This window comes from Telopea speciosissima, chromosome 2 (assembly GCF_018873765.1).
Source record: "Telopea speciosissima isolate NSW1024214 ecotype Mountain lineage chromosome 2, Tspe_v1, whole genome shotgun sequence".
NCBI lineage: Eukaryota > Viridiplantae > Streptophyta > Magnoliopsida > Proteales > Proteaceae > Telopea > Telopea speciosissima.
Genome location: NC_057917.1, coordinates 15231803 through 15303891, shown reverse-complemented (window position 1 = coordinate 15303891; position 72089 = coordinate 15231803). Strand labels below are relative to the sequence as shown.

The 72089-nt window shown below is 38.9% G+C and overlaps 4 protein-coding genes, 1 long non-coding RNA gene and 1 pseudogene across 5 annotated transcripts; 4 read left to right on the top strand and 2 right to left on the bottom strand.

Annotated features, from left to right (window-relative positions):
* Positions 1 to 9163: 9163 nt before the first annotated feature.
* Positions 9164 to 20005, top strand: LOC122652295. The gene is made up of 2 exons (XM_043845999.1): positions 9164 to 9173; positions 18350 to 20005. Exon 2 carries the CDS (start codon positions 18418 to 18420, stop codon positions 19807 to 19809), a length of 1392 nt encoding a protein of 463 aa, XP_043701934.1. The 5' UTR covers positions 9164 to 9173; positions 18350 to 18417; the 3' UTR covers positions 19810 to 20005.
* On the bottom strand, positions 9788 to 17106 carry LOC122650487 (annotated as a pseudogene).
* Positions 20006 to 26325: 6320 nt separating the features above from the next.
* LOC122652422 lies at positions 26326 to 36275 on the top strand. The gene is made up of 3 exons (XR_006331594.1): positions 26326 to 26335; positions 28510 to 28513; positions 36106 to 36275. It is a non-coding gene; the product is annotated as an uncharacterized LOC122652422 (long non-coding RNA).
* Positions 36276 to 37842: 1567 nt separating this feature from the next.
* Positions 37843 to 38238, bottom strand: LOC122652983 (auxin-induced protein X15-like). The gene has a single exon (XM_043846886.1). It carries the CDS (start codon positions 38191 to 38193, stop codon positions 37852 to 37854), a length of 342 nt encoding a protein of 113 aa, XP_043702821.1. The 5' UTR covers positions 38194 to 38238; the 3' UTR covers positions 37843 to 37851.
* Positions 38239 to 49599: 11361 nt separating this feature from the next.
* On the top strand, positions 49600 to 51523 carry LOC122650486 (putative disease resistance protein RGA3). Its single transcript, XM_043843898.1, has 3 exons — positions 49600 to 50839; positions 50985 to 51316; positions 51422 to 51523. The coding sequence occupies exons 1-3, from the start codon at positions 49600 to 49602 to the stop codon at positions 51521 to 51523; spliced, it is 1674 nt and encodes a 557-aa protein (XP_043699833.1).
* Positions 51524 to 54262: 2739 nt separating this feature from the next.
* LOC122650485 (transketolase, chloroplastic-like) lies at positions 54263 to 61677 on the top strand. Its single transcript, XM_043843897.1, has 7 exons — positions 54263 to 54748; positions 56607 to 56697; positions 58041 to 58146; positions 58401 to 58683; positions 59423 to 59571; positions 59697 to 59850; positions 60670 to 61677. Exons 1-7 carry the CDS (start codon positions 54263 to 54265, stop codon positions 61639 to 61641), a joined length of 2241 nt encoding a protein of 746 aa, XP_043699832.1. The 3' UTR covers positions 61642 to 61677.
* The last annotated feature ends 10412 nt before the right edge of the window (positions 61678 to 72089 follow it).

Genomic DNA, 72089 nt, shown 5'->3' with positions numbered 1-72089 from the left:
GGTACGTGTATTTTACCCATTTTTTTATCGCTATCTTATACTTGTCATATCTGTACTCAAACTACCCAAGCCCAAGTTATTTTTTCTAGTTCCCTCACAAAAACAAATTTTTTTACCTCTCTTTTTCCCTTGGTAATTTTAAATCTCTAAATTACCCTTTTCCCCTCCCCTTCCCTCCCTTCCCTTCCACCTTTCCCTAACAAATCTATATACCCTCTGCTCCCCCATCACCTCTCGCCTCGCCTTCCCTTCTATTGTGAGGGACCCCCTTTGCAATCTGTCCCACCCCATTGGAATGGAAGCCTGAGTAGTGCTCATATTTCATGTACCGGAACCAATGTTGAAGTCCATTTCAGTTTCAATTTCTCTCTCATTCTCTTTAGGGGTTCTTTATTTATTTTTTCCAGTAAGTGGGAGATACTGATGATTGGCATGTGTATAGCCAAGGTTTAAATAAACAAAAATTATGAAGCCTCAGAGTGGAGATAGGTCAATTTGTCAGACACATGATAGTAGGGTCTTCCTAGCTAGGGCATCTGAAATATTGTGCATAGCCCGTGGAATACAATTAAAGGAGATAGAAGCAAAAGAGGCTAAAAGCCTCCTAATATCAAATATAACAGTTGTTTCGAAGGGAGGAATTTGGTTTCGATCTTGGGTATAACTGGCAATTTCTTTGCTATCTGATTCAACTTGTAGGTGAGTTAAACCAGCTACAATAGCTTCAGAGAGGGCACATCAAATTGAAAGAGCTTCACCTTGAACCACTGAGTTGAAGTAGTGAGGAAGTGACATCGCCTTAACCTGATAGCCCATATGGTCCATAAAAATAAAGACAAGACCACCCTTTGAACTTCTTTTTCCCAACGTTGTATCACAATTGACCTAATGGCAACCAACCGGTGGAGGGCCCCTAGCGTGATCACTAGTAGGCACACTCGGAGCTGAAGATGTCTAGAATACAGAAGCATGATTACCAGCAATTGCAGTATAGAAGTCAAGAAAGGCTCGCTCAGCCACTAAAATTACCTCTCTCTAGGGATTCACCTTCACATCATAGGTCACATAACATATTTGCGTTCAGGTGTTGGGATTGAAAGGCAATGAAAATATAAGTGGATAAATCATCATCGGTCCTATAAAGAATTTCATGGCAGAAGAACCAACACAATCCATCGATTTTGTGGGGAATCACTTTGATTCGGGATTCGAAAATCATCCACTCGATCGGCCATCTGAGGGAGTCACTACGATGGTTGATTTTTCTATTGATCTCCTTCATTTACTGTTATGCAAAATCCTGGTGGTGCTATCAACATAGGACAAGTTGGGTATGAATGATAAGGAGCTCCTGCTAGAGCTGCTCAATTTGAGACATGAGTTGACAAGTATAGCCATAATAGCCATGGATTGGAAACTTCTCGTGCATGTTGGCTTGGAAGATGATGGAACCCATGGTATTGTTCTCTTGAATTGGGCTCAGTTGGTTCAATATCTTGAGAATATTGATTACACTATTATGTGTGTGTTTTGGAACATCTTGGGTTGCTTTGGAGGGAGGTACGATGATGAAGCACAATAGGTCGCGCACTTCCTTCTTTGTTACTTCTGTACTTAGCATGTAGTACACACTTGGCAAGAGGATGAAAAGGAGAGATATTTGGTATGGTTGTAGACACCCCATTTTGTCACCTTGAGTGGCCCTAGATGATGATGAGCTCGGAATCTACCCAAAATATGAAAGTGATTCCCTCGTTATAGTTCGAAGTGTTCCCCTTGCTCCCAGGCAGTATTCTCAACTCCTATGATGGTTTAGGTGGTTAAAATGAACCCAAAACTTTTTTCCAAAATGCTGGTACAGTATTGACACATTTAGGTAGACCAGATTAACCCCATAGACCCAGACTCTAACTGGAATAGGTTTAGAACCGGCTACATTAACCCCTTGGTGCTATATTACTTCATACACCACAGTCGGTGCCGTTTTGCCAGAAACGGTGCCGGCTAAACTCCACTTTGTGCCGTTTTGTTGAAAATACAAGGATTTGGTGAATCTTAGTGCGAGAATCGATTTGGCTTCGCATCCTTTAACCTTAGAACTGTCTTAGACACCTTTTAGGACTCAAAAGACCTGCTCAAGACTCCACAAACCTCACTTTGATGGATTAAATCAGTTTTTCTTCCATCCTAAGCAAGATCAAGCCGTCTTCTTATGGTAACAAGACCTCCCTTTAATGGAAGTTGAGAACCCATATGCCTTACAAGGTTTTGAGACCCTTCACACAATAAATAGGTGTCCCCTTACATATTTTAGGGGATTCTGATATGATTCCGATAAATTTTGATACAATTCCGTCATGTTTCATGAGATTTAGATACAAGTATTGGAGTATTTAGGAGCATAAGTTGGTGTGCTATTGTGTTAGTTTCGACTTGAATCCACTCTAAGCTGAGTTTAGGCTACTCAAACGATTTTCTTTCCTTCATGAAAATTGTAGGCATGTGAGTCTTCTTTCCTCTGGTTCTGATTTCATATTTTTTATGATATTTTTTTGTGATTTATTATCCCATTTCTACTGAGCACAACTTTCTGCTGCCCTTCATGGGGCAGTGATGCTGTGCACAGTTACGTCATGCCGAACGAGTTTTGCGAAAAACCCTTTTCACCAAGTTTGCCTAACCCTTATATATATCTTCTTTGATTTTACCGAATTTTATGTTGTTGTTTTAGTTTTTTTTTATCGATTTTTCTCTTCTTATAATGGACTGTTTTCACTGCTTTTTGCCTAAACAAAGTTTTCATAGTTTTTAATATTTTCTTATGTTTGATTCATTCTCTTTTTATGTTTTGATCTTTTCAAAGTTTTCATCGCTTTTCTTCATCTTAGGATTGTAGATCCCATTCCCCCCTCTTTTTCATGTTTTTTCACTCTTCCTAGGCGAATTTAGCTATAGGGGTATTTTCATAATTTTCCATGCTCAAATTTACCCAATTATTTTTATTATTTTTGATGTTATACATGCTATATATCATGTTTAGGATGCTTATATTCATGTCTACTATTCTTGCTACAAATTTCCATGTTCTATGCCTTAAATTGCCTCTTTTTCAATGCTTTGGTGCTATGAATGGTAATATTGTAATTTCCAGCATGTATGCATGATCTCCAACATGTTTAGCATAAGATTTACATTCCCCTTTATCATGTATGCTTTAAATTCCAGTGTACTAACCATGTGGGGTAAAATTGGATCCAAGTATGCCATCCATCCATCCATCATTTTTGTGCTTTTGTGTGTGATTTCCTAGCATTCCTGTTTATATTAATTTAGGCTCAACCAAAAAACATGCAACTAGGGTAGAAGTTCGGTTTTTATCGAGTGGACCAGGATGCCTAACACCTTCTTCGGGTCGCAACTTGACACGGACCACAACCTTTGGATTGGATCATTTTCAATTGGAGTCATTTTTGTTTTATTTTTAGCATGGATTCTATATCCTAATCTGGGTGGTAACTTATTGTCATTCAAACTTTGAGGTCTGGTTTCACTCCCAAAACCTCCCTTTGTCCTCAGAATGTTGCCGTTGTTTTTCATAATAGAAGAAATATTACCAGCACAAGTCACAGATGGAGGATAAATAGAAGGAACTCGTTGATGTCGATGCAACTAAGTGATGGAAGTAGAAGATATGTGTGTGAGAGAGAGAGAGCATAATGTTGGTGGGGCCCAGGTGTTGGTAGGGCCCTACCCCATTTTGTCCAGCCCAAGTTCCCAAAAACACTTACACCGTCAAACTCTAAAGATGGGTTTTAAAGCGGTGGAAGTAAAATAGGGTTTGGGCTTTAGGGTTTTTTTTTTCTTTTTTCTGGTTCGGCGAGTGTGTGGTTGTTCTCCAGAGAAGAACTAACAACAGAAACGAAAACCAGAAAGAAAGAAAGAAAAATAAAAGGAAGAAGAGGAGAAGAGCAAGCCAGGAGCTTGGGATTGTTTCTACTACAATTTGAAGATCTCTTCAAAGCAATTGGACTTTGTGAGAGGTGACGTTGTGGTGAGAACTTGATTTGGCTTCTTGGGAGATAATCCCTATTGTATTGTCTCAAATTGCTTGTACATCTCAAGTTTGGGCAAAAACTTGAGAGAATCATTATACTCTTATTTTTCTCATAGTGGATTGGTGCAATATTTGTCCCGTGGTTTTTTCCCTCTACACTGGAGGGCTTTTTCACTTAAAATTCTTGGTGTTAATTGTATGATTGCTTTCTTGCAATTTTATTTCTCTTATGCGCTTGGTTATATTTATTTGGTAATTTTGACATTGTATTATTACTTTATCAATACACATTAGACAAGTGGGTTTGATTGATTAATCCCAAGACATAAAAGAGATCAAATTTGATGATTAACAAGCAAATGAGAATAATGCAAAAGGACTCAAATTCAAAACCCAAAACGAAAAGGGATCGGATTTGATGGTCAGTGGTCACACCGTGTGATTGCTGCAAATTCGTTGGCGGAGGTGGAAGACTAAGTAAAAGTGTAGAGATATAGAAAACCCGGGGGTGGGTTTCAGTTTTCAAGTTTGACAAGATAACTGATGGAGACAGACAATCACATGCTAGTAGAGTTCCAACTTCCAACTCAATGTAACCTGACCATTACGAAGATGAGGGCAAGGGGTGGCTCACGAAGTCACGGTAGAGGGAAAGGGGAGAGAGGAGGGGAGGAGAGAGAGTAGGCGTAAATTAGGGATTGTGAATTAATAGGGATAAAGAGAGGTGAAAGCTTATTTTTTGGGGGGAATTAGAAACAAATATTTGAATATGGAAGTTTTCAGAAAATGCTGGGTAAGTACAAGGGAGTGATACAAATAACAACTATATATATATATAACCGATCGTGCGCCTTGGGGGGCTCCCACGCGTAGACACAGAAACAGCCTTGCCCCCATGTAAAGGTGGGAATTCTAGGTGCCCAAGGCGGTTTTCTACATCTAGGCATGGGAGCCATGCAAGGCACATGACCGGTAGCGTTCTATTCCACACACACACGCACACGCACACCTACACATACACATACACATACATACATATTATATACTAGTAAAGATACACGTGCAAATGCACGTGTGACCATATGTGACTGCAGAGAAAAGATATTAGAGAGCAGAGGGTCACTTTTTAATTTCTAAATAAGGTAAGAGGTTTTGATGTATGAAATAGCAACTCAAACGTGGCCATTAAAAAATGGACAAGATCTCATTATTCTTGAATAGACTTCCTATAACAAATCATATTTTCTTCTACCACAAGTTTGGTATAATTTTACCCTGTCGATACACACTCAGAGAAAGAGAGAGAGAGAGATGGAACTATTGATTATTGGTAATATAAATCAAATACTCTAGCTTTTTAGATGTCTACCAATTTAAATATAGAAAATTTTAAGGAAAATTAAACACATAGCGTTCTAATTGTTTAATAATCACATAAACTATATTGAAGCTAATCCTTCAAAGAGAGAAACCTTAATGCATGTCTGGGATCTCTCTATGTATTGCTCGAACCATGTTGAAGTCCCACTTGGCCAATTCAAGAATGACAGGATTCATGTCCTCTTGTCTCTTGTATGCATCAATATACAACCTTGTCTTTGGGCTAAGCGTCCTCCAGTTCAGGGGAATTTCCAAGGAATGATTCACTATTTGGGCTTCAACATTTAAGTCTTTGTATTCCATTATGTCTTCAAGATATCTTTTAGAGAAGTGTCTGGCCTCATCCAAGATGCTCTCACCTTCTGCACCGAGGTATGAAGCTTAATACAAGCTCGGCATTCCTATAATGTCAGCACAAAGTGACTACTTAAATTTTCAGAGTACTTGCATTAAAATATTGCTTTAATTGCTTAAGAATATCCATAATATATGCAGAGAATAAAGACAGTAGGTAAGTTTTTTTTTTAGGAACCTTGGAGAACAATAATGCTAACAACAATGATGTATGAAGACCAAAAAGATGGTATTGTGTTCAGTTTCTAAGCAATGGGAAAATAAAATTTAGTAGGTAATTTTATTTTCAGGAACCATGATGTCTTAATGAGATTTAAATGACAAATAGACACACAAGGTAATACTATCCATGAGCATCTCACATAGCTTGATGGTTCACTGTTCAAAGGAATCTTGGATAACAATAATGCAAGATTTTTGTTGCATAGAATCACTTGTTGTGGCATACATTATCAACAGCAAGGAAAAATTTAGGCAAATCCAAAATATTAAAATATTTTATGTTGTAATCAAAATTCAGGAGATGGCTTCCCAATTTCACTTCATTACTTCTAATGATGACAGAGCAGGATTCTTACCAGCCTACAAATTTAAAATGGGTTCCCCATTTACTACCACCACAGCCTCTTTGCGAAAGCAGGGGTATGACTGCATACATTATGACCCACCCCATACCCCGCAGTGGCCCCTTTTAAGTTCAATGATAACAAAAAGAAGCCACAATGTCCCTAAACCATCAATCTATTACAAACACCATGAGTTTATTAATTAAAAGATCAAATCCTACTGATGTTTTATCATAAAATTAGCTTGCTGGTAGGATAGCTTGGCTTCTATATTGTCCCTCATAGAGATTGAAGACAATGCCAACGGCCCACATAAACATGCAGTTAATGTTATATTTCTTTAATCAATTAGATAGTGATGGAAAGTGATGTGTAGATTCTAATCAATCAAACATGGGTAAAAGGATCTAGAATAGTAACTGTTGATCCTTTGGACAATTTGCATCCAAAACAAATATACACGTTCTTTCCCTTCCCCCACCCTTCTTTCTTTCTTTACAGTATGCTTAGTAAAAGCTTAAAGTATGCTCCATGATTATCTTTGAAGCCTAGCTTCATACCAGCCAATTTCCAAGAATTTGTCCATACATGTGAGGAGCAACCCTGCATGATTAGCTATGCTATTGACTAAGGAGGGCTCTAAATGATATCTAAAGATGCAGTTATGTAGCTGTTTCTGTACCAAGGCGGATTGCAAACTCATGATACTTATTCAACTGCTTCAGTATGAGCTCAGATGCTTGTTTACTCCACAAATGATAATATGATCAGTCTCTGGAACTTGTAATTGTCAATTGCATCATTATTGCACACAATTACTTTAGCAATTAAAAAGCAATATCTTCATTAACCCTCAACTTGAGTAGATGATTAACAAAGGCATGCCCAGGCTTCCCAAAAGCACTCTAGATAAGACCGTGAAAATTGAGTCTAAGACTATTGAAAAGAAAAAACAGATCACAGTTCATTATAACAATCAAATCATTCAACAAATTCTTGAATTGGCAGCAAGAATGGGTAACCGAAGAATTTAAAATTGTTAAATCTTCAATACAAGTACTTATTAAGATAGAAGGTATGAAATTCTACAGAGAATAAAACAAGAATTGACGATAATTATCCTCAATAAGCAGAAATTCTTAAAAGAGTTACCAACATGAAGAGTGATAAATTGAAAATGAAAATATAGCCTTCCATAGATGGGGATACTACACAGCAGCTAAACATATAAAAAACATTTTTCATAGCTCCAATTGTGATTTTTAAAGAAGAGGAAATGGAGATCAAATGGCTGCTAGGATAGCAGCATGGACAAAAGCCCTGATATTTAGGCCTAAGAACGTGTATATTTGTTTTGCAACATGAAGCAAACTTGAGTTGCATTACCTTTTGTTGAGGGTATTTTCAGCTCACCCAAACTTAGGGTGTGTGGGCTCGGTTTTCGCATATACAATTTCTATATTTTTTCTATGTTATAGATATTTAAATTACGCTGTCTCCTAATACAGATATACTTAATTAGGATTAGCATCAATTCTGTGGCTGAGTTTACTCCTGTTATTTGGATTTCCAACTCAGTTTAGGGTTATTAGGTCTGAGAAGCAATCTATAGATAGGTCTTCCATAATTTAAGCATTAAGATTTATAGCTTTCTTTACAGGCTTCTGCAGATTCACAGCTCTTCAAATTGAATGGATTCTCAAGGTACCCCTTGGTGGATTCCAAGGTCACAGCAAGTCGATTCCTGCACCCCCCCCTCTCTCTTCTTCTATTTTTCTGCTTACTGTTCCCAAATTTCTCTTCAACATCCAGGTCAGTTTTCTATCTTCTCAACACTTAGTGATATCACTGTTCAGGTGCAACTATCCTGATTCTTAATTCTTTAAGTATCTGCTAAACTAACGATCAGTTTGAGCTAAATTTGATATCTGAACTTATAAAACTATTCTCGTACAGTTCTGATCATTAGAACTAAGTTTTCTTGCTTAATATATACATCTCTCATACTACCCTGCTTCTTTTTCAATATTGTCCCAATCACATCCTCCATCATACCGGAGAATTCACAAAAATTTTACTGATTGTTAGGCCTAAATATTAGGGTCACTTTACCTGAATTTAAAGCCCAGCAGATCAGTCCTATGTAAGAATATTAAATTTTCTCTTAATTGCCTAATTTTATTCTTCTCGGTTTCCCCAATTATTTCTAATTTTATAAAATTATTTATTATTACATTGTCCTATCAATTCTCAATCCATTTCTTATTCAAGTTCTCTTATTCCATATTATTATTTTCTTTATATCTTTCATTGGGGATGAACTACATGCCAACAATATAAATAATAGAGGTTGATGAAAGACAAGCATGTGCCAAAGGGAATGAACTATATTCCGCCAATTAAGAAAATTGTAGCAATATTGGGGGTTATTAAATCAACCAAAACAACCGAAAGACTGAAGAATCAAAGCTGAAACCTTAAACCTTTACAACATATAAACATAGAAGCTCACTAAATTTCTCTTGCTACTGTAAAAACTACAAATTTACTTACTAAAAGAGTATACAGTTACTGCCTGCATGGACGCATCACAACTATTTAAAAAGAAAGGAAAAAAAAGTCATAGCTGCAAAGTGGTTGCTGAGATTAGAAGGTCAATAAAAGACAAGCACAGCCCAAAGGCAACAAAATCTATTACAGTAATTAAGAACAGAACAGTAGCAGTGAAACTAATTCGGGAATAGCTGCAGTGTGATTGCTGAGAATAGAAATAATAGAGATCGATGCAAGACAAGCACAGCCCAAAGTGAATGAACTTTATCCAGCCAATTAAGAACAGAGGAGCAGTAGTGAAACTACAAATTGAATCAGATCAGACAGAGTATTCAGTTACTATCTGCATGGCCGCATCCCAATTATTTAAAAAAGAAAGAAAGAAAAAAAAGTTCATAGCTGAGAATAGAAATAATAAAGTTTGATGCAAGATAAGCATAGCCCAAACGGAGTGAACTTTATTCTGCCAAGTAAGAACAGAGGAGCAGCAGTGAAACTACAGATTGAATCAGATCAGACAGAGTATACAGTTACCGCCTGCATGGCCGCAACCCAACTATTTGCTGACATTAGAAATAATAGAGGTCAATGCAAGACAAGCACAGCCAAAAGGCAACAAAATAATTTACGCTAATTAAGAACAGAGGAGTAGCAGTGAAACTAATTCGGATCCCTATATCATGGAATAAGGTAATACGATAATAGAAGGCATATATAACTATTGATCAATTGTACGACTCTGAATAGCAGGAAGGGGGCAGAATGGAAAGGCCGAGCTTTCCAGACTCAAACATGGATCAACTCCAAGTAACATTATAAATAGGACAACTCAGTGGTACAACTCACTGCCCTCTTCACTTCAACTTCAAAGTTTTCTTTTTTACTCAGCCAGTGATGGATCTTTTGCTAGTGAATCAGTATAAAGAACATCTTCAATTCTGGACATGACAGTGACGGCCAAGCTTTCAAGTATCCTAGAGTATCTCTCTAGAACAGACTGTCCTACATCCTGTGTACTTGAGGTCTCTTTGAGCTTTTGTACATAAATAGAAAATTATGAAGAAAGATAAGATAATGTAAGTTTCATGTTCATACCCGGTTGTATTGGATCTTACTTATGTCAAGTGATGACTATGGAATTTCCCAGGGAACCTCTGTTCTATAAGGATTAGAATGCTCTCTTCTCTCTATTCAAAGAGCTCCCTCTTTTCCAAGCTCACTGCTGAACCGCATGAAGACTTGCCATCTTTGTTTTTCATTTTACTCTTGTAAATTACAATGGATGCCTCAATCCTGTTCTTGATGTCTAGGATCTTGTGCTCTGTTGAAAGGTCCATAGTGGAGATGAACTGCTCTGTATCAAAATATTCCACTGTAATACTACGATATATAGTGTCCCCAATGCTTGCTCTCCCATTCTAACACAAAATGGAAAATAAATAAACAGTTAGAATAAATCAAGAAGGTACAAATGTTCTATAGAAATGAAATGCAGAAATCTTGCTTCTTCTTGATACATCAGATAGCACTTCTTGGGTGACCTTATCAGTGGGTAGCCACCACTTATCATCCGTCCTACTTTCAGCATCATCAGCATCTCTAGACACATACCAGAACTCATTCTGGTACTTAAAGTTATCTAGGTAATCCTATTAATCATGCAGAAAATGGAAAAGAAGGGAATTTTTTTTAAACTTCAGTAACTGTTTCTCTCTATTTCCTAACCATTGAAAATTATATAGCTATCAGTTGCTTACAATGAGCATGGCATCAAGTTTCCGCATGGCTGGGATATTCATATGCAGATCATTTCATTGGCTTGTCATCATTATCTATTTGATCAAGAGAGGATTATTAGGGTGTGAGAAGTAACCCCAATATATATGATAAAATTGATCGAGAGATAATTTCAGCGAGACGTATTTCACCTCCATTGTTCAATCTTTCGTTTGCTGTTGGGAAGGTATCAATTGAACAATGTGATCATTGATAGATTGTTCAATTGATAGATAAGAGCCAATCACTTTCTTTTGTCCACCTTCCTTCCTCTCAGAACTGTCAGAAGGCATGGGCTCTAGTCGCCATTGTTCACCAAAGACAGAAGCTGTATACATTAGAAAAAACGAGAAATTTGACAACCCATTAAATTTTTTGACCAAAAATACAATGTACACTATTCATTTTCAGGAAACAGTTGCTTCAGAAAATTCTAAAAGTGTATTTCAAATTATTGATGAGACCTTGTATTTTCCTAATTTTCAAAAATAATAAGAAAACATATGCAGTCTACGTTCTAGAAATGCATGAAATAAATGGGGATCTATTTTTTTCCTTCTACTTTAGTCTTTAGCAAAGTTTATCTCATTAATTATGTGTAGACCCTGTAATCCATTTATGTATATTGTAAGTTGTAACAGAGAAAGGAAATACAGTTTAATGCAGTACTTGAAAGCAGCATCTGCAAGGTTGGTAATGGCATTCGACAAAGCCAAAGCCGATGAAAGACTCTTCCCTCCACCCGACATATCTTCACCTAAAAGAAGCTTAGTGAACCTTTCTTTTATCATTTCCATATCTGAAACAAACCAGAGAAGAAAAAAGACAGAAGACAAGTTCGGAAAATTGATTAATAGAAAATTAATTCATAGATTGAATTGATGAGTAGTCAGAAAACCTTTCCATTATTTGAGACTCAATTCAGATATCCTTGCAGCTTAAAAGCATTATATATAAATGGATTGTCATGTTTCAAAGTTGTTGAAAGTAAGTAAACTGATAGAAGGTACAATACAGGTTGATCTCTTTATGTCTAAAAAAATCACACAGAAAAAACCAAGAAGGTCTAAGCATACAACTATTTATGCTTAATTACCTGAGTTCTTGTCTTTGGCTTGGATTGCAACAGTGCCACCACCACCTCCTTGCATAAAGCAGCAGAACGGACACTGATAACTGAAGCAGGAGAAGAAACTACTGAGAAGAAGTGTTCAAATTCATGACACTGACCAGCAAAAGAATGAGGATTCTTTGGCGGAACCAAAAGAGGAAGACAAAAAGGAAAAGAATAAAACACATACAAAAGCTGAAGCTGGTTTGGAGATCGAGGATCAGCACGTTGAACCTGAAGCTGGATAATCAAAGAAGAAGAAGAAGAAAATAAAGCATACCGAAACAGAGGAGGAAGAACCTGAAGGGAGCAAGAAGAAAAAGAAGAGTGATGAGTGAATGTTCTAATGACAGCATTATCATAAGTCCTGATTGATGTTGATATATAAAGCATAAGCACATCCAAATACACTAAATCAGTAAAGAGAATAAACACATATAACTGAAACAATAAGCAAACAGTTGATGAATCAGTATCACACAATTCATTCAAGTGAAACAAGACACAGCATATTGAATCAGAAGAAAAACAGAATATTCATAAACACAACGCTTAAAACAGAGAAAGGGGGGAGGGAAAAGAGATCTTACCAGTTCACCTTATGATAACCACGACCTTTATATACAAAGGTTTGATAGGTATATTTCCCTTGTTCCTTCATGTTACCCTCTTCATTTCTAGTAGAAAGAGCTTAAACCTCAGTTCTACTCCCTTGATGTCTACCAGCCAATGTAGTAGATTTGATTTGTCCGCTATCATCTACTGAGGCCTTCACATAGTCAGGCTGCTCAACATGCTGTTCTATATCCACTGCAACCCATGTTTTTTGGTTAATAACGGCCTTAATCTTTTCCATCTACAATAACCAATCAAGCAGTTAAGGCAGGCAAAAATATGTAGTACAACTTATGGAGAACTAATATGCTTCACCATTGTAAGAGACACTAACTCTAGAGTCATGTTGGAAATCAACAAAGGCTTTTGTTGGTTGAACCGTGGGTCAGAGAGAGGAAATAAAATAATGGAATTGTTTGTTTTAATGAGAGAAAGGCCTAAATCGATGAGAAGTTACAAATAATAGAAGCTAGGCGATGTGGGACTAAAACCCACATAGCTGACATAAGCTAATAACACTTAATAACATAAAAATAATCCCAAAATGACCAGAATACCCCCACGGTATTCTGGAGTACATTCTTCTAACACTCCCCCTCAAGCTGGATTGTACAAATAAGAAAGAGGAAGATCCAGCTTGGACTAAAAGAAAAAAAAAATTCTAAAAGAAAAAACTCTCTCCATAACAAACTTGAAAAAAACAGACCTTCAAACTAGGACAGACTTGATCAGCAAAAAAGGCATCTCTCACCAATTTTTGTCCAATAATGAATCTCTGAAGTATAATCTTGAAGGTAAGTAACTAGGGCAGCAAGCAGATGAGTCAGGCAGCAATAAAGATCAAGCAGTGGAAACAACCAAACTGTAGGACCTCATATGGGCAAGCAATAACCAAACATCTTCAAAACTTTTAACACCAGCCTCCCCCTTATGGCAAACGTAACCCAATAACAAGGTAGATATAGATACTTATTGGCAATGGTGAAATCTCTGACCTTCTATGTTTTGCACTAAGTATCCCTGCATGTTCTGCTCTCTGCAATGGCTGCAGGTATACTGTATATAATCCCCCCCTCACGTGTAGTGCACGTGGACATAAGAGAGATTAGGTTAGAGATAGGGCAAAACATAACATTCCAGAATGATTCAATGGTTGCCAAGTGTAATGGAAAAAAGAAGAAATGGTAAAGAAGAGAATACCATTAACTTCCAAGGGTGTTATGGGTAATGCCAAAGGTATGTTTTGGGAGGTGGCGAAAGAAAAACAGCAGTGGGATAATGGAGTAGGATTAATTGGGTAACATCGAAAGCTCCAACCATCTTCCATCAATCAAACAAACACTTTGAATGGAAACCCCTGCAGGGGAGAAACTCCTAACTCCAATATTCAGATCTGAAAAATATACAGATCTGATTCGAAGTAAGGAAATGCTCCAATTGTCAAGGCTTGATCAATCTTCAAATAGGGAGGAGCAATTGTGCAAAAGATTCCATGGTAGAAACTCCCACATGCTAGACAGTACTAAGAAGATATTCGGACAGTAATGAATGGAAGTAGCCTCAACAAAACTGGATCAGATCTGAATCTGTAACAATGCTAGTATGCAAGCTCTAAAGTATGCCGGATATTAACCAGAAAAGCTTCACATAACCGAATAGGTTCGTAGGTGCAACCAAAAAATCGTGCAACACACTGTGGTAATCCCAAATAGGCTGATCTCCAGGGTAGTAGATTCGAGTTTTCAATAACGAGAGAAATTCGATCTCCAATAAGAGGAAACACAGTCACAATTATAGGGCAAGAGTATTCCACATGAAGGCAAGAAGAACACATCAACCACCATGCTTACGTAAGCCAATCAATAACACCAGCCAGGTAGGTAGTGAAGCTCATAATAACCAGCTAAATAAGATAAATAACCAGACAAATCCATAGGTAGTTGAAGCAGCCAGCCATATAGGAACAAGAAAAACAGCTTGATAATTGAATAAACCAAGCTAACAGAATGAACTGGAATTTTTTTACTAAAAAACTTGATGTATGATGCTGAATAATGGGCTGTATACTCTTCTGATGTTGATAAAACTCTCCTAAGAAATTAGCAACTGTGGACTGTCCTACCCCTTAGATCGATTATAGCCAGGGTTTTGTAAAAAACCCTGAAAGTGAATATCGATGGTCGGGAAGGGATCTTCAACAAAGCTGAGGTTGACATGTCAAAGGTGCCTGCTTATTGTAATACTTGCTAACCAAAAACTGCTGAAATGGATCTCCAGTTCGAATGACCAATCTCCTTAGTAATTGAGACTTGATCTTCACATGGGAGAAATACCTAAAAATCGCAAATAATGAGGGCAGCAGACTATCTTGGGCAGTAGACCTTCTTCAAGCCATAAATAGTTGAAGTAGAATGTCCTTCGTGATGGTAGAAATACCAACAAAAAATTCCAAATAGCAGCAAACATCCCTAGCCTAAATCGATTTTTATCAGGGTTTTGCAAAACCCTGAAAAGAAGAGATCGATTGGGGTAGGGGTCTTAAAAAAACTTGGATAGGTATAATATTGAGGTCGATTGGTCCTTAAAGTGGGAGTAATCAGCCCTCAAAAAATTAGCAAACTGAAACCTGAAAGTCAGGGTTTTTGGTAGGTAACCAAATTAGCAGGTTAAGGAATTTTTGCTTTAGAAACAAATCTAGCCATCAGAAAGGGTCCAAACTTAGGTCGAGTATGGCTTGTAGTAGTAGAGAATCACCCCCAAAAAATTAGCTGCATCTAAAAAGGAAAACCCTAAAATCGATTGGAGTCAGGGTTTTGAAAAACCCTGACAAGTTGAGTTCAATTAGGGTAGGGGCTGGAAAGGTTAATGAAAGATGGAGAAATAGAAAAAAGGAAAGGAGGTCAATGGAATAGGGTAGGAAGGTGCTGGAAAAAGGCTGCATATGTTGCTCCAAAAGTGGAGGATCAATCTTCTTTAGGTGATAGGAATCTGATCTCCAAAGACAAAAGGGAAACTCCAAATCGCAGATTAGGGTCCAGTTGGATTTTAATGAAAAACGATAGAAGAGAAAGGGGGGCAGCACTAAATCATCGATATTATGTCTACCTCATTAGTGCTGCCCTTGTTTTTGGGCTGAAAGGGTGAAGAACAGGAATAGGAAAAAACGAGAAAAGGGAGAAGAAGAGGTGAGATCGATTGGAGGAAAAGAAGGGAGAAAATAAGGTTTTTCTCTCTAACCTAGATCAGACCAGCTCTGATACCATGTTAGAAGAATCATGGGTTAGAAAGAGAGAATGAGAGAATGGAATAATAATGACTTGTATTCATTGATAAGCCCCGAGGGGAAAGTTACAAAGGATTGAACTAGGCAATGTGGGATTAAACCCACATAGCCAATTGTAGACATAATTTCCCCTAACTAACTGACTTTATAAGAGCAGCCAGTTAAACCTAATAACATAGGAATAAAACTATCCCAAAAGAACCAAAATACCCCCATGGTATTCTAGATTACATATTCCAACAGCTTTCTACTGGGACTGCAGTGTCTTGGATGCTATAGTCCAACCTTCCACCAATCTTTTTTTTAAGAGAAATTTAGCATCAAAACCATAAACAATAGTATTACACCTCATATACAAGTCATACCTTCTTAGTAGCACTCATGAAATCCTGAATGATGTTGTAAATGCTTAAAAACTCCAGTAATATTAATTTCGGATGCAGAAGAACACGGACACCAAGGAGTTTGGTCAATCTTCCATCAGCAGCAACATAAGCTGCAAACACAGCTTCTGTGTTCTCTCGAAGCACATCAGCTTTGCCAATGACAGTTTTATCAGAACACTTAATCTATTTAACCTTAGAATACTACATTTCCCTATGTAGCATATGAAAAATTAACAAATTACAAAAGAAGAAGAAGAAGAAAGAAGAAACGACTTACAAAAGAAGAAGAAGAAGAAAAAGCCTCAAATGAAGTGTTCCGAGTTACAACCACCGCATATGGCCGCTGCAACTGTTTAACTAAAGGAGATGGAGACGGAGAAGAAGGAGAGGAACAGAAATAGTCCGCCTCTGCAATCACCAATGAATTAATTTACAAAAAAATAATAGAGAACAGAGAGTGAGAAACCAACAAATGAATTCATGGAGTTTTCATCCATTAAACAAAACTAGCAAAGAGGGTAACAACTATAAAAAAGATAACGCAATGCAAAATTGAGCATAGAGAATCGCTGGTCAGAAAGAGAGAGAGATGCATCCATTTGAGAAAAAACTTACGTGCCCTGATCGACTTGACAGAGACAGAGAATCAAAAGGGGGCAACGGGGCAGGGGCTCGCCGGAGAAGAGGTGCAGTGAGTCGCTTTTTCGCCGCTGCAATTGCCGATGGAGTTCTACAATATGAAGCAGTGGAGCTTCAAAAATCAGGGAATGGAGCCTGACTACAAAGGGACAAGCTGGTTTTGTATTGTGAAGAGTTCCCAGTTCTAACCACCACAAATGGGCGTTGCAACAGCTTGGCTAACGGAGACAGACACGGAGAAGAAGGAGAGGATTGACTTGACGGAGACAGAGAATCAAAAGGGGGCACCAGGGTAGGGGCTAGCCGGAGAATAGGTGCAGTGAGTCGCCTTTTAGCCGCTGCAATTGCCGATGGAGTTCAACAATCTGAAGCAGTGGAGCTTTAATCATCCGGGAATGGAGACTGAGAACAAGGGGACATGCTGGTTTCGTATTGTGAATAGGCTAGGGATTTGGGGGTTAGGGGTTTAGTAGGGTAAAGGAAACCAATCGATTGGCTTGTAGAAAACGAACAGTTTTTAATTATTAATTATTAATATTAATATTAATTAAAAATAAAAATTAAAAACAATTATTAATACTTAGGGTACCCTACATTAAGAAATTACATGAAGATTAAGAATACAAAATTGGAATTCTAGATAAGAAAAAAGGGTAAAATAGGTAAATAAAAGATTTGTCACAACCTGCTTTTATATAATAGTAGTATGATATATGATGATTAGGGTTTAAGAATGTTAACCGATCGTGCTCTAGGCGTGCCTCCAACACCTAGATATAACAATCGCCTAACCGCCTTGCCCCCATGAAAAGGTGGAAATCCCATAGGGCAAGGCGTTAATTTCCAGGGTGGTTAGGCGGTTATGTGTCTCGGGCATGGGGGCCATGCCTAGAGTGCGATCGATAGGGTTCCTTTTCCCATATGATTATTTTGCTCCGTATTAGGCTCCGCTTGTTTCATAAAATAAAATATGCTAAAAGTAAAAGAAAATTTTATAAATATATAGAAAAAAAGAATGACACCTAATTGTGTGGATCATATGCTCATATCCAAGAACGCACGAAATCACCCTCCCACCCTTATAAAATAAAAAATCTCATCTATATTGATACCCTTACAGGCTTGCATGCTCTTTCAATGGCCCCCACTTGATTCAGGCTACACGACCTCATGCCCATGTATACAAATTTATGCTAATTTATATGTCCAATATATTGCTGTTATTTTTCACAAAGTTTGTTTTGCCGAGGGAACTGGAAAAACAACTTTGAGTAGGTAAGTCTGACTGAGAATTTTTTTTCCCATCCTTCAACCATCAGATTGAGATTACTCTTTCTCTCTCGTATTAACCATTTAACCCACCCACCGGTGCAAATCTCTCGGAAGATCTCGCACTAAAGCAGATTATAAGATCATGCAATAAAGGCGTGAACTTGATTTGACCATAAATCCGATACCTATCACCGACATTTAATAAGACGCGTCAGAACAAGATTGGAATTTGGAAATAATGGAGTGATTTTCATTTCTTATCGCGCGGTCGCGGATTCTTCTGCACATTGATTTCGGCTCAAAGGGTAGCACTCTGACTCTGTGGCTCTATGCAGGAGCTGTAAAGAATCATCCTTAATATCTCTGGTTTATGGTGTATCTATATCCGGGTTGAATTCAAAAGTTGCGGAGAGCAAGAGAAGACGGCCATGTCCTATCCTCGTCTAGACTTACGCACTACAGCTCAGGTCATCAAGCAGTCCACTGTGTCTTTCCTCTCGAGCTTCTACACATTTCTCTTTCTGTCTCTTCTTCTTTTCTCATTTCGTACTATTGTCGAGACTGGAACCTTACATGTCACCTCTTTCATCGATAAGGATCCCTCTCTGAAAGCCCTTCTATCTCGCCTCGATCTTGCAGGAAAGAATGTCAGATCATCCGAAGGTTTTAAATCTCCGTCCGTCGTGAACCGACGACGTCGCTCTTTCCTTCACCTTAGTCGCGTCGGAACCCTAGACGACGATTTCTTCTCTGGAGAAGAAGATGATGATCGGATTCTCTTCGGGTTGGGTCGTCGTTCCCCTGTCAACGGAAGTTCTGTGAATCTCAACCATTTTTTCAGCCAACAGGGCAAATTAGGGTCTTCGGATTCTGAGGAGAGATACGGGTTTAGGCTTTTGGAGGTTGTTGGTTCAGGATTTCTTTTCAAGGCTGAGGGTTTCTCGTTGTCGGATGGCGCTGATGAAGATGGTAACGGTAAAGGAACTGGTAAGACGGTTTCGGACAAGGGAGGGGAAGGGGATAACTCTGCGGATTTTCAATTATTTTTTAAGGGTTTCGAGCTTGGTCGTCGTGATGCTGCGGCCTTGTTCTTTCTGGTGAGTTTCTTATCGGCAGCATATGGTTGGGTGATTCTTGGGTTTTTGGTTACACAATCTTGCAGCCTTGGTATCGTGTTCTATACTGTCATCACCGACCTTCTGGGCAGGTATCAGTCGTTTACTGGAACGGTTTATGCTGGTTCGCGTCTGGGGATTAGAAGGGTTTCTGGGTTTATACTCATGAGATGGGCTGTTAGAGATGCATTGACCCAACTTCTTGGTCTCTGGTTTTTTGGCGAAATTGAAGATCAGTACTCATTCTTTAAGCTGTTTGTGAGATTGAAACTGATGCCCTTCTCCATCAATTTTCCGTGGATTCGGGGGTTTGAGTCAGAGATCTCAGGGTTTCTGTTTACGTGGTTCTTGTTGGATGTTTCTGTGGCTTTCGTTTTTGCAGTGGATTGTTGGGTTGCAATCATGGACGCAAGGAGGAGTGGCAGGGAAGTAGTGAAGGAAGGATGCTACCTAATATCTACAATGTTAAACCAGGCCATCCAGATAAAATGTTATGAAGCCATCCTTTGTGGGTCATTTGTGAGATGGGTTCTGACTCGGATTTGTGGAAAGTTGTTTGCCTCAGTTTTTCAGTCGGTGGTGGAGGTTTATTTTATGGTAGCATGGTTGATATTCTACTTTGCTGCAAGGTGTGAGGATGCAAATTCAGATGGTAGGAGGTTCGGTCGGAGAGATTTGGAGGATTACATTAATGGTCTCAGATGATCCATTGCTAAATGGAGACGGTTCACCTAGAGGCTCCTACTATAACTGTAAAAATACTGGTAACATCTGATGCTTGGATGTACCTGTTTTGCTGTTCATGCGATTTTCCTATACCATTTTTGGTGTTGTTACCTGGCTTCTATGTGATGTTGTATGTACTTTGTCAGTAAGAAATATTTAAAATGTATATTTTCATGAAAGTCCGTCATTTGTAAATAATGTTCCATGCATTTTATTTATTGCGTCTTTGATTCATCATGATAGTGACATAAGAGATTCACAAAGGGCATGATTTACTTTGTTAGAAAAGTTTCAGTTATTGGTTTCCCTGATCCTGATATTGTAGACTGTTCTGTTCTTTCTGTTGTTAAACAGAGTTTTTGGTTTTTGAACATGTTTCTTGTGGGGTTGAAACTTTTGCTGCTTCTTTGAGTTAGTCAGCTTAAAAGGACGTACCCAGTGCATGAGGCTCCCGCTACTGTGGGGTCTGAGGAGGGTGATAATGTTTATGCAGCCTTACCCCCACTTTACGGAAAGGCTGTTTCCCGAGTTTGAACAGCCTGTCTTCTATAATTCAAAGTAGCATTTTATGTTATGGGAAGTGCATATGCTTGTGTGTGGCTCAAATGGCTGTAATCTTGCCTGACCAGTAGGTGCCATCTCCATACATGTGGTCCATCTGTAACAATGGATCATGGTTGTTCCCAGTACTTGTCTCACACAGTGCTTGCATACTTTAGCATGTTCTCATGTAATTCATACTTTTATATGTGATTATATTTGTGGCATGATATGTTCAAGGGATGAGGGGTGGGCTCAAATGTCTTAGTTGAAGTGGTTAGGAAAGCCACAAATTCAAGGATATATGTTGCAAAATGGAGTACAATGTTGGATTACAGTTGTTAACCATGGTGATTATAATAGGATCAGCATTATTCGTTGAGAGCTATGTTTTATAGGTTTCTTCGTCATCATAGATTTCTAGTGTTGTTAACTCATGTCCTGTTTGGCACCTGTATGGATTGGGTAGATATTAATTTGGACACACATGTACATTTCTTGCATATAATCTGCCTGAGAAATATCTTCATTATCATGATTATTTCTTAGCATGTTTGTAGTATTTTTACTTCCTTTCTGTCCAAAATTTATGTAGATCATTTCTTTTGATTCTATGTATGTATTCATATGGGTCCCTAAAGGACTATGTTTCCATTTCATTGGTCTAATTTCAACTCAGGATTGCAAAATGCCACGGATCTTTCTGGGAATTCTGTAACTTCAAAACCACTATTGTCCCGTGTGGCATTTTGGGCTAACACATAAGTTGGGAGATAAGGGCAGACCTCGTCTATCACGTGGAACCTCCCTGATCTGCTTTGCTTGCTGCATGGCAACTTATGAACATTACCAAGTTCAACAGACTTGGTGGGTGTCACATTTTTGGTGTATTTTCCTTGGTCTGACTTATCAGCAACCCGCTTAAAATAGTATTTTATAGTTGTCAAGGCGTCGCCTAAGCATCCAGGCGACTTGGTCGCCTTGAGCGCCTAGGGCCTAGGCGGACGCCTTGGTTGCGTAGTTGGTGTTGCCTTGATTTTGGACCCTCTCCAATGCCTTGGGTCACCTAGATGCCGTGACAACCATGAGTTTATCTAATACAAGGAGGCACGGGAACATAAAGTCATAAAGTACTTCTTCATAGTGTAAGAATCAAAGAGCGCCATAGTTGGGACTCCCCCCCTCCCTTTCAGAGAAGGAATTTGAGGTGCTTATTTTGGAGATTAAATCTATGTCGAACATAAATTGTTAGTTGAAAGTAGGCATGTTTCTGTTTCTGGATTTCTGACTGTTGCCACGTCTGGAACTCTTGTAGTCTTGTGGCTGTGTCTATGACATGATGCTTGTGAGTCATGACTACGTTTGGACTCCAGAAATCATTACCTAAAATGCAGCTGTCCGGAAAATGTTACTTTAGATGGACCTCTATGTTTAAAACATATGTTTGGGTAGACTTAAATTCGACCTGGTTTCGATAGGTTTCACATGGTTTTGATACTGTTTTGGCCATATTTTGGTAATTTTGCAAGTTTCGACTTGAATACCTGTATAAATTCACTTATCCCCATCAAAACTTGAGGAAACCTTGCTCGAAACCAGGATAGGCACTTATTTACGCCAAATACCATTTAAGTAAATGTTATTTCATTTACCTAAGATATTATTCATAAATAAGCAAATAAAAAATAGTTAAAAAATCAAATTCTAAAAGGATTAAAAGTCAACCCCCCACTTCAAGAACAAAAACTGGATTTTTAGTAGTAGGTGCAATTTTCAACTTTTAAATGCTGGGTTTTTTCTCAAATCTAAAAAGTCCATCAATCTTAATATGATAAAACATAATTCCTTCAATATTAATCAGAGTTGAACAAATCTTGGATTAGTTGGAAAGTTTTCCAACAAAACTTTCAAACAAATCCAAGATTGTTTAAATCTGATTTATATTGAAGGAGTTATGTTCTGGTCAAACCTTATTCGATACCATCTTCAAGAACAATATACACTATCAAACTTGGGTCAAAACCAAAAGTATTATGTTGAGTGATGTGAAACTAATGCATGGATTGGGTTCAAAATGTCAAAGACTAAAAAATAGGTAGCATAACAAGAATCAGGCAAAAAAACAACTTCTGGGCCTCGAAACCAAGGTTTCGAGTTGGCCTGGAGAAAGTACCAGGTTTCGACCGAGATTGGTTGAAACCTAGGAAATCTCGGATTCTGGTTGGTCAAAACCAGTGTCGGCACCGAGTTCTTGATCCTTGCTTGATATTAAGTGCTAAATTTCTATAAAAATTGAAGCTGGAACTATTGTAGTTGAGGCCGGTCAGCTTCTTTCGTTTTTACACCCGAGTGTTGACTGCAATCTTCATGTTACAAAGAATGTCTTAATTTTGTGAGTTGTCTTTTGATGCACTGCTTGTGCCATTACATGGAAGAATTCTTCATTTGCAAGTTGTAAGTAACCCACATTTAGCAAATTGAATTTCCACCTGATATTTCTCTCTGGTTTTTGGGTTAAGATTTATTTTTATTTCTTTATTTTTTTGGTGTGTATCTGTGTGTTCTGGGTTCAAAAAGACTCAGAGCTCCAACTGCATCAGCTTACATTTGGGGTGTTGGATTTCTTCAGTTTATATATATATATATATATATATGTACTAAAGATTAAGGTTGTTTGAGCTGAATCACAAGGCCATCATCTTCATTTGTTTTGAATTGTGTACCTTTTAGAATGGTTTGTACTTCCTTCCATCTGATGTTTTCATTTATGGCATTGAATCCCATATTTCAGGAATAGTTAGAATGTTAAAAGTTGGAATGGAAATCTTAAATTTTTATGACTTCTTTATTCAATTTTACTAACGATTGAGAAGTATTTATTGAAAATGGAATGCAGGAAATATTTCATTAATCATTTTAATCTTGAATCAGCCGTTTCTGGGGTATATGGATCATGTAAGTGTGTCTGTTGTTGGAGATCAACCTTGTAAGCAAAGGGTTTGAAGAAAAGTAGAACTAAGACCGAATATATGGTGTATAACTTTAGCAACTCTGTGATGCATAATGAGGTGGTGAATATAGGTGAGAGGAAGATCCCGTAAAAGGTGTGAAGATAAGTAGAACTAAGACCGAATATATGGTGTGTAACTTTAGCAACTCTGTGATGGATAATGAGGTGGTGAATATAGGTGAGAGGAAGATCCCACAAAGGGATCACTTTAGTTATCTGGGATCAATTTATTAAGGAGGGCGACATAGGGGACGGTGTTGCCCAGAGGATTAAAATAGGGTGGATGAAGTGGAGATGTGCGACTGGAGTTCTGTGCAATTGGTGTATCTCTTTAAAAAGAAAATTTTATAGGACTGTCATTAGACCAGCTATAATGTATGGTGCGGGATGTTGGACTGTGATGAAGTGTCATATAAATGAACTTGGTGTTGCAGAGATGAGGATGCTAAGATGGATGTGTAGGAAAAGTAGGAAGGATAAAGTAAGGAATGACCATATCAAAACTGGGTTGGAAGTAGCTCTGATCCATGATAAACTTAGAGAGAGTTGTTTGGGTGGCATAACCATGTTCAACGGAGGCCGTTGGAGGCCCCAGTACGGAGGAGTGACCTGATCCAGATTGAGGGAACTAAAAGAGCGAGGGGCAGGCCTAAGATAACCATGGGAGAAGTGATGAGGAAAGACATGCTTTGCTTAGGCCTTGTTTCTGGCATGACTTCAAATAGAGTTGAGTGGAGAGCTAAAATTCATGTGGTCGTCCCCATCTAGTTGGACTATGATGTTGTGATGCTGTTGTCGTAATCGAGGTCTACAGTATGTTGAGCAGTTACGAAACAGTACGTAGCTAGGAAAGGTCGATGCTCTAGAGTTTGTGTTGATACTGTGCCCCCTTTTTTATCTGGTCTCTACTAGGATCCATGTAGCTGACCCCATTAATTTGGGATAAGGCTGAGTTGTTGTAAGAGTATTTATTGCAAAATACCTTATAAGGGGCTAGTGTCTTACTTCCAAAATTGGTGGAAAAATTTAGGGTAAAAAAGATCTTGGCATGGCTTTATTAACTTATTGTTGAAGACATATGATGGGGTCTTCAAGAGTCCATCTGATGAGGTTTTGCTATTATATTTTGCACACAACCACCCAAGAGTTTATGTATGATACATGGAAATGTGTTAGGCAGGGGAAAAGAGAGAAAAATACAGAAGAAATAAAGAAAGAAGAAAGAAGGGAACAAAAAAAAAGGAAGAAAAAAGAACGTATGCTATTATATTCCCCCCCCCCTTTTTTTTCTTCTTCTTTCTAGAACTCAGTTTTCCTTTGTTGTGTTTGGATCCATGTAGCCGACCCCATTAAGTTGGGATAAGATTGAGTTTGTTGTTGTTGTATACTGATCGGGTTGGAACTCCCTGTGACCATGAAGCCTCATGTTCATTATACTTTTTCCTCAGATTGTAGGGTTCTATTATCAACTCAAAATCAAACCTGCTAAGCTTTATCCCTACATGGAGGTTCTCTTGCAGATGCAATGACAATGATTTTTTTTTAATTTTTTTTTGGGGGGAGGTGTGGAGCAATAATAAGAACCATGTATGGTTGATGGAGTAATGTTTGACAACCATTGAATCCTGCAGGTAATGGGCCCAAGACATGATGGGATCTAGAGTTGAAAATGGGGGTTGAAGGGGTATTAAAAATCCCAAGATTATTGAATAACTCTAGCAAGATTAAAATCTCAGTAATTGATATATGAGGGAGAAAGAAATAGGAAAGAATTTTTGATGTAATATGAGGTTTACGGCCTGTAGGTATGGATGCAGATACTTAGCTGGACCAGTTTGACCTTTTGGGATTCCTAGACCAAAAGGAACTGATTATAAACTGGGTTGTTGGTTCCGTCGGATATTTAAGGAGATTTATTTTATTCGGGAGAATATTATGTAATCTTTTTATTTTGGGTAGGATACATAGGAAGAGTTCAGCAAGTTTTTGGTTAGAAATCTTAGTAGAGTTTTTTCCTTGTGAAGTCTTTTTCTTTTCTTATTTATATGCATGTAATGATGGAGATTAGTAGAACAAGATTGACACGTCGCCTAGGTTGAACTCTGAGAACAAGCTCAAAAGTAGTACGACCCATAGTCCTGTTCACTGAACTGTTATATGTGAATTCGGCGATCTCAAGAATAGGGGCCCAAGTCTTCTCATAATTTCGCACAAGGCAACATGATAGATCCTCCAATTGCCTGATAAGACCAAGACTGTCCAGAATTGGCCCGTCTCATTCTCTTGAAAGGAGGAATGTACTTAAGAGTCTCCATCCGAGGAAAATGATGGGGCTGCTTGACCTGGATGCTCTTGCGTTACTTTGTATAATCTTAATTATAATTAATAAAATTCGTAAAATAACTAAACCTCTTTATTTGAATAAATAATTACAAATATTTCCCTTGTCACTCAAGTAGGGTTCCAAATAAAACCATCCTGTATTTAATAAATAACCCATTTGCCAAACACATGCATGTGTCAGGGGAATATGGATTATAGAATAGCTAGTAGTTTTAAAATGATTTTGCAATAGCTTCAGTCATAGTTTTAAATCACAGTAGGGCTAGAGCAGGGGTTGGCTTTGGGACTATTTCTCCTTGCATCGGTTACTTACATAGGAGGAGGTCCCATACCTTTATTGTTGACCTAGTTAGCCTAATTGAATGGGATTTGAATGCCAGGTCAGAATGGGACATGAGTGCCTTAAAATGAAAAAGGTTTCATGATAAGCTGGAGTAACTGCATATATGAAGAGCTTGGTAAAAGATATAAACAGAAACGAGGGGACAGTTAATATTGATTGGCAGATGATAACTCAAAGTGATCATATTTGGATTGCGCCAGTGACTCACAGAAAATGAATTTGAAGAGGCTGTTGCCCCAGGATTAGAGTAATAAATGAATGGGAGAGCTGTTTGATCAACAAATATGAATAAAATTGAAGGAAACTTATATATGGTTATAAAGACTAGCCAAGAACCATGATCTATGGGCAGTCATGGAACTCCATGTATATGAAAGTAGTGTAGCTCAGGTATAAAAGTCGATGAATCATTGGCAAGAATGAGTGATTGACTAAAATTTTTTATCCTTGTAGGGACTTTGGGTTGCAGTGAGGCAAGGGAAGTCCATGTATCTAAAAGTAGTGTAGCTCAGGTATAAAAGTCGATGACTCACTGGCAAGACTGACTGATTGACTAAAAATTTATACCCTTGTAGGGACTTTCGGTTGTAATGAGGTAAGGGAAGTCCATTGAGATGGTTTTGTTATGTGTGATGAATACGAATTACTGCAACAGAGTGATGCAGTTCGACGTATGGTTAAGTAGGGTTAATTTTGTAATTTAATGTGTACTTGTTATTTTTCGTTTTCTTTAGAGAGAACCATCGATAGTGTTAGTGGGAGTTAAGAGTCCAAGTAGATTCAAAGTCTATTTTCAGCTATAGAATATGATTAGGATTTCTTTGTTTAATTCTATTTAACTGTAAACCAAGGGATTCTTGATTAGATTTTGGAATGAAATTACATTGAGTTTACCTGTTAAAGCGTGATGTGATTGCAAGCTGTGTGTCTGCCTTCTTCCCTGTGATCGATCTCTCTCCTCTTCTGATCTTCTCTCTCGCCTCAGGTACACATTCTCTTTCCCTTGAACCTCTTTTTCCCCCTCTACTGTTCTACTATCACTCTTCTTTCTCCTCATCTTCCTGTTATTTTCCTGCAACTTCCCAACTGACAGGTTTGAGGAGGTAGTGTTCGATCTCACTCACGTTTAATCTGTTTGGACTGAAACTTTGGGCGAAGAATCTTCTTTCCCCTCATCTTGCTGTTATTTTCCTGTTGCCACTGTGGTTTCCTGCAACTTCCCACCCGACAGGTTTGAGGAGGTAGCGTTCAATCTCACTCACGTTTAATTCGTTTGGACTGAAACTTTGGGCGAAGGATCTTCTGCCCTAGGTGACCTGATACTTTGGATTTCGTCCCCAACAATCTCTCCTTGAGCAGTTCAGACCTGAAATTCCTCTTCCCTGTTCTTCCGCCTGGCCTGGTTACAGCAAGCTTTGCTTTCTTTCTGGTACTTTGTTTAGGCCTAGTACTGTAAGAGGGTTGGGGGTTATGAATTTCCTCTTGAAATATCACTTTCGTTGGAGTCCTCCCTCCGCGAATGGCTGCAGGAGATTGAGAAGAACAAGAGGTTCCTGTTGCTCAAGTCTAATTACGGTTCTGTCCCAAGATTTATTTTTTATTTAAAGAGGTCCTAGACTTCAGATTATTTACAGTTTTGCTACTGAAATTGTAATTTGCATTATTTAGTAGTGGACGATCCCATTTAAGGGTTTTGTTGCCTGGGACCACATCAATTGGTATTAGAGCGGAATTTATGGCAGTAACTTGCCACGACAGGTCACATCACCAATCTTGAGTTGCACAAGTTATTTCTGGTGGTGGGTGAGAATCAACAGAAGTCTGAGGCCAAACTCGACAAATTCATGGGAGAAACTCAAGAAGTTCTCACTGAGATTCTTGCCTTAGCAGCATCGGACCGAAAAGCGAGATGAAGCAAGACTGTACACCAATTCCTTAATTTGGTGCTTTACAGATCGAAGATACACCTCAGAGATGGCAACCTGATCCTGCTATACCCCATGATGTTACCCCGACAATTTTCAAACAGGGACTATGGCATCAAGGTTGAAGTTCCAGAGTTTGGCGGTTAGAAGGGATCTAAAGATTTTCTTGACTGGCTTACTAAAGTCAATAGGATTTTCGCCTACATGTCTTTCTCAGTTGAAAAGAAGTGTGAGTTCGTACTCACTAAATTTACGGGTTATGCATGTTCATGGTGGGTTGACGTACTACATTCGAGGTTTATCAGATGACTTGGACCTATTACTAATTGGGAGGTTATGAAGCAGATTATGAATGAGAAGTTCATTCCCCTTAATTACAAGAATGTACTATTTCAAAAATTGCTCAATTTTCAGTACGGAAACAAGGATGTGGAATACTTACATGATAGAGTTCCACAAATTATCTTTGAGGTGATGATTTCTGGAGACAGACCATGATGATCTTAATGTAGTCCTAGATAGGTAGGAGACCTACTAGGAGCCAAACAACAGGATCAAATAACAAAAGGGGTTGTTGGTTCGAATGGACAACACTAGGATTTAGGTCAATTCCTAGGGTTAGGGTTGGATATGGGGAAAGGGGTTTATAGGGTATTAATGGGCAGGTCTAGGGGGTCAATATGGTATAAAAATAATAGGATTTGGGAAGGTTTTAAAATTATGCAGTTTTGGACAGAATTGTGTTGCAGGTTTTGGGTTTTAATGGTGTGAAGGAATGGAGGGGATAAAGTGGAGACTAAGGGCTAGGGTTAAGGTCGAATGTGGGGATTGGTGTGGGGAATATAAGCTGGAAGTAGGGTTCGAAAGTGATGGCTAAAACTGGAGTTATGGGGGAGTCCTAGTAGAGGTAGGAGTGCAGGTTTAATGGAGAATTAGGGTTTGATGGAGGGAGGGGACTGTGGATTAGGTCTAAGGGAAGATGAAGGATGATAGAAGAAGGTTTAAAATAAGAAAACAGGTTCAAACTCACTGTATTGCAGGACAATGGCAGCAACTTGATGATTTGAAAGAGCCTCCCGATCTTCACAATGCAAGGAGTCGCAGGAGTCCACCTACCCTTTACCACCTTGAGATCCACAAGGATCTACACTCACAAAGAGCAGCAACAATGGCAGCAAGCATAAAGCTAATTTTTATTAATCAAATTCGTATCTAATGTTGGTCTCCCTTACAAACTTATATAGAAGACTCAAAAATAGACTTAGACACTAAAAAAGAATGGCCTAACCCTATCCCTAACCTATTAGGTAACTTAAACTGACTAGGAAACTAGAATACTTAAGTAGACTCAAAACATGGCTGGACGTATAGAGTCCTAATCCAGCCCAACTTACATCACATGATCATTTAACCAAGTCATATGATCCCTTAAATTGAATCAATTGGATGCAACCAATTTGAACCGGTTCAATTAAAAAACATAAAAATAAACTAAGTATTGGACTAATCCCGTATGCAACCTATATACCCATATTTTAGGCTCATAAAAGTGGCCTATTACATTAGAAACTCATGAGATCAAAGGCCCAACATGTATGTAACCCAACCCTAGACTTATTTTCAATGAAACAAGCCCTATTTGGTGATGAATTTGCATCAACTCTCCCCAACTTGAAAAAATCCGTCCTCGAATTTTGTAGTGATGAGGGGGAATCAACATGTGATCAGTAGCTTTGACCATCCCCAAAAAGAATTCCGGTGAAGTAGGAATATTAGGGATAAAATCTCCAAGGCGTGGAGCTTTCTCTTCGAAGAACCATGGTGGCATAACAAACTATATGTATTCGTTTTCTGAATCAGCAGCAATTGTGAATGTCCTGTCCATAGAGTCTTCAGTGTTAGCAATCTTTGCATCTAATTCTTGAGACACAAGCTCCACCTCTTCAAAAACAGCATCTTGAATGCCAATAATTTCTCGTGGAGTGCTCTCAACCACCTCTTCCATCTTCTGCTGGTTCATCTTTTTCTACTTTGGTTTCTTTGACATTGACCACTTCAGTAGGGTCTTCTACATGTCGACTTTCCATCTTTGAAGCTATAGGGGCTGTCTCTTTCTTTTCATCACAATTTATTGCCACTTCAGCTTTATCTTCAACTTGTGTTCTCTCAACTTCCTTTGGTAATGGAAATTTGTATTCAGCCGCTGTTTTAATACTAGTGAAGTTAGATTTCCCACACTCTTCAACTTGCAAACGAAATCTCATTGATGGAGGTTTCAAGTTGTCTTCAGATTTGAAGGCCTTTTGGTGGTGATGTTGTCGATGGGAATTTAAGTTATCTTGTTGTAGAGCTCTGAACATTCTTGGGAAATATTTCTTACTCAGATCTTCTTTCATCTCTGCCTATGTAACAGGTTCTCTACCTCTGTAGTCAGGATAATCCATCTGGGTTCTCCACCAATTATGTGCTGGTCCTACTAGCTTGGTATATGCTAGTCTCATTTTCCTATGCTCAGGCAAATTATACCAATTAAAATAATCATCTAAAACAGCTAACCAATCACAAAATACCTGTGGATCTGGTCTGCCATCAAAGTCTCTCAACTCATACGCCTCTGGAGGTCTATGGTGTCTCCTGTAGTCTCTGTATTCTCTGTTCCTATCTTCACTATGATCTCTGTATCTTTCTCTGTCTTCTCTGTATTGATCTCTCCTTGGGGCTCTTTGTATTACCGAATTGACTTGATATTTGTCCTTTTCTAGGGGAATGTTGCTTACAAGAGACACAACTGGCCTTTGTTCTATTGCCAACATTCGATCACCAAAGGCTTGCTGGTCTGTTGAAATCTTTTACAGCATGGCCATAATTGCAGCAAGGGAATCGGGTGGGGGTGGTTGTGTGGGGTCCACAACAGGGGTGCCATGTTCAGCCATGGCTCTGATACCACTTAATGTAGTCCTAGATAGGTAGGAGACCTACTAGGAGCCAAACAACAGGATCAAATAACAAAAGGGGTTACTAGTTCGAATGGACAGCACTAGGATTTAGGTCAATTCCAAGGGTTAGGGTTCGATATTGGGAAAGGGGTTTATAGGGTATTAATGAGCAGGTCTAGGGGGTCAATGTGGTATAAAAATAATAGGATTTGGGAAGGTTTTAAAATTCTGCAGTTTTGGACAGAATTGTGTTGCAGGTTTTGGGTTTTAATGGTGTGAAGGAATGGAGGGGATAAAGTGGAGACTAAGGGCTAGGGTTAAGGTCGAATGGGGGGATTGGTGTGGGGAATATAAGCTGGAAGTAGGGTTCGAAAGTGATGGCTAAAACTGGAGTTATGGGGGAGTCCTAGTAGAGGTAGGAGTGCAGGTTTAATGAAGAATTAGGGTTTGATGGATAGAGGGGACTGTGGATTAGGTCTAAGGGAAGATGAAGGATGATAGAAGAAGGTTTAAAATAAGAAAACATGTTCAAACTCATTGTATTACAGGACAATGGCAGCAGTTTGATGATCCAGGAGTCCACCTACCCTTTACCACCTTAAGATCCATAAGGATATACACTCACAAAGAGGAGCAGCAATGGCAGCAAGCATAAAACTAATTTTTATTAATCAAATTCGTATCTAATGTTGGCCTCCCTTACAAACTTATATAGAAGACTCAAAAATAGACTTGAACACTAAAAATGAATGGCCTAACCCTATCCCTAACCTATTAGGTAACTTAAACTGACTAGGAAACTAGAATACTAAAGGAAATAGACTCAAAACATGGCTGGACTTATAGAGTCCTAATCCAGCCCAACTTACATCACATGACCAATTAAGTCGTCACATGACCACTTAACCAAGTCACATGATCACTTAAATTGAACCAATTGGATGCAACCAATTTGAACCGGTTCAATTAAAAAACATAAAAATAAACTAAGTATTGGGCTAATCCCGTATGCAACCTATATACCCATATTTTAGGTCCATAAAAGTGGCCTATTACATTAAAAACCCATGGGATCAAAGGCCCAACATGTATGTAACCCAACCCTAGACTTATTTTCAATGAAACAAGCCCTATTTGGTGATGAATCTGCATCAGACCAACAACAGGTTCTGAGATATGTTAGTGGGTTTGGTATTGAGATTTGACTAGGGTTGGTCAATAGTGATTTTAGGTCCATAAGTCCATTGATGTGGCAGTTGCTTATGCCAAGACAAATGAAGAAAATTACAATTATTTGAAGAGTGCTCAAAACTCCTTCAGCTTATAGACCTCCACCATGGATTGAAGAAAAGAGGCATGAATTTCACAGAGTGGAAGAAAGGAAGCCAGAGGTTTTTAGGGGCAATAATTGGTTGAAGAGCATTGTGTGCCACAATTGGGCGAGAAGGGTCACTTTGGGAACAAATGTCCCGATTAGTCTCGTCCTGTGAATGTAGCAGAATTGCAACCAGCAGAGAAGGATGATGATGATGATGTCGATACACCTAAGTTATACCCTTATCCTTTAGAGGATGATCCTGTTGATGCCGAAGTTGAAGCTCACTCCGCTAGTCATACATTATTCTCAAATTGACTAGTTGATAAAGATCCCCTCTTCAGATAGAAGGGTATTCTTTTGCACGGTGCTGGTTCTACAGTTGTTCATATAGTCGTTGATGCCGGGGCAGAAGCAAATTTTATCTTTGCTGAATTTGTTCGAGCATACAACCTTTCGTAGAAGCAACTCTCCAAGAAGATTCATATGTGAGGTTTTGGACCTACCGCTCTAGAAGAGGCTAGTATAATAGCTTTAGTACATCTATATTTTGAACTATTCTAGTACCATGTGCCTAGCTTAGTTACCTCGTTGCTGCACTGTGACATTCTTGTAGGGCAACCTTGGAAACAACATGCTGGCTCTACGATGGTGCTGTTAGAGTTTATGTAATAAGGGTACTTTGGGCATTGGTTTATTGTCTCATCATCTTATATTGTACTTTCTCTTTTTTACCTTTTATCTCCCCAAGGAGGTGTATGTAATTTACATCATTATGTTAGTAAAGCATATAGGGGAGAGAGATTGATTCTCTCCCATACGGTTGCACACTCCTCTTTATCTCTTCTTCTATTTCTCGGCTCTTACCTTCTCGTTTCTTCTCCTAAATCGATCCTTGCATTATTTCCAACTTGGTATCAGAGCTTTGAGTGTCGACCTAAGTTTGTACTTCCTTTGTACTTCTTTTTGGAACCCTAGAAAAGTTGAGGGTTCCAATAGCTGAACAGACCGAGGTGACAACAAAAATCTCAGGTCGTAGCCCAGGCATTTCAAGTCGAGCTTAATAGGTCGAGGTGGCAACCAAAACCCCCAAGTCAAAGCATCAACATCTCAAACCGAGTCAAATTAACCGAGGTGGCAGCCAAAAGTCAAAGCATCAACATCTCAAGCCGAGCTAAACTGACCAAGGTAGGGTTGCCATGCACCACCATCACCACATCCATTTTGTTATGTGTGTCTCGAAATCTTGTACCTGTTTAAGAGATTGACCCGTGCGACCTTTTAGTGGCGACTTGAATCGGATTTTTTTTTGAGACCTGTGATGGTAATAGAGGGCTTGGGCTGATAGGACCCGACCCGATGGATCGACCTGTTTGGAGGAGTATTTATATGTTTTACCCATCTTGTTGTAAAAAGAGTGACATTTGGGGATTTTCAAGTTAGGGTTTCTGGGTGAGAGCTAGCATCGTCGTTTGGGTGTTCTTGTGAGATATCCATTTGTATCTTCTTCCATTTACATACTGAATTGTCTTTAGCTTTGCCCGTGGACGTAGCACATCGTATTAGTGTGTGAACTATGTTAAGTCTCTGTATCGTCTTGCTCTATTTTTGTTTCTGTTCGTGTTTTGTGGTGTTTGTTTTAACAATTTCATCGTCATCTCAATCATGGAATTTCTCCTTTGCATGAACTTAGGGTCAAAATTTTGCACTCCCCCAAATTCAAGGGCTACCGATCGAGCGTGTCCTTTCTCATTCAAAGATTGCCGACTGAGGGCATCTTCTCCAAATTCTAGAGACTATACCATGTAAGAAAACACACTTAGAAGATCTAATGGAGTTCTATCATCAACTAGAATACCTAATGGAGGAAGATTGGAGGTTGTGAAAGTCGTTTGAAGAACAAGAGACCCTGTATACTTGTACTGCCAGCTCTTCCATCATGTTCTTGTTTCTCTCTTACCGAGCCACCATTGGGAGTGGGGCTGGGCTAGAATTGCCCAAGGGGTAGCTTTCAACTCCTCGTGGGTTGGTTGTTGAAGTAATGTGCTATGGAAGCACAACTCATTCTCTCAAAACTTGATAGGTACTGCCCGTTTTGTTTTGTTTTTTGTTTTTTTTTGTTTTTGTTTTTCTCTTTGTTCTGTTTGAAATGCTTTGTGGTGTGTTGATTGGTTTATGTTGGTTGGTGAGTTGTATCATGCGAGGCCTATTTGTTGTTATAGAATGAAGCTACATCGCAAAAGGTGTATTCGATTTAACTTTCTTCAAGTTTCTATGGTTTGCTTGCTTTCTGGAATTTTTTCTAAGTATTGGGAAGATGAATTTGGGTAGAGTGTGCTCCCCATTTGGTTTGGATATCAAACTGATTCTCCAAGTGTGTTTGCACTTCATGTTGTCTGAGGTCAGTGGACCTACGGAAGCTTCGGCTAGTGGTTTGAGTGGTACCAACCCTAGTTTGATTACCTTTGAGAATCCTAGCACCCAGATATCCATTGTGAAGTTGGACAATACCAACTATTTGGATTGGGCTCACTCAGCGAAGTTGTCTTTGCGAAGTCGGGGGAAGCTGGGGTACAATACTGGTACCATACTTGTCAAGGCGGCAAGGTGACCTAAGGCGGTGGAGGGGTGTCTAAGCGCTTAGGTAGCAAGGCGCCCGCCTAGGCAACAACGTCCAAGGCACCCAAGTGTTATTTTTTATTTTCCCTCTTTTCTAACATTATTTAGTATGCTATAATATGTACTTTATATCATAAAAAATCAACATTAAGCTACATCAAGTCATAAAAAATCAATATTAAGCAACATCAAGTCATAAAAAATCAACGTTAAGTCACATCCAAGTAATAAAAAATCAATATTAAGCTACATAAAGTCATCAAAAAATCAACATAGAACTAGAGAGTAGAACTGAAGAAGCAAGCTATTTGAGGTTTTAAACAATCAAAACAATTTGGTTTATACTGTTCTTAGAAATATGATATTATCAATAATTAATTAAACTGCTTTCGATTTAGAGAAATGTTCTTGTTCTCTAAGAAGTTTGACCGGTCAAATGATTTTATTTTTACAAAGGTGTTAGGTAGAACAGAGTTTGACTGGTCAAATGATTTTATTTTTACATGAGACTTTTTGTGTTAGGTAGAACACAAAACTAGCTTTCCAACAAATCCAAGATTGCTTATATCTGATTTATATTGAAGGATTTGTGTTTTGGTCAAACCTTATTTGGTGTCCGTGAATGTTGTCAAAATCGTTCTGAATGAAAATATTTTTTTAAATATCAAAACAAATGAATGTTTTACTGCACTTTGGGTTTTTAGCAATGTTTTACCATTTTAAGATTTATGGAATTTTTAGATTTGAGAAAAAACTTAATATTAGAAAGTTGAAAATTCCACCTACCGTAAAATAATCTAGTTTTTTATCTTGAACTTGGGATTTGACTTTTTATCCTTTTGGAATTTGATTTTTTAACTATTTTTATTGGATTCAAATAGAGGGTATTTTTTTATTTATGAATAATATCTTAAGTAAAACATTTACTTAAATGATATTTGGCATAAATAAGTGCCAGAACCTGACTAATGCAAGGTGCCCTGTAATAAGGTTGTAATATTAAAAAAATACTCCTATCACCTTGCTTCATTGTGCTGACTTTTTGTAGGAGTTGGTAAACCTTTGCCGAGTCATCTACTCGGTCAAGTCTCCAATCAAATCTCTTGGAGAGACAATCCCAAATATCCTTGGCAGTCCTTTCTCATAAATCTTACCAATCTCAGGTTTTATGGAGAAAATCAACCAAGTCATAACGGTTGAGTTCTCAGTCTTCCATTGCAGATGCATTGAATCATTTCACTCAGAAGCAAAGCAACTGAATGTGGTTCCCAATTCCAAATCCATCCATCAACACGAAAGAGCGGTTGTTGACTGGAGTAAGTACAACTTCAAGGGCATAAAATTATCAGTCTTTGGCTAAAATGCTCTCTGCCAGTTCAAACCAAATTGCATGTGGAATGCAAACCAGAATTGATAAACTCCGATATTTCAGTGCCTGTAAGGAAAGTGTGGCAAATGAGGAAACTGTGGCATTTTATGGATGGCAACATCTATAATGTTCACGAGGGTATATCTGGATATAACAAGCTTATGTTTTGGTATTTTTCAGGTTGTTCACCCTTATTTGGTTCTATATTTTAGTTTTGTCTTTTGTGTGATCTATGTTGAGTTTCTTCTGTTCTTAGACAGCTTCAGTGGCAGTTCAGATTTCCTGAGGTGGTGAGGTTGGATTGGGCATGGAAAAATTGCTAATTCCTGGGTAGCAAAATAGAATTTAAGAGGTAAGGTTTGTGAACATATTGGTTATATTCATAAACTGTGGTTGACGGTTTTTCCTACCCATGTATTTGTGGATTTTTCCATAACCATTTTCAACCTCAGGAACCTGGAGTCGACTACACATTAATAGAGATTTTCTGGTGAATGTCATATTTTGTTGTCCCGTAATTAGTGAAAACTCTCTGGGTGACTCTGGCTTACAGGACTACGTGCACAATTCGACTCCTCTACTTCCATCTGCCCGGTACTGCCGTGTGCCCAACAGACACAGCAGGGTGGTGAAAAGATCTCCTTACCCCTGCCCCCGAACGCCTTGCCCAGGTCAGGGTAAGGCGGTCTTTATCGCCTTGCTGTGTGTAGGGTGCACGGCAGTACCAGGCAGGCGGAAGTAGAGGAGTCGGATCCCTACTTGCATGGATGTGTGTCTTTTCTTCTCCTGGATAATTGTCCTCGACGATCGATGGTAAAATGGCTCAATGCGCTGTTCGTGGATGTGGCTGGAAACCTCATTCAAGACACCCGTGTCTTTGGGTATGGCAACAGCACGACCAAGGGAAGATTGCAAGGGCTCGTGTGGCAGCCTACTAGGTGTGCTGCCTGCCAATCAACGGGGATCCGGCTCCTCTCCAACGCACCTCCAGAAGTCGAAACGTGGCTGAAGTGCTGTTCAAATGATGAGGATGGATGCGCACTGGAAAGTTGGAGAGAAACTGGATCCCAGTCAACGGTAGTTAGTGCTTTGACGTTTTTATATCTTGACAACTTTTGACAATGCTGTCCTCAAAATTGTCATTCTATTAGGCTGTGTTTGGTATGCTTTCTTGGAATGCATTCCTGTTCGACTCACATTCTCGGATAATAAAAACAATTATTTTTTATCATCCGAGAATGTAAAATTGACTTGGAATGCATACCAAATACTGCCTTTGTGTCCATGGAAGGTGACCCCAAGGGCATTTTTCAATGATGGCATTGCCATTGATTGGCTCATTCCATGCCATCAAGTGTGGAATACGTCGTAGTAAGTTTAGTTGGCAATTCCAGTCCGACCTGACTGGCGACTCCCTCCCTACCCTAAGAAGGATCTACTTTCACAATTCAGATATATACTTGAAACTAAGAAGGATAAATCAGGGAATGCAATCAAACATGAAAGGCTAGAACAAGTTATTTTATTTATTTATTTATTTTTCACATTTAAGGAGTTAGTAATAAAATCTGTTCTAAGAGGTTCAATTTAAATAGGAGCTCTCTCTCTCTCTCAAAGATTCTCAAAGAAACAACCAGATCCCTCGATCATGCGTTCGAGTGTTGGTGCAGCAGCGAAGAACATCAAGAAAAATTTTCTCTTCACAGGGAATGCAAAGCTTAGAGTCTGAAGTGAAGCCATACTCATCACTGGCTTGATCTAGTAATGCCTTGAAGAGTGGATGCTTTAACAAGGTGATTTTGATCACAAACCTCTTATAATTTTCTCCCACATAGACTACTAAGTGACCTTTTGGTACATCCTTGGGGATGGTTTCGTCTTCTTCTTGCATGGAAGGTCGAAGAGCCCATGGACAACAGTGGTGGTGGTAATAGCTTTCTGAAGGAAATTCTTTAGTGCCCATCTTTCTCCACTTCCTTAGAGACCCTCGCAAGAACCTACCATTCTTCATGCTTCAGAGACAGACAAGCAGAACAGAGCAGAACAGAGAAGAACAGAGCAGAACAGAGAGAGAGAGAGAGGTGGGAGAGAAACAAAGTGAAAGAGGGTATATATAAGGATAGGAAAAGATAGTGTTTTAGAACATTAAATGGTTGAAGTGATGGGTGAATCGGAGATGAGCTAATGTGATTTGTCATTCTGAGAGGTCCATTTTTGAGATGTTTATCTTCTTTTCTTTATAGCTTTTATTTTCTTTAGTAAATTAGAAACCATATACGGCATTGCACTTTGTTTCGAAATCGTACGAACATGCATCGAATGATGATATAATCATATGAACCGTGAAAGTCTGAGAGGAGTGTAGTGGATCGAGTTGTATGCTTCTTTCTCTCTCTCTCTTTCTCTCTGTAATTGTTCCTTTATAAGACAGCTTGTTTTATGGATTAAAAAAAGAAGAAGAAGAAAGACAGCATGCTTTAATTTGATCTTTCAAAAATTTTAAAGTTTAGACCCCACACAGCTTAGAATGGTAATGGGATAAGATATAATAGAGGAATGGGGATGGGATAGAGGTTGAGCTTCTTGGGCAAAGTGCTGCATCCATTCCTAATTCGTATGAGTACATGACAGATGCTCTTTCAAATCTTTACCCTTTTTAGTTTTTTTTCTTCTACCAATTAAAAGTCTCTCATATTGTTGGTAGTTTCCACAGGATTTTTATCCGCTTCAGTATTGGAGGCGCTGTTGTGCGTATCGTGCGGTGCAGCAGTGGCCATGTGTGCACAATGGGGTCTGCTATGCACACATGTCCGCTGCTGCACCGCACGATGGCACAACAACAAACAAAAATCCACCCCCGTTTCCACACCGGATACTAATTAGTCTACAACCCCCACACCCCCGGATCTTTATCCCCTGCAATTTTTGTCTGGTCCAATTCCCCTAGTGCCCCTAACAAGGGTGGTGCAATGACCATTCCACCCTTGCCCGAACACTCTGCCTAGGTGGGGTCTACCTAGGGATGTAAACGGATCGGATTCGGCTCGGATAGAATATCTGCATCCGCATCCAATTAGCATTCGAACGGATTCGAATAGTGCTCCATTTATCAGTCCAAAGTTTTAAGTTGAAAACTGTACATAATATCAGAGAGGATTTCACCGTAACCACGTGTCCATCGCATGTATTATCACATATGTGAGGGAGTGTTGGGAGTTTAGTCCCACACCGGTTACTAAGGGACTACATGATTGCACTTTTGTTTTTGAGCGATGTTTTTATTTCAAAAATGATATTTTGTATCTTTGTCACTAGGTCAAATTTTTGGACAAAAAACGCGTTTGGTAATGCATAGTAATTTCTATTTCTAAGCCAAAAAAGAAACAAAAACGTGTTTGTTATGAATAATAATCTATTACTGAAACTTCTATAAATTTTCAATAAATGCCAGTGAATCTCCAAAAATTTAGTGGAGGTGGTGGTGGCAGTGGTTGAAGTTGCATTGGAGGTGATATTTTATTTTGAACATGAAATTATTGCTTTGCCCACCAAATTAACCATGTGTTCATTAAAGAACAACCCGATCCCCTTATTTGTTCTTATTATTTATGAAATAGATTTGAATCCCCTTATACTTCTGGGAGTCCCTCCGTCTACCAGTTCAAACTTCTTGGTTGAAAATGAGATTCACTGTGGAGAAATATGAATTGGATATATACTTAGATTAGATAAACAAAGTACTTTTGTGTTGTGTTTATCATCAAAAAATAAAAAAATAATTTTTTTTTTGTGTTACCTATTACATTAGTGCATAGTGGGGATCAAGGATTAGATAGTGAGCTATATAGTGGACCATCTCAACCCTTTATTGAAAATCTTATATCCTAAAAATGGGTGGAATAGTGGAGAATGGAGACACGAATATGATGACAAGATTAGGTGACAATCACTTACTAATTGTAAAGTTTAGAAGCCTCGTTTGCTGGTGGGAAGATGGAAATTAAATATAATTTCTTTCTCTTCTTTTTTCTTGTTTGGTCAGAATGGATTAATGGTGTCCTCATCAAGGTACAGGCCTAAATATTGTCCATGTCATCTTCGTTTCATTTGGGAAGCTTCTATCCAAAAACGTTTTTTAAGTGGCAGAATGAGAAAGTCTTGCATTGTTTGTTACCTTCATCCCTTAAACCATTAAATTAACAATTTGCAAGGTACCAAACGTGAAATGATGATAAATTATTCAATTAATTTTATAAGCAATCCAATTGGTGATCTACTCTATCCAATACGTATTTAGTTAGGAGGTGTCTCATGAAGTCAAGGGATCGACTCTCTTGTTTCATTTGGGGGGGGGGGGGGTTTGAGGGGTCAAACCATGCATATTATATATATGGGTCAGAGATTGTTGCTTGGTTGTGTAATTCCTGCTCTAGCGCGAGGGTCAATGAGAGCACGTATAAGGGCATCAACACGGATGAGATTTTTGATTTCAAGAGAGGTTGGGCGGTAGTTTTCTACGTTTTTGTTTCTGGGTGTAAGAACCACACAACCAATTAAGCAGCGATCTTTTTCCATATATATATATATAAAAAAAAAAAAAATTCCGAGGAAGGAGAAATATTTAGGGGAATTCCATAAATTATGCATACCCACTACCTGTCTATTGTTCTTACAAATATCTTTTGAATCGCTCATTATTTATGTTTGATGTTCCATCTAAACGGCTGTGAATTGTTCACGTACACTCACATACATAGTCCGGTAAATCTTCATGTACGTGAACATACACGAACGATTCACAGCCGTTCAGATGGAATATTCTCAAAGAGGGTTGTGAGTCGTTCACGTACGTGAAAATTCCCCGCTCACCTCAGGTACATGAACATTCACCCCCCTCATTCATTTTTGCCTATTATTTGATTGTTTTTAGTCAGATAGTAGAAAATCAATGAAACTTATCTTTTGTAGCAAGATATCTAAATTAATTGAATTGATAAAAATTCCAAAAAAATCACAAGATTTTGAGAAATCTTTGCTTCTTCCAGAATCAAATTTCTAAAGTTCTAACTGAAAACTATAGAATTGATAGAGGACAATCCCATATCTGATTGTAGAATCTTAAACCTTTGTACGATCTGAGACTCCAAAAATTTCATTGAGGATGAAGAGTGGAGTAGAGGTTCATTTTATTTTGTCATTCCATGTTCCATCTTGGTTGGATTGCCTTTTAGTTACAAGTTAATAATAAAAAAGAGTTCTCAACTTTCTCAACAAGCAAATGGAGTGAAAATGGAGATGGGGCACTGTTGGATTTTCCATTGTTTTAAAATTAGAGATTCAAAATACGATTTTGTTGGAGGGTTGAATCCTTTCCTAATAGACACCTAAATAGCTAATAGGTGTCTATTGAAAGACTTGTTTGAGTGGCTAACAAACAAGTCTTATGGGAAAAGACATGAGTTGGGACATATCTCTTGGAGACACCTGGAGACATCCCTTAGGGGTGTCTCTTCCTCTCCTATATAAAGAGAGGAGGTGTTGCTCATTCTCTAACAATTGTTTTTGAAAAACATCTTTTTCTTTTCCACCGTAGTCGGTCAGTGTCGATGAATTAGTGAATATAGTCTTTGGATGCCCTTTGTAATCACATTTGGAACTGCAACCTATGTGATTAGAGAGTTGTTTTATCTTGGAGGTATAGATGCATGGTCAACCCGGATTGCAGAAGTGGGGCATCTAAAAACCTTAAGGAAAGCATCGTTTGATGTGACTCAACTCTACTATTTATTGTTCGGGTTACGCAAGAGGACGTGTATCGTTGATGCGGTGCGATACTATCTGCCATATCAATTAGATAAGTCTTGTATTTACAATTTGATTATTGTATTTCTAGTCTTATACTTGCAGCCCATGATATTTTACTTCTATAGGCACATTAGGGTAAGGAACTAGGGATTTCACATTTGTAATTGTGAAACTCATCAGCTCCAATTGGGGTGTCAAAACCTAGCCCGAACTGATGAAACTGGCTCAAACCATATCGATATAGCCCGAACTGAACCTAACCAATCCTCATTGGATTGGTTTTGGGTTGGGATATTGTACACTTGAAATCAAACTGAAACCGATTTAGCCCGAAACCAAACCTATATAACCCGATAAGAACTGGATACTAGTCCAAAACTCATGAAAAAAACATATTTTTGCATGTATTTATATGTCAAACAAGCCTAAAACGGACGGAAACCAAAACGAACCTGATTAGAGAAGCCGATGATTAAGAACCTAAAATCAAATCAAACTAAAACAGAAGTTTTCCTTGTTGATTTGGTTTTAGATTCATCCTTACGAGACCAAAACCAACTTAACTAAGACCGAAACCGTCCCAAACCGATGGATTGACACCCTAGTTCAACCACATCTTAGTCTGGTTTTGGCTATAGATTTGCACTTTCCATGCACTGAGCTTTTAATAAATTATAGGAAAAAAAAACACTACTTGGTTGCATGGTCAACATAGCTCTTGCGCCTCGACACAGAACCATCCTGCCCCTATAGAAATTAAAGTATCGCCCTACTCTCATGAAAAGGCGGAAATTCCACCCAAATAGATGAATTTACGTGCTCCCATTGGCCAACACGGGTGTAGGCTCTAGAGGCTCAGGCAGCGTTCTCTCACCCTAAATATCATATAAGGACATTACCAGGACATTATGCGGCCATCCTCATTAAATGTCCTAAGATTAGATGTATGAAAAACAATTCTATTAATAAAAAATCTTGGGAGGAGGGAGCTGCGTCCTGCGTTGTCGTCAAATGTCAATGCATGTTGTGAAAGAGGGGAAAGTGGTGGGAAAGTGCAAATAGCAAATAGCATTTTAGCAAGCGAAGCAAATGGGTTTGAATTTGAGACTTTTGAGTAGGTGAGTAAGTGAGGAGGTGATGACTGATGAGGGACCCTACTGTCAAGACCACTGTTAGCAAAAATGCTTTTAAAATGGGGTTTTAAACACGTTTTTATTTTTTACCGTTTTAAACACGTTTTGTCGTATGTTTCTCAAACATACGGTAAAAAATGGCAAACGGCAAGCATTCCCATTTTAAACGTATTTAAAACACGTTCTCCTTTTTTTGGTGTTTTTTACGACCTTGGACTTTACTGACCATATCTCTCTCTCCCGAACTCTGATCGGCTTGATTCTTTCACCGACGTAAAGATGACTCGAAGGGCTACATTTTTCATGATATCACCTTCAATTCAAAGTCAATGCATGGATACCAGAAATAGAAGCATGTATTTCAAATAAAAATTCTTCAATTTATATGAGAACAGTGACGTATTTTTGGTTCCGTTTTTTTGAAATATAAACGTTTAAAATCCGTACCGTTCGTTTTCCATTTTTTACCGTTCTCTGTTTTTTTGACCGTTTTATTTGACTGTCCATTTGTAATTTTTTACCGTTTAAAACCCGTACCGTAAAACTCCGTTTTATTACCATTCCCGTTTTTGCTAACTATGGTCAAGACACAGTAAGGCGGGGAATGACCGTCTTATCTCTACTCGAGCGCCTTGCTCAAATGGGGGTAAGGTGGTCATTTATTGCTGATGAGGAGGCTTGAGTTGGATGTCAAAAGTGAGAGTTGAATCGATTGAAATTGATTTTGATAGATCAAACTTCCTATTAAAAAGGATATAGAGCGCCACTTGGTTGCGGAGCGCAACATGTATTTGTGCTCAGACACAGTCGCGCGTGAAATGATCGACACACCTCTAGTCCTTTTCGCCTTCTCAAGGGTTGCGCTAGTCATTTCGTGCACAACTATGTTTGGGTGCAAGTACACGTTGCATTGCACGACCAGGTGGCGTTCTTTATCTCAAAAGGATAATAGAACGGTGAAAGACCGTTTAAAGAAACTAATAATGGATCAAAACCAACCGAACACCTAATTGGTTGATGGTTTGACACCCCCTTAAATGTGACTGGAGGGGTGTCAATTGGTCGGTTTGATCCGGTTTCGATTGGGTGAATCCAAAATCAACCAATCAGGAATGGTTTGGGTTCGATTGGTTTAAGCTGCAATCTAGTTTGTATTTGGTTTCATTCTATTTGTTATCAGTTTAATATTGGATTGAGGTGGGTTTCGGTATCTTTTCGATTTTATATCGGTTTGGGTTCAATTTCGATTCCTTTTTTTTTTAAATGTTAGGAATCATTCGTTTCAATTTCGGTTAAGTCCGGTTTCACTGGCTCGGCTGGGTTTTGACCCTCATAATGTCGAGAGTGTGAGGTTAGTGGAATATGGATTTACTTGGAGTCGGAGTGGGGGTGGGGGAGGGGAACTGGGAAGCACATGAGGCCGGGCCACCAAAGCTCTAGATAGCTCAAGAGGGGCCTGAGACAGCTAAGCTAAGTGTCCCCTTTCGGGTTCGGATCCTCCCTCCTGATTCAGTGGACTTGGGCCCCCTTTGCACTGGCTGCAGTCTGGCACACTTCTTCTTTCTTTTTTACATTCTCTCAATGATTTGATTGGACTTCTCAGCCGTTTCTCTCTCCTCCGCGGAACCTTGGAAACGTAAATGGAAATAAATCACTCTAAATAAAAAAGAACGAAAAACCAGCTGTCCTGGCTTGCATTTATAGTTTGATTCTGTTGGTATTTGGTAACCACCACAAGAAGTCCACAACCACAACGCACTGAACAGAGCCAACGTTGCACGTCTAAAGTCCACACAGAACAAAACAGAACAGAACAGAACAGAACCCGGAACAGAACAGAACAAAACAGCAAGCCAGCCAGAGTGGAGTGGAGGGCCTGAGGTTGAGGTTGAGGTAGAGGAGGAGTGGCTTCTTTCCTCAATAACTTCCACCCATGCTTCCTAATTATCCCTTTGGGTCCTTCACAATTAATTCATACACGCTTTCTTTCCTTCCACTTCCACTCTCACCCTTTTATCTTTCTTCCAGTCTTGCTCTACTGGACTCCGATAGGTATGGTTTTAGTGTATGGTATCGGAACGGATATCGGCAAGTTGCAAAATCGATACAATATTAAAACGGTATTGGTCTGGATCAGACAAAAATACCTCTGCATTTTCTTAAAAAATGAGTTTTCTGACCATTAAACTCTTTGTCTGTACCGTGCTATCGATACGGTATCGACACAGTATCAACATTGGCGACTAACAAAACCAATAGGTATCACCCGATACGGATGGTACGATACCGATACTTAGAACCATGCGCACAGGTCGGTTGGTAGAACCTGGCTGATATGCTTTTGTTTTGATTACTCACCATATGATTATTCACTGGATAAAGAGAGTTTATTTTTTGGTCCAACCATTTCCTATGTGCCTGACTTGCCCGTGGGCTTAAGAAAAATCACTGTTGTTAAAGGAGTGGTTTTATTCTCTCCCATTTGAATGGGGGTGCATTAGTGCATATGATTGATTTAAGGGTTTCAATTTAGAATCGAAAATGAAATCAAATAAAATTGTAACAAATTGGTCGAGTTTTAATTTCAAGATGTGGAAACTTATATACATATATTAATTTTTTTGCCCAATGTGGATAATAAATTCTATTTTTTTTTAATATTAAAATAAGTTTGGTGGATTATAAGTTTAGCAAATAAAATTTTTTTTTTCCAGCTTTACAAAGACCTAAATCTTTAATTCTCAAACTTGATTAGAGACTAATTAATAACTCTACAGACTTGTGGGCCATGATCTTAAAAGCTAAATATTTTTCCAATTCATCTGTTTTTTATCCAAAACCAGCCCTAAAAAGAGGTTCTTGGTCTTGGAACAACATTGCCAATGTACTCCTCACTCTGAAATCTATGTCTTTCCGCAATGTTGGTGATGGGAAGAACACTTTTTTCTGGACTGATCCCTAAATTAAATCAATCCCAGACTTTTGTTTAATTGATCTTATACAACATTCTCTAGGGGGGATCTGGTTTATAATTACTTTGATCAAAATAGATTTAATTTTGCTTTACTTCCCCTCAGTTTCCCTACTAGTTTTGTTGTTGCCTGCGCTTCTGTGACTTTAACTAATATTACTGATTCTTGGATATGTTCTATCTCTAAGGATGGTAGATTCTCTATTCGAATTGCTACCAAATTTCTTAATTCTTCTTTAAGATCGCCTTTTCATTCTAATTTCTCAAGCTGGAGGTGCTTCCTCTGGAAGTTGCCCATTCATCCTAAATTTAAACACTTTTTTTGGCGTGTTTTACATGCAGGAATACTTGTTAAGGCATCTCTTTCAAATTGGCTCATGACCGATTCTTATTTGTTTTATGTGGATCTTGTTTTGAATGCATATGACATCTCTTCCTTTAATTCATGTGACTGGTCTAAGCATATTTGGGTGGCTGGGCCTTTGGGATTGAGTACAAAATACCTCTCCCATCAATCTTTACTGTAACTTTGTGCTTCTCTCCTGTCTCATAAACTCCGGGATAAGCAACTTTAAATGGTTTTTTTTTTTCTTATTTTTATTATTATTTACTTCTTTATTTGGCAACTCAGGAACAAGGTGGTTCATAATTCCATCAAACCTGATCCCATGGGGTCCTTCCAAATATTAGCAAATGGTTAATGGAATTACATATTCCCCCCCCCCCCCCCCCCATCCCCCATCCCCCATCCCCCATCCCCCACTTTAACCCCTTTTGCTTATTACGATAACTTTTTTTTCTTATTTTTTGGGGGTTTGATGGGAGATTGATTCTTATTGTCCCACAGCTTCTCTCCAGGTAAGTGAGCTTCTGAACCATTTTCAAGAAGTGGGACGAAGGTTGCAATGGTGGTGGAGTAGTGGTTGAAGTGGTGGTGGAGCGATGGTTGAAGAAACAAGAAGAAAGAAGAAGAAGAAATAGTGGTGGGTCCCACTTTTTTATGTTAAAAAAAATAAAAGAATAGAATAGGATTATTTTAATTGAAGGGCAAAATTATCATTTAAATTTTATACTTAACACCGTTCACTTAAAGGTACTAGGTGTATATTTTGAAAACACAGGGGGTCGCATTGTATTTAGTACAAACCTCGGGAGGTGGCAGTGTTAAAAAAACAATGCCCAGAATGGCGATTTACAGAAGAAAAACAAGAACAGAGAAGAACAAGCAACATATAACACCAGAAATTTATGTAGTTCACCCCCAAGATGGAAAGCTACATCCACGGTCGAGCAATAGAATGAATTTCACCTTCTCTGGAAATATTACAAAACCTCTCTTACAGTCCTCTCAGAAATAAGAACATTATATAGAGAAACCCTAACCCGAAGAAGTACAAGAATACCCCTAGACCCAGAAATTGCCAAACCGGATCAAAACATAACGTATATCGGATGCTCGCCATTTTTCGACAATCCGAGATCGTTTTGAGGCCGAAATAACCCTCCAAAAATCTCAACCCTACATTCTGAACCAAAATCAAGCTTCATCAATAACAGCCAGTGTAATTTTCCCTTTCCCTTCAATAACAATAATTCATGCTTCAATAATTTTGCCCGTTCCTCTATCTTTAGTCTTTCCAGCTTGCAAAAGAGAATAGATTACTCACCTTTCATTTCGTTTTTCTTGTGACAGAATTGACCCATTCCACTAACTTTTAAGTCTTTCCAGCTTGCGAAAGAGAATAGATTGTACCATTTTTTTCATTTCGTTTTTCTTGTGATTGAGTTGCCTGTTCCGTTTACCAAAAATAAAAAAAGAGTTGGCTGTTCCACTCCTGGTATCGGATCGGATATTAGTCACTTGTAAAACTGATACAATAGTGATACCGATATTATATTGGCATGGATTGATCGTATCATATAAATTTATCCCAGATTCTTCTTTAAAAATGGATTTTTTAACAACTTCACCCCTTATCCACACTTTGCACCGATATGATATCAATGACTAGCCAAATCAATATGTAACTTCCAATACGATACCGATACCTGAAACCATGGTTCCATTGCCTTTTAAATCTTTCCAACTTGCAAAAGAGAATAAATTTCTCATCCTCCATTTCGATTTTCTTGTGAAAAAAGTTGATTCCTCATTTTTTCATTCTGAATTTCTTGTGACAGAATTGCTCGTTATACTACCTTTTAAGTCTTTCCACCTTTCAATTAAAAGAGAACAGATTACTCATCTTTCATTTCGTTTTCTTGTGACAGAATTGCCGGTTCCACTACCTTTCTAGTCTTTCCAGCTTGCAAAAGAGAATAGATTCCCTTCATCTTTCATTTCGTTTTTCTTGGGACAGAATTGTCTGTTTCACAGGATTCTTATTTTGGATCAGAATCCGAAATTGGATCTAAACCGGTCTGTTAGGAACCAGAATTGACCCACCCAATAGCTTATTGGTCCAATTTCGGATCTACCAATAAGTTATTGATCCCGTTCCTAAGAGCCATTGGAACCAATGGAACCGAAACAAATTCACATCTTAACCTTTTATATTATATAATTCTTAAGATTCAAGGTCTTGAAAGGTAAGTTCAAACCCTTTATTTTTTTTTTTTTTATAGTTTTTCAATTTTAGTTGGTACCACTTGTCTCATATACTATTTTACCAAAGATTTGATTGTAAATTTAAAAGTTTATTTGCGAATGCTAACTTAATAACATACCTTAAAATAATCCTAATTTATGAGGGTGATGGTGTTCCTACTTATTAATTAATACTAAAAAAGAGATAATATAGACTAGTACTACGATTTGAGGGGAAAAAAACGTACCATATCTCATGTGATTGAAATTAGTGATTTATTATAATATTATTAGATACAACAACATGTGTTAGGGAATTATTATTTTTGTTTTTAAATTTTGGATTGTTTGGAACCGTTTAGATAGCGGAACTGGCCCACCTATTAGTTAATGGTCTTGGATTTCTAGTTTGGAATTGATTAGCTTATTGGTACGATTATGGTTATACTCCTTAGGCTGAAACTGTTAAGAACCAAACCACTTGACATCCCTAGCTTTAAGAGTTGAATCCAAAACTCCAGATCGTACAAGGACAGTTGTTCTTGCTTTTCATGGACCTACCACTCGCTTTTGGCTATATATGGACGCGTACAATTATTATTATTATTATCCTATATATATTGACTTGAAGTCTACCACACGCTCCACCTATCAATTTGGATCCTTTAAAGCCGAGCTGCCCAATAGGACTGTGTTGCCTAGACACGGTGAGGCACGCAATGACCTCCACAATTTGGATCCTCCACCTATAGATATAGATGCAAGTTTTCCACATCTCTGAGAAATTAAAAAAGTATTCCATTTCCAACTTCAGCAATCAATCCCATCCAGGCTTGGCTCCCTCCAGCTGCTGTTCTTTGCTAAGAAGAAAACATGGCTGCTGCTGGATCAATTCTTGTCTTCAGAGCAGAGGAAATCTTGATGACTTTGATCTCTGTTGCTACCCAAGAAATCAGTCAAGCATGGGGTGTCAAGGGAGAGTTGAAAAAGCTCCAGAATACCTTGAACACCATCCAGAGTCTACTGCACGATGCTGAGAATCAACAAGTGGAGAAAGAGGCAGTTAAAAGGTGGCTGAGGAGGCTCAAAAGTGTTGCTTATGATGCAGATGATTTGCTGGATGAGTTCAAATATGAATCTTTAAGACATAAAATGGAGATCCAGAACAGAATGACACTGAAGGGACAGGTACGATACTTCTTCTCACACACCAACCCATTTGCGTTTCGTCTAAAGATTGCCCATAAGCTTAAGGACATCAATGAAGTGTTGGATGGAATCAGAAACGATGCAATTGGGTTTAACCTCAAAGTGGAGTCATCATCAGCTGATTCCACATCCATGATGAACAATAAAGACCGGCAAACCTTCTCTCTTATAGACGATAAGGAAGTATTTGGAAGGAACGGTGAGCAATCAAAACTAGTGGGTATGCTTGTCAAAACCACTAGTAGCATTAAGAGTGATGATCAAATCATTTCGGTCTTCCCAATTGTAGGAATGGGGGGACTTGGGAAGACCACTCTTGCTCAGTTGGTGTATAAAGATTCATTGACTGTGAAGCATTTTGATTTAAGAATGTGGGTATGTGTGTCGGAACCATTTGAAGTCCACAGACTTCTAAAAGAAATCACAGAAACAGCTGGTGGAGGTGAATGTAATGCATCAAACTTGAATTTAATAGCAACTAGCCTCCAAGAGCGGTTGAAGGGTAAACGGTTCTTGCTTGTACTGGATGATGTTTGGAGTGAAGACCATTTTGTTGAAAAATGGGATACCTTGATAGTACCCTTAAAATCTGGCAGTGTAGGAAGCAAAGTTATTGTGACTACACGCAGTCATGAAGTTGCAAAGATGATGACCCCTAATTACATTCATCCCTTGGGAACGTTATCAGAACAAGAGTGTTGGTCTTTGTTCAGTCGAAGAGCATTTAGTCAAGGAGGGCCACAAGAAACTCCGAACTTGGTGGAAATTGGAAGGAGAATCATAAATAAATGTGGAGGAGTTCCCTTAGCAGTGAAGGTCTTAGGAAGCCTAATGCACTTCAAAACAGAGGAACGTGAGTGGTTGTCTATGGAGCGTGAATTTTTGAATTTACTACAAGATAGAAGTACAGGAATAATACCCATAATAAAGTTGAGTTATGATCATTTTCCATCACAGGTGAAACGTTGTTTTGCGTATTGTTCAATATTCCCCAAAGAGTTTTATTTTAATAAAACAAAATATCTTATCTTGGAATTCTTTCTTCCAAGATGTGGAGAAGAACAAATACGGAGATACAGAGAGATGCAAGATGCATGATCTTGTACATGATCTTGCGCAAGTTGTTGGAAAGCTTGATTATTCCACTGTGGAGTTCAATAATGTGGAACAGATTTCTGATGAAGCTCGTGGTTTGTTGCTCTTTTCCGATTGTTTTGAAAGATTAATTGAAATTCCAAAAGCCTTGGAGAAGGCAAAGAAATTGCGGACGTTATTAATATCTCTTCCATCAATACCAGCAAGCTTGGTCTCAAATATTGAAATGTTGATGAAGTTCCAGAGCTTGCGTGTGGTGGACGTAAGAAACTGGAAGATGAAGAAGGTGTCTCCTTCAATAAGACTATTGATACATTGAAGGTATCTTGATCTGTCTGGGAATCCAGTTGAAGTGTTGCCTGATTGTATCACTAGCCTCCACAATTTACAGATGTTGAAACTCAACTATTGCTCTGATCTTCGAGAGCTTCCCAAGGAAATGAGAAAGATGGTTAACCTGAGACATTTTGAAATGGTCATCTGCAATGCCTAATTTGGTTGAATGGTTGGAAGTACTTGAGTTGCCTAATTCCTCCTTTCCCTGCCTTGAGAAGTTGGAGGTCCAGTCATGCCCTAAGCTGGAAATCATGCCAAGTCAATTCCCTTTCCTTAAAAGATTGGAATTTATTAGAAATACAAATGAGATGGCACTAAAGTCATTGTCAAGCAATCTTGACTCTCTCAAATATCTTTGGTTTTTTTACATTAACTTATTTCTCTGTTCTGTTTTTGATTTTATTGTATTAAAATGGAAAGAGAAATCTCTCTCTTTCTCTCTGTGGATAAAGATAAGGTAGCATATATATCTTCTATAAGGGGAGGTCATAGACCAGAATCTACAACAAACCATCTATCTGTAGATCCCTTGATATCTTGCTGTTGGATTAGAATCTCTATATTCCTCATTCTGTGCAGATCGAAAATTATTAAAAAGACTTTGATTTTGGTTTGTAGGATGGTAAAATTTGATCAAACCCTGGTTACGTAATGAACTAGATGATAACAGTCATGCATCTGTCCAAATATTAACTGCTAATCCATTCCCAATTTTTCCAACAAAATGAATTTATTAAGGTCAAGTAGAATGACGACGTGAATGCTATTCCACACCCAAGAGCCTCGAGGAAACTAGGGAAGTAGATGCATTCAATAGTGATCTGGATCAAATAGTTCATTTGCTAGGGTTAAGTAAAAATCCCTAGCATAATGTATTAATTAGCTGATTTAGTAAAATGAGTAAATTGGTGTAAGATATTTAGTTAACTAGTATAAAACCATTAATATAATTATTTAATTAATGTAAAATAACTTATACAAGTATTATAATTAATTAAATATCTAATAATTAGCATGTTTAATTAATTAATTAATTAGTGTCATAATCAATAAAAAAAAATCTCATAGCAATTAGATTAATTAGGACATTATAATGTACTTAATGAATCAATTAGTTTTAATGATAGATTAAGTGCAATTAGTTTAATTAGATTTCAATAATGTGTTTATTTAATAATTTAGCATAGTGTAATCAGTTAACTAGTAACATAACGTAATGTAATTTAGCATAGTGTAATCAGTTAATTAGTAACATAGCACAGTTAATGTAATGTAGCTTAACGTAAATAAAGATGCATGCTTACTGTAACTTACCTGCTTTTAATAGCTAGTAGCGTATCATAGGATCAGTAAATATAGGATTAGTTGTTAGGATTTTGTAAGAACACGTGGTCTAGGATGACCGGTTTCGGCCAGGAGGATTGGGTGCCTAATTCCTTCACAGACATGTCCGTAAAATGATGCTTACCCAGCCTCTGGGCAGACCAAAGTACCAAACCATGAAATAGAGTTACTCACTCTCCTTGAGAGTGGAGAGAAATTTTTTGGGTCCTAAATCCTGAATCTAGGTGGTGACTCACAACCTTACCTCTTTTCTGACATAGAGAGGATGATTTGGAATGGAAACACCCCATACCATTTGATTGGTCCCAATGCATACCTACGTTCACATAATCATACCCGTGAGTCGTTTCGTGCTTTGCTCCACCTAGGGGTGTCAACCGGTTGGACCTCACAATTTTTGCAGGCTGCTCCGTGTCCTACCATTTAAGTATTTGGTCTGGGCCTGGGTGGGTTCAGTTGGGCTCGGTCGGTCCTGGCTATAATCGGATCTTAACCGGGTTGTGGGCCTGTTTAACTCTAAATGGGCTCTAAACGGTGCAACTTGAGTGTCGATTGTTTTGTTGAAATTCCAATTTTTCTACTTTTATATTATTCTGCTATTACAAGTTTTACTGGCCACTCCGACTAGAAGGTGGAAAACAGAATAAAGGTCCATAATTGGTCGGGCCTTAACCAGGCTTTAACTGGGCGGGCAAGGTAGGGCTTCGAATCGGTTGGTCCGATCAGACGCCCAACGGGCTAGGAATCCACATTGAGACCATCCGATAATTGAACAAGTCAGGCTTCAGCCGGGCGGGAACTGACAAAAATCAGCTAGAAACTGACAAAAATCAATGGGAATCGGTGTGAATCGTCCGTTTAATGCCAATTCCGATACAGATCAACTGATTCAACCAACCCAATTCCGATTTGTGAAACCATGAATCAGATGGATGTGTGTGTGGTCTTGTAGAATTATGCTCAGTTACGTTTGGCTTTCCATGGTTGGCATTTGGCAAGAGAACGCGATCTTGTGACGAAGGATCACATAGTGGAATGAAGCCCAACTGAAACGGGTTAGATCCACATTTGCATGGGTTGAATTGACCCAAAATTTGATCGCTATCGTCTGTTAAAAAAAAATCCGACCGACACAGATCGCATCAACTATCTGATTGGACGGTTGGATTTCTCTCTCCCTCTCTCACATAGGCACGTCAACATGAGAACATGACTCGCCATACCTTTTTCGTCTTCATCGACTGCTATAGTTGACGGTTCGATCAACATCACGCTAAAAACAAGCTCTCTAGCCGTAAGATTGGCATCAGAGTAGATACAAGTAGGACCCATTGAATAAATCAAAATCGGTTTGCAGGAGTCAAAAAGTCAAGATATTGAGAACGAATGCCACGCATCCTTCTACATGCTCAGTAACCTTCTGTGCCTCAACACGTATACAACCATTCAAAATAATAATAAATCAATTAAGAAGATTACGAGCCTAAAAATAGTCTTCAAAAGCTACCACATCCCTTCCCCTTTTGCTTGAGACAATCGAAAACTCTCTCTAATGGCCATCTCTTCCCTCCTCCTTCGATCCTCACCATCTTTCCTCCCTGCCAAACTCACCGACCACCGTAACAATTTCTCCGGCCACTTCAGCACAATCTCCTGCAGCATCAAAACAAACCCAGATCGTAAGAATACCGTTACCCATCTCTTCAAAGGCTATAAAGAATCCTGGAGAGAAGAGCTTAAAAGAGCATACCAATCTGATCATGAAGTGGATGATGGGGCGTTTCAGGAAATGGTGGACCGGAGATGTGTGGACAACGTTCGAATGTTGATCGTAGATGCGGTGCAGCAGGCCAAGGCAGGACACCCAGGGATGGCATTGGGAATGGCTGAAGTGGGGTATCATCTGTACCGGCATGCTATGAGGTATAACTCAGGAAACCCTAATTGGTTTAACAGAGACAGGTTCGTTTTGAGCGCAGGACACGGGTGTCTGCTTCAGTATGTTTGTCTTCATCTTGCTGGTTTCTCATCGATTCAGGTAAAGCGATTCATTCCATCTCTTGTTAGCGATTTCGTTTTTGACACTTGGAGCTTTGACATTAATGATATAGGGCCAGGTGTTTATCCTTTCAATTTGGATCCTCTATTGCTAGCTGCCCGGTAGGACCATGTTGCTAAGACATGGTGAGACATGCAATGACCATCTTACCTTCACTCGGGCAAGGCGATCGGACAGAGGTAAGGCAATCATTGTGGGCCTCACCGTGTCTTGATAGTACGGTCCTACTGGACAGCTCAACAGTAGAGGATCTGAATCCAGGCTCGACTTGATTCTTAGACTCTTGTTTAATTTCTTTATTAAGTTCATGTGTGGTTGTGACCCAATGGGACCAACTTTCAATCACGGTTCACGTTTAAGAAAGATATTTTTTTTTTGTCGGTGCTTTCAATTACGGTTCACGTCTAGGTATGATATTTTTGGTCGGTGTTCTTTATGGGGGAATGTGGCCTTATGCGTATGGAGTTAATGAGAGCCCACGTTGACATTATGGGGGTGGAATTTCTGTCTTTCATGAGGTGGGGCAGTTATTTCTATCTTTCTTCCAAAACACAAAAAATAAAAATAGATAAGGATGATTGAAGGAAGTTTTTCTTCACCACCACTACCATGCGATGAAGGTTAACCACAGCATAGTAGGATTCATAAACTCTTATAGGGTTTTAGTTTCGTTCCCAAGATACCTTCTCGAGACCCTTCCGTGTGCATTTGAAACCCCATGATAGAATGGATTGCATGCATCATGGCTAAAGAAAATCTCAGAATTCGATGATTTGATTATATTCTTAATGGAGAAAGTTTTCCTTTGGATGCAAGAAAACTACATCCATCTAGGGTCATAAGTGTCTACTTCCTATTGTACATAGACAATAATATATTGTTTCTTGATGCCCTTTGCCTACAATCTGAATAAAAAGTTTATCAGATTAATCACATATTAGGCATCTCAATCATATAACCCACCATTTATAGGATTTTTTTTTTCTTAGTACGGGAATTTACAATGGATTTACGTTTTATATTTCCTTCCCCAAGACAATATTAATTCGATTTGCTTTTGGGTCTTGTTGGAATAATCATTCTTAGAAATGGATTCTCTTGGTTAAGATCACAAGCCTCAAAAGTTGGTCTGAGACCAATTTAGTGGTGAGGGCCTGAGGCGCATGGTTAACTAACCTATTATCAAACCTCAATGCTAGCATATATAGTTCTCAACCTATTATATATCAAACCTCAATGCTAGCATATATAGTTCCCATCTAAATAACTCCGAAGGAAAATAAAAAAAAGAACAAAGGACTGAGTTTCCCTTCACCAACGGTGAGTGGGATCCCCTTACTTGAAGGGCGGGACAGGGCAAGAAAGGGTATCGAAAGAGTATTTTAGAACATACTAAAATCCTAGGAGGGATTTGTGAATCCTAGGATGATGGGTGAACCGTCCTCTATGGGTGGAGGAAAACTTAGTCCATGAACAAAAATGTTTTTTTTTTTTAACCCCGAATATTATCTGGGACTCGGGGGAGGCCCTTAGAACTTTATTAATGAAAGTGGAAATAAAACGCAATTACAGGATGGGGACATAGCTGCCTTACCCCAACCTACAGAAACAAATTCTCTCAGGTCTCATCCCCTCAAACAAGAACAAAAATGTTAATCTTTAGTGGGGCTCTAGATTTTTTTTTTTTGGGTTAACTTTTAAGGAGATTATTTCCAAGTAATTCTCATATTTTCTGCTATCAAGTTCGCGAGTTATCTTTATTGGTTGTAAATTTCTAAATGTTCTTTAATTTTCTCTTTCAGTTTAATTACTTATCTAAACACTAATTTGCATCCAGATTGAAGACTTGCAACGGTTGTGCAAACTAGGGAGTCGAACCCCTGGCCACCCCGAGAATGTGGTGACAGAGGGTATTGAAGTCACAACCGGTACAAAACTTCTTCAATATTATCCATTGATTAGATTGTAGCTAGAAAGAATTTATCACTTTGTTCTGTGGCATTGCTGGTTTTTTAGGGATGTCAAACCCTAACCCGAACCTGTGAAACCAGATCAAACCGACCAAAAAAGTTCATTTTGAATGAACCAAATCCTTATTGGTTGGGTTTTGGATTGAGGTCTTGTGGAACCAGTTGAAAATCAGACTGCACCAAACTCTACAGAACATGGAAAACTGGATCAAAATTGAACCCAATCCGATACCAACCGAAATCATAAAAAAACACATGTTTTTTTCCCCCCTCTCATAATTATGTATATATATACATAGTAAATAGAACTTAAACCTGATGAAACCTAATATCAAACTAATAAGAGAAACTGATAAGAAACCTAATATAAACCAGATTGAAACTGAAGCCGAACATTCCCTTGTTGGTTTGGTTTCAGATTCATTCATTCTCACAACGAAACCAATTCAGCTGACTGAAATCAGACCGTACCGACCGATTGACTCCCCTAGTTTTGTGATAGCAATGGGGATTAGTGATCCTGCGACAAGATGATCATATTTACCTTTTACTCTGTCGCACTATGACAGAATTCGCATGGTGGTATAGATCTGCTGCACGGTGTACATTGCTATTGGTAGACCGTTCCTATCTATTTGATCCATGATGGTTCAAGTAAGCATAAACAGGCAATGGAATCGGTCTCCATGGATTTTGATTCTGATTCAGTCCAAATCAGCTAGAATTGATCTGAACCCTAAAAATCAAGCGCGAATTGACTATTTAGAATAGACCAGAGTGGAATTGGAATCGGCCAATTCTGATTCAATTCGACTAGAATCTTATCTGATTCCAAATCCTCAAACCATGATTTGTTCGACCTTCCTCTCTTTTATATGCCATTTCTCAGGCATTCCTATTGCATATAGTATTGGAAAATGGAAAAATTTTGTTTTTTTTAGTGGCGCATTAGCATCCTCTCTCTCTCATCTCAACACATAAAATTACCTTTTTGCCCTTTATGGTTAAAACTATTTCGGCGGTCCTCATTGTTGCCCTCCCTATGCCTCTTGCATAGAGAACCCTCACCCATATAATATATATGGGAAAATGTACTTTGCATACTGCACCTAGACACATGAGGGTGGGTGAAATGACCGCCCCATCCCCATGAATGATCGACATGGCCGCTGCGTCCCGACTCCCGCCCCATGTGTCTAGGTGTAGCCTACGCCCCTGTATGCTCCCGGGCAGAGAACATCGCCCCTATAGTTCTGCGTTACATATTAATAAGTTGATTGGACCATGGATTCTTATAACAGGACCATTGGGACAAGGTGTTGCCAATGCAGTAGGTCTTGCTCTTGCAGAAGCTCACCTAGCTGCACGATTCAATAAACCCGATGCTGTCATTGTGGATCACTATACGTAAGTCTGAATTGGTCATTAATGGAGACAACTAATTTTTTATGGGAGAATGTTCTCTGTGCTGCAGCGCAGGTTGCGCTCAGGCACATGGGCAGCTTGTGTAGGGGGACAGGGTGGTCATTATGCCCACCCCCATGTGCCTGGGTGCAGCCTGCGCTGTGGCACAAAGAACAACGTCCCTTTTTTTATTTTTTTTTATTTTTATCTACAAGACTATAAATTAATAGACTAATTGATTATTTCAATATTGGCAGATATTGCATCATGGGTGATGGGTGTTCCATGGAAGGAATATCAAATGAAGCTGCTTCTTTGGCAGCTCATTGGAAGCTCAACAAACTCATATTGATATATGATGACAACCACAACACAATCGATGGAGATACAAGTCTTGCAATTTCTGAAGATATTTCCTCTCGATTCAAGGCTCTTGGTTGGAACACTATCTCAGTGGATGACATTCACAACAATGTGGGATCCTTTAAGAATGCACTTCTCTCTGCTTCAACTGAAACTGATAGACCAACTTTCATCAAGGTTTGTAAGATTGTAGATTCTCTTACCAAGGTGAGTGGCCCCAAGGGGGTAGCGGAGTTGGCATGGCTACTGGTCTAAATCGACAGGTGACCTGTGTTCCAACTCCTCTTACTTGCTTGCGGCCACTCACCTTGGATTTAATTGGCTTTCCACTTTAATCTTTGAGGCCCCGTTTATTTGTTTAGAGGAGAAGGTGGGGTGGGATTATTGGGAAGATGGGACCTACATGTTGGTGGAGTTTTGTTGGGATAGAAATGTTAAGGTAAAGTTGAGGTGAAGTTACTTTTCCCATGAAGAGTAACCAAAGACTTTAGATAGCAAAGAAGTGGGATTATGAAGTGCCACATCAGCAAATAAAGCGATTAATGATATCCCCTGAGCTTTTATAAGTTCACTACCTCTGCCAAATGCCTTGTCAGAGTGGGGGTAAGGCCGTCATTGCACGCAGCATCGTGTCTGGGCAGCATGGTCCTGCTGGGCAACTCGACAGTAGAGGATCTGGATCCAATAAGGTTGGGGTGGGATTTGAAGTGCTACATCAGCATTTTCCCACCCCTTCTAAGTCCCCTCAACAAACGGAGCCTGAGGAGTGATCTGGTCCTGTGACTGTGTGGCTCGCATGGACCTGGGAGAATAGTCAGACCGAAGGCTTGGATACCCTCGTTAGCCAAAAAAAAATTAAATAAAAAATAAAAATAGACTCTTTCTCTCATGAACTTACTTGAATTCTTCTAGCCAGGTGAAGACTTTGATTGGGAAATTATCTAAAAAGGAAGGGACATCAAAAGCTCATCATGGTACATTTGATGATGATGATGTGAAAGAAATGAGAAAGAAAGTTAACTGGGAAGATCGAGAACCATTCCATGTTGTTCCAATGGTTTATAAGTAAGGATTACTTGAGATAATTTTGTACAGCTTCACATTTAAGAAAGAAAAATTGGTGAATTTCCATTTGAAAAAATTGAGTAGCTTTGTACTTAAGAAGGAAATGCTGCTTTAAATATTTTCAGGGAAATGCAGATCACAAGACAATATGGAGAGAAGTTAGAGAAGGATTGGTACTCTGCTTTAGATTTCTATCAAACCAAATATCCTCAAGAAGCGGCAGAATTCAAAACCCTCCTTAATGGTGGCCTGCTTCCAGGCTGGGAAAATGCATTACCGGTAATTGATTCTTTCATTACTTATATTAATGAAATTAGTAAAATCACAACACTTGTTGCACACTTAAACTTTAAAGACTTAAGAGTTGAGACGAGGGTTTTAAAAATTGGATCATTCCGGCCAATCCTGATCCCCGTCGATCTGGCTTGCGTCGATTCTATACAGGAAAACCCTAGGTGCCTGGAATATATATCGATACTGATTTGATCTGGATCCTGATTCTGGATTTTTAAACCCTAGTATCACTGCACCATAACTGAAATTTTGCTTAATGGTGTCTTAAATGTTGTGCTTCACACTAACATGACCTTGTTGTTATTGATGAAGTCTGGTCTCAGTTTAATCGGAAAATTATCTCCTCCAGTTCCTCGCCCGGCCCAGTTCACTAGTCCCACTAATAAGGGGGTGGACCCCATCCGGGCAGGGAACTGGAGAGGCAAAGATCCCAGTTTAATCCAGGAAGTACTGTTGATTCTTCCACAATATCCATGACCCAAATTTTTTGTAAGTCATTAATGTTAGGTAGTTTCGTACTTTTGAGGATTAGGATTTCTCTATATTGTAACACGTCAAAACCGTATATATAGGGTTGATCTCGTAAGGAGGTGTGAGTGTTAGGGTTTTGTAATTTCTTCATGAATAGTAGAAGTTCTGGTTTATCGCTTGGCCGTGGATATAGCCCATTTTGGGTGAACCATGTGACTCATTGTGTTTTTTGTGTGTAATTTTTTTTTTTCGTTTTTCTTTTGCTGATCATTGTTCTGCTGCGTTGTTAATTCTTAACACTGATTTTAACATGATCTATGATTGTCGAAACAGGAGTGGTCTCAATCTGATCCTGTGGATGCCACTAGGGGTTACTCAGAGAAGTGTCTAAACCAGCTAGCTAAAGTTCTTCCAGGATTGATTGGAGGTAGTGCAGATCTTGCAAGCTCAAACAAAGCTTATCTTCATGACTATGAAGATTTCATGAAGCCTAATTCTCCATGGGGACGCAACATCCGCTATGGAGTTCGTGAACATGCAATGGCTGGTATTTCAAATGGTATTGCTCTTCATAAGAGTGGATTAATCCCCTTCGCTGCTACCTTCCTTATCTTCTCCGATTACATGAAAAATTCGATCAGATTGTCTGCTCTAAGCCGCGCCGGAGTCATTTACATCATGACTCATGACTCAATTGGTTTAGGGGAAGATGGGCCAACCCATCAGCCTGTGGAACAACTTGCAGGTCTTCGTGCTATTCCCCGGCTACTACTCTTCCGACCAGCTGACGGGAATGAGACAGCAGGTGCCTATAAAATGGCTGTTTCTAACAGAGATACGCCAAGTCTTATCGCCTTATCAAGGCAAAAATTGGCGGCGAACTTGGAAGGAACGTCGGCGAATGCAGTTGAGAAAGGTGGATATATAGTAAGTGACAATTCTGAGGAAAATTTGCCTGAAATCATACTAATTGGTACAGGTTCTGAATTGTGTCTTTGTGAGGGAAGTGCAGAGAGGTTAAGGAAAGAAGGGAGAAGAGTGAGAGTTGTCTCATTAGTATGTTGGAGACTTTTTGATCGTCAGCCAAGGGAGTATAAAGAGTCAGTCTTGCCTTCAAGGGTAACTAAGCGTGTAAGTGTAGAGGCAGGGTCACCCCAAGGGTGGAGGCAATATGTGGGAGCAGAAGGTGTAGTGATTGGGATAGAGGATTTTGGGGCTAGTGGTGCTTATTTGGATACATTTAAGAAGTTTGGGTTTACTGAAGAGAATATAACAAGGATGGCACAGTCACTGTTGTATAATTAAGCTTAGGGATGGAATTTTCTGGCCAGAAAATAAAAAGCTTGGTTTTCTATGACCTTAGTACATTGCTCAAATAAGAAAGTACACTGGATGAGTTGAACAAGATTTGAGCTTTAAAAGCAATTTGTACATTAATTTCTATGTGTTTAAGTGTGTGTGTTTATTGATTTTTTTTTGCTCTTTCTTAAGCCTGCACAATATGGAAAAGGATTTTGTCCAGGAGCTGGTGCGTCCAGTCCAGCCCCGCTAAACGATAGCAAAAACAGGGATGGGGTGGTCATTTCATAGGTGGGTTCTACCTGGGCTTCACATATGAAATGACCACACCCTGTTTTTGGGATGGTTTCCGAGCGCTGGATCGTTCAGCTCCCGCCACTGGATAGGAGCCATATGATGTCCGCACAATACATGTGTACTGGCGTATTCTGTAGAGGTAAGACAGTAACTGGAAATAATAAGAACAAAAAGACAGAGTGAATCAAAAAGAAATTCTTTTTTGGATTCTTTTTATAGGTTTATTTGGACCTTTTTTTTTTTTTTTTTTTTTTTTTTTTTTGTGTGGATTTGGTAGTGTGAATCGAAAGCAGGTGCTTATGTACAGAGAAGCTGTTACCTATTAGATTTGAATCTAGAGGGAAGAGGGAATTTATTATGTGACCGGGCACGGGTGAGTGTTTCAGAGGGCAGTCATGGTTCGGATGGGGGCGGCTGGGCGGGATGGAAGGGAGATGTGGAGGCGGGAGAGAGGTGTGGAAAAGAGGGGATATATTGGAGGTCTTTGTGTTATTGGTGAGGTCTGATCTCAATCCAGAAAATGTTGTGGTGATTTTTCGGCGGGTCGTTTGCCTTCAAATCGTGCCAGAATAACCAAAAAGAGCTCGTCGAAAGCTTTGATTTGATATGTATTTCGGCTTATTTTAGTTCAGGTTCAAATCCGGTGGATTTCGGGAGAGGTAGTTTTGTATTTTCTGAGGTTAGGGTTTTCTTATATAATGTTGCTATCTCTTTGAGAGATGTGTGGGAGGGTTTGTATCTTTGCTTCATAGAATAGTGGATTCATATGGTCGCTCGACCATAGACGTAGCCTTTCTTCTTGGGGGTGAATCACGTAAATCTTGTCTTGTGTGTGTGTGTTCTCTCTTTCACTTTGCATTTCTTCTACAAAATCGTCATTCTGTGCGTTGTGTTGTTTTCTTAACACTCTGGTGTTCACTTTTAACTAGTAGATTGGCGGGTGGGGATTGTGAAATGGGGTTTGAGTAGAGACTGAAGATGGCAATCATGGTTGTAATGTGTCTTTGCTAGCGAGTTGAGGATGCTGATCTGGATCCTACCGAATTTTTGATATATAAAAAAAGGATCGGATTTCCCTCCACCCACGGTAAATGGTATCCCATTCATCATAGGGCAGGAGAGGCCAGGAAAGGATATTAGGAGGGTATTTTGGAACATACAAAATCGACGAGGGGTTTGTGAACCCTAGCATGGTGGGTGAACCGTCCTCTATGGGTGGAGGGAAACTTAATCCATAAAAAAATAAAAATTAAAAAATGCAATTTGAGGAGAGGTTGCCGGTTGTGATAATACATTAATACCAGGTGTTGAATAACCACAATATATATGTGGAGAGTAAAAACTCTCTACATATGTGGAGCTGATCTGGACACCCTTAAATCTGAGTGCAGGGAATGTTCACGTACGCTCACCAGGTGTCGAATAACCACAATATATATGTGGAAAGTAAAAACTCTCTACATATGTGGAGCTGATCTGGACACCCTTAAATCTGAGTGCAGGGAATGCTCACATACGTGAGCGTATGTGAACAACTCACAGCCTTTCAAATAGAATCTATTCTATGGGAATGTTCTATCTAAATGGCTGTGAGTTATTCACGTACGCTCAGTGAGCAGTCACCCCCCTCAATCTATCTCTGTCATCTTTGTTCTATTTTTGTTCCTGTTTTTTCATGTTACTTGGTGTTTATCTTAACATCATGGTTGCACATAACGAGTAAAAGCTAATTTCCTCCTAAAGCCAGAACTAATTGGTTGGCTTGTTTGTGATTGGTGAAGACTGTTGTAGTATGAAACCAAGAAGCTTTTATTGATGAATCATGAAACAAAGAATCTTTCAACTTGAGTGGTGGACAGTAGGTTGGGGGCCTGTAAGTGGGGAAACACAAACTAATAATTAACATTTTTTTTAAAACTAATTAATGGGTTAATGGACAGACTAATAAGGATTATAGAGTCTGCTTGTATCAACAACCACTAACTAGTCACTACTAGGAGTGAGGGTGAAAGCATAATCGCCATTTTTTTTTAAACTTTATATACTTTTCCCATTGAAGAAGTGGAGCCACAATTGAGTGGCAGAAATGAATATGGTTTGTGGTTTCATTATTATTATTATTTCCCTCCCAATTTTTACTTTTTCCCAGTATTGGGGGTAGGGAAAGGTGGGGAGGGGGAGGTGGTGTTAAAATCCATGGGCTAGAGAAATCAATGGAAATGCACGAATCCGGATCAGTTACCCACATGGGGATGGGTGGGGGACAGATCTGACCCCTCCATGGGGCATGGGTCCTACATCTTGGAGGTGGATCCCACATCCCATGGAGGGTTGAGATCTATCCCCACCCGTCCCCATGTGGGTATCAGATCTGAACTCAGAATGCACTTGAAGCCACAGATTAGTGACAAGACATATAAGGGATTATATTTCAGGTAATTATCGTCTCCATTTATTGCCCCTCCATTTCCTCCATTACATCTAATAGGGGGGAGTGGACCCCACCTGGGCAGGGGGTATGGTGGTCATTTTCGCCCCCTATGAGATGTAATGGAGGAAAAGGAGGGGCAAATAAATGGAGGCGATAAAGATCCGGAACAATAGGCATGCAATCAAAACCACTGATTGGTGACAAGACAAATACAGGACTGTTTTCCCAATTTGGATCTTCTATTGTCGAGCTGCCCATCCTGTACTGTGCTGTGCAGACACAACAACGCATGAAATGACTGTCGTACTCCTACCCAAGTGGAGGTAAGGCGGTCATTTGATGGCTTGTTGTGTCTGCGCAGCACGGCAGGACGGGGCAGCTCGATAGTAAAGGATCTGGATCCCTATTTTCTAGTTAATCTGTGTGACTAACTGGCTATGGGTAATAACTCTTTATGGCTTGTTTGTGACACGATGGTTATTTTCTCCAAGATGGATCATCTGCACGTACCAACAAGTGAACGTACATGTGAGAGTGAATCACATTTTAATTTTGTTTACCATAAAAACCCTTCCTTCCCTTGTAAATGGCAAAAATAGGACAAGTGGTTGGCTCTAACATATACGTTCACGTGTTGGTACGTCCAGATGATCTATTCTCTTTTTTTCTACATAAAATACCCTTCTAAACACGGTTATGAGATGCATTTGTGAAAGCAAAAAGACACATGTCATTATGGAATCCTATAGAAAACTGATACAGACTAGAGTACAAGAATCTTGCGAATCCATCATCTATTTTCTAGGAAAGAAGATGTTATAATTTCTGTATCCGATACTGTGTCTATAATGAATCTATGGAACATTACAAATAAAGGATAAAACAGTAAAAAAAACTCTTTTCTTAAGAAAAATCAGGAATAAATTTGTCTGACACAACCAATTCATACCGATACCATAACAGTATCATCTCGATTTTGTAGTTGAGCAATACCTGATCCGATACCGTTCATTAAAACCATGCATCCATCATGTTCATCATACAGCCGCACCGAGTGGCAGTTCGCTTGGGGAATTATCTTATCTATAGGCACTGAAAGTGGTTCATTAAAAGGTGCCGTGCCACCCTTGGCATGTCGGTAAAGCCTCCTTTTGCTTGACAGTGAAAAGCTGATGGAGACTTGGGATTGAGTCGACCCCATCCCACCTCACTTCACCTCACGAGGGTGTTGGAGTGGAATCCGGATCAGCTACGCACATGGGATGGGTGGGGATAAATCTGATCCCTCAAAGGGGCGTGGGTCCTACGCCTTAGAAACGGATCGCACACCCCCATGGAGGGTTCAGATTTATCCCCACCCGTCCCCATTGTGGGTAGCAGATCTGAACTAGTTGGAGTGGAGGGTTCTGTGCACTATGAAAAAGAAAGGGAGGTTAATTAGTTACATAGCAAAGAAGATGACATGCTCATGATGTTTGAATCCACCATTGCTTATTGAAAATTTTAATTTAAAACTTGAATAAAGCTAATGAGGAATTCCATAGGCTCCGTAGTATGAGAGCTGCGGTGACTGGTGAGATGTTAGTGTTAAGCTAAGGTTGTGTTTGGTATGCATTATGTGTCAAGAACATGTTTTAGATTGTTAAAAAATGTCATTTGATAAACACTCTATTCCCAAAATATTGGAATACAGTCAAGAATGGAATTTATTCTGGAATGTTATATTTTTTCATTTTCCATTCTCCAGCTCGAGCAACACCTCCTGATTCTCGACATTAATTCAAAACATAAAAGTTATAGCCTTTTGATTCTTCTTTAAAATAGATTTGGAATGTGGTCATTTCGAGCTGTAACAAAGGATTTATGCCTTTTCTACTGAACAGGTGTAGTCCAGATTGCCCATGACCTTCATCTCCCTTATGTCTCTTCATTTCCCCATAAAACTCACCCTCCCATGAATTCTCTTGGACAACAACAAGTATCTTTTAAAGCCTTATCTATTGGGACATTCATTTCAACCTTGGAGCTTGCATCAAGGCACATTGCAGCAGCTCTTATATGTCTTGGAATTTAATTTCATCAACTTGATCCTTAAATCGAGTTTTTTTTTCTTAGGAATCAAGAATGTAATTTTAACTCTTGAAAATCAATATTGTAGTTCAACGGCTGGGATATCGTAGGAACATTTCGGATTTCTTTTGTTTTGCCTATAAAAGGCCTATCAGTCTTGTTTGTAAAAGACTGAAATTTTGTGAATGAAAGTTGCTATAAGCACACCCTTCATCCAATATGTATTCTTGAACCTAGAAGAGTTCAACAATGAAAACCTTGAAGAGTTTTCCCATCTAGCCTAGAAGAGTTAGGTGTTTTTCTCTTGTGTTACTTGCATCTTAAAAGAGTTGCAACAACACTCTTGGTGTTGTTACACATCCTAGAAGAGAGGTGTTTCGGTCCTATACTTATCCCTTTACAAAAATAAATCCAAAATTACTTCGATATTTTTCATTTCCATAAATCTTATGTACACAAAACCTTTTCTCAAGCCAGTTTTCACCAACCTACGGTCAGAATCGGAGAAAACTTCCTTCACCAAAGTTGGAGCCCCACGAGTCATCTTTCATTTGGCTTTAGAATCAACTCATTTCGAGTTATATCCAGAGAGTTTTGTCTAGTTTCCCAAGCTTGCACAGTTTTAAAAAATCTCGAATCCAAGTTCAAATTTATTGGAGCTTATTTCTACCTCTCTTGATCCGACCCCAACAGCCTATCTTGCGGTTTGAATCAATACTTGATGACTCCATCTAGTGGAGAAGTGCTAATGCCACCTTGCACCGACTTACACAAGAAAATTGCAAAGCACTGTTGAACTTGAAAATAGATATGCAAGGTCGAAGTTATAATCATTTTGGACCTATTGATGAATTATGGTGATCCATATCACTACATTCTTCACAGGCATCTCAGGAAACAAACTATGAACAAAATCTAAAATCCCAATCTCACCGTACATGGCTAATTGTGATAAGCTGTGTCTAAGTCCTGCTCTCCCACAGTCAAAAATGCAATAGAACAAAGGGTGGTTTACTATTGAGCAACCTGAAGTCCTCAAGTTGCCTAAGAGTTGTTCGATGAAATGCTTATATGCATTCTAAACTAAAAAAATACATTTTAGACGACATGTATCCAAAAAATATTCTCATTCTCATTCTTATATCTAAATGTACAGATAGGGGTCACCCAAGGTCCCTCATTAGAATGTTAATTTTCAGTCCAATCAGATCTTTCTAGTGGCAAAATACAAATTTATTTATTTTGGGTAATCACACAAACCACATGTCAATCTCAAAAGATTAACTAACTTTTGGCAAAATATACAATCTTTGAAAATCCAGGACGGTTGGAGAGTGCATAGTATTAGTCATATACTTAATGCATACAATAAAAGAATGAGTATTTGATTGAAGGGAAAAAAGAACTTTGTTGGAGGAGCATGGCCGATCTACGCCTAAATACAAAGGAGAGTGAAATGACCACCTCGCCCTCCATGAAAGGTAGAAATGTTCTCCACGTGCACAGTGGCCATGTCTCTTAACAATGGACAATTAACCAACCGTCAGTCACTCTTCCACACATGGTAACATCTACTACGAGACGTCTTTCCAGGCGGCTGTTTTGTTGCCACCCCCCCACCCTCCCAATTGTCTGGGTGTGGGCGGTACACTTCTCCACAAAAAACTTTTTTCCAATAATAAACTACCACTGAAATAAAATAATAAAAATAATAACAATAAAATACGCACCTTCTAAGAAAGTGGATATGCTCACTTTGATTTGTGTTCGTTTTCTTAAATCGGATTCGTTGGTCCTTCTTGTGATGATCAGTTTTAATCCACTACTTCAAGGTTGGAAAAGTGGTTGCCTGAGAGCTCCCGAGGCAAATCTGTCTTCCTGCAATCAAGCAGCTTCCACTAGCTAACTTACTACTTCTTGGGTCAACCTCCAAAAGCATACAAATGATCAGAAGACTGAAGATTTCCACCGAGGTATGCGATTCTCTCTAGCTTTCCAGGGTCAACTTCATGAGCACCTGCAGCTGCAAGGACTTTGAAGAATAGGGCACTTATAATAGTTATATCCATGTAACCAGTTTCACATATCCTTCCGCTCTTAATAGCGTGTGTGTGTGTGTGTGTGTGTGTGTGTGTGTGTGTGTGTGTGTGTGTGTGTGTTTAGAACTCAAGAATATAGGGGTAGAGGCCTATAGAACAATGATCAAATAGTAAGGCCTATACGTTTCAAACCGTAATAAATCCCCGTCCATTTGGATGTTACCAGAAACGGAGATCTTGACAATCTTCTGCAATCTCTAGATATCTTGAAAGACTTCTCCGCAGAGAACTCTACACCACAAATTCTTGGGAACAGATGTAATCCCACAAAGTAGTAACTTAGCGAACAAGACTAAGAGTGAGAGAGGGGAGACTATAATCGTTGTCTATATACAATTAATCAGTACCACCTCCTCACAATTTCTCACTCTAAATGGAAAAGGATTTTGGCCAGCCGTGGTGGGAGCTGGAGCGTCCAACCCCATTAAATGACAACAAAAATAGGGGTGGGATGGTAATTTCACAGGTGGGTCCCACCTGAGCGTCACATGTGAAATGACCACCCCCTGTTTTTTGGGTGGTTTCCGAGTATTGGACAGTCCATCTCCCGCCACGGCTGGACTGGAGCCAAGTCCATTCTAAATAGGAAACATAGAGAGGGAAGAGACCTAAAGGGAAATGGCCACCTCCTCAAGTGGCCAACCCAACTGATCCAATCGGCTACCCCTATGGAAGGACGCCAAACCCGAACCGGGTCTAACACAGTTGGTTCGGTTAACACAAACAAGCTAAACTCAAAAGAATTTCTTCCAACGAATCATCATTAGGACAGGCGCTTTAATTTGGGGTCATCCCACTTAAACACCATCATTTGAATGGGTAATAAATATTTAAAAACAATTTAATGGAATAATCTATGCAACCCACCAGGCCTCTTGCCTCATTCCGGTGGGAACTCCATAAACAAATTAAAATATTCTTTTAAAATCATCTCATATATTAATCCTCTAAAACCCTAGTTACCTTCTAGGTTTTCTATATAAACACCTCTACCTTAAACCACAAACTCCCCCAAATATGATTATCCTTCCTTTCTTTTCTTTCTTTCTTCTGTTCTGTCATCAGAAATTTTGTCCTTTTTTTGAGTCTCTAACCTTTTAATCTTTTGCATGTAAATTAAAAAAAATAAAATAAAATAAGAGTGGGGAGAATGAAGCTGGTAGGTGTTCTTGTGGTCCTGATGGTGGTGAGCTTTTGCATGGCGATCCAAAGAAAAGCTCTGATGGATGAAACTATAGTTGGGCAACGCCAGCTTCTTGGGGAAGAGAGCTTTGGTGCTGCGCACTCGGCAAGCAGCACTCTTGATGATAGCAACCACCATGGCATGTCTAGGGAAGACTTCAACAACGGGACTCCTGGAGTAGACACTAATGGGTAGCAGTACTGATCGATTAGTAACTACTACTAGTAATCAGAGATGTGTATTGTGTGCGGGTGTGTCAATGAATAAGGTCTAGGTTTTATGTCTATGTAGATATGACCAAGAAAGTGAGAAATGGATACCTAGATCGAGAGGGCAAACTTTTTTTTTCTTCTTTTGGATAAGATAGAGAGGGCAAGCTTGCGTATAAGATGTGATATGATGTGTTTGTGGTTTTTGTATGTAACTAAATAAAAACTTGTTTTTGTATCTGGTTTATGATATGAAGGGGAAATTACGGATGAGAATTTTATTGCAGCTTTTTCCAATTTTTACGGAGTTTGTACTAATTCGGTGGTTGAGCTGCGTGCGATCAGGGATGGGTTACGCATGTGTGATGAGTTGGGGTTCTCTGATTTTGTGGTTAATTCTGATTCTATGCTGATTGTGAATCAAATTAGTCATAATTTTTGCAGTCTGTGGAATTGTTGGGATTGGTTCCAGGAAGTGTCAAATCTTTGTGCCTCCCTCTGTGCGGTTGATTGGCTGGCTAATTTAGCTTGCTCAACTAATGGTAATACTTCATCTCAGTCTCACTCATCCCTTCCCAGAGAGCTCCAAGTTATTGTGAGAGAAGACAAGGCAGGTTTACCTGTTTTTCGAATTTAAAAGTCCTGGGGGTCTCGTGTTGGTTTTTTAGGAGTGTTCCATCGAGTGATTTTTGTATTGGGTTTGGGGTAAGGCGGGCTATGTCCCCCCCTTGTAATGGTTTTTTGAAAGAGTTATTCATTTTAATAAAATTCTAGGGACCAGCCAGGGTCCCTGCTAATATTCAAGTTAAAAAAAAAAAGGGGAAATTATGAAAATTTTTAAACTAAATATATTGTGAAATACGTCAATGTGATGTAAATGAAAGTTTTGTAAAACTGTTGATTCAAATTATCTAAATAATAAGGGAAAGGATTTTCTAAGCAAGTAACATAGGGGAGTGTACCAATGAGGAGTGATGGAACAATTTTGTACATGGGGGAGGGAGGTTATTTCATGTGAAGAGGAGAGAGACAGCAAGGGGGAAGTGTACCCTCCAGGGTGGGTTCAAAGAATACATTTTTCTCAAATAAAAACTATTAGATGTGGTGAAAATCCTTAAGAAGGGAAGAATCCCATGGAAAGAGTGAAAGGACTAAGGAAATTAGTCCTTCAAGATAGAGATCATCTTTTCTTTATGTGTCCTTTGTCAAAAGCAGTTTGGCAGGAAATTGGCTGGATGTGCTCTCCTTCTAGATAGAGTATCTCTTCAGTTTCCTCGGAAGCAAGATGGGTGGCTACTGAGTTCGGTGGAGATCCTATTGGTAGAGTTGTTTGTCTAGCTTTTTGTTCTATCATTTTCCATCTATAGAATGAAAGGAATGCTAGGATTTTTTGCCAAAGATTCAAACTCTTCCCCAGGTTTTCATCGAGATTCAACGTGATGTGAAGGATTGATGTAAGTTGTTGGTGCTCAAGGGTAAGAGATCTGGGAGAAACTCCTTGCTTTAGAAATGGGGATTTTTGGCCCTGTCGTCTAACCTCTGATGATGACTAAGATCATTTCCTTTTGGATTCCTTCTCGGATTAATGTGAGTTCCCTAGTGAATCATTGGCATGCTGGTTTTGTCTCCCCTTCATGGGCCTACTTGTGATTGGGAACTCTGGTTTGTTTCTCCCTTGGGGGTTTTCCTTGTCTTCTATATGTTCCTCGATCTATAGTTTCTCTTCTTTTCAATAAAGCGATATTACCTATAAAAAAAAAATTAGGATTTTCTTATTTGACATGCATGTGCATGCCTGTCTTTATGTATGAATGTTAAATTTTAAACAATAAATTTTGGTTAACATTTAAATAAAAATTCCATATAAAAAGAAAAAAAAAAAAAAATCCAACTTTGGCTGAATAAGTAAGGGATTTTGTAAAGCAATAAAAAAGGGTGTTAAGCATCTTGTTGTCACCAAGTAGGTGAATTAAGAAGTTGTAACTTTACTTTTTTGCCACTTATAAATCATTTATAGAGTACATTTATTTCCAAACTACTAATAGAAGAGAGTTTTCCGAAAGAAGGGATAAGGAGCGCATCACAGAGAGGAATCCAGATCTTCTACGGCGCGAGCTGCACATCTTGCCGTGCTGTGCAAACACAAGATGACGTACATTGACCCC

Excerpts from the sequence above, each read along its gene's own strand:
- LOC122652295 (XM_043845999.1), top strand. The coding sequence starts at position 18,418 with ATGTCCTATCCTCGTCTAGACTTACGCACTACAGCTCAGGTCATCAAG.
- LOC122650485 (XM_043843897.1), top strand. The coding sequence starts at position 54,263 with ATGGCCATCTCTTCCCTCCTCCTTCGATCCTCACCATCTTTCCTCCCT. Across the intron at positions 58,684-59,422 it reads ATAGACCAACTTTCATCAAG|GTGAAGACTTTGATTGGGAA; the intron begins GTTTGTAAGATT and ends TCTTCTAGCCAG. Across the intron at positions 59,572-59,696 it reads GTTGTTCCAATGGTTTATAA|GGAAATGCAGATCACAAGAC; the intron begins GTAAGGATTACT and ends AAATATTTTCAG.
- LOC122650486 (XM_043843898.1), top strand. The coding sequence starts at position 49,600 with ATGGCTGCTGCTGGATCAATTCTTGTCTTCAGAGCAGAGGAAATCTTG. Across the intron at positions 50,840-50,984 it reads GAATTTACTACAAGATAGAA|ATGTGGAGAAGAACAAATAC; the intron begins GTACAGGAATAA and ends CTTTCTTCCAAG. Across the intron at positions 51,317-51,421 it reads GAAACTGGAAGATGAAGAAG|ATGTTGAAACTCAACTATTG; the intron begins GTGTCTCCTTCA and ends CACAATTTACAG.
- LOC122652983 (XM_043846886.1), bottom strand. The coding sequence starts at position 38,193 with ATGGGCACTAAAGAATTTCCTTCAGAAAGCTATTACCACCACCACTGT.